Genomic DNA, 72,089 nt, shown 5'->3' with positions numbered 1-72,089 from the left:
TTTTACTTGAATCAGAATCAGAACTAGCAAATCAATGTCTATTTCGTCAATGACTCTCAGATCTCTGAGATGAAACAGGTTGAGCAAAATTGTCTAAATCAGTTCATGATCCAGTCTGAATCACTTGATTTGTTTTCTCAGTTTTTATTCACTGATATTCAGTATTCGGTTTTAAGTTTTATTCTGTATTACATTACTTATTCTGATCAAAACTACATTAAAGGCAGATCATGACGACCAGTATGTGATGCGGTAACAGGGACAAATGTGACCTTTAAACAGGTGGGTTAGAACAGTAACTAAATCCCTCACACTTGTCTCAATTAATATAATCCTAATCCAGCTCTCTCATTCTCTCATGAAACACAGCATACAGTACGTCATGATCTAATTGGTGGCCCTGGCCACACTGACGGTAAATATTTCAGAGAAGAGATGTTAATGTTATCATTCCCATAACAGATGTATTGTTTTGAGAAATGCATTAATATCAATTGTATTACTTCATGTAATTAAACTTCCAATAACTTTGAAATTATTTCCATTTTCCATAAACGATATACAGTACTATTTTTTCAATAAATCAAAAAGGAACATTTTCACAGGTCTTGAAGTATCATTAACAGACCAAAAGATCCAGTACTCACTTTCTCTTTGCCTTTTCCAAAGTCTTATTTTCCTGAGTCTTCCTTGTGTGAGTCTCTGGAAGCTTCTGAAATGAGAGACAAGAACATATTTAGTGTCTGTCTTCATTTTGATTCAGATTTGGTCATATACTTCAAATGTGCATCAGCTCATGTGCGGCACCTCGTCTGGATAAAAAGTATAGGGGGAAAAAGCCGGGATTTGGGCAATTTCCTAATGAGTGTGACCTGCTCAACCCCACACACGTCACTCACAGATTAATCAGCTGTTATACAGGTGGCAGCACTTTTGCTTATTAATATTGTCCTCAATGTCACATTCAACATAACTGTAGTTCAGAGTCTCATGAAACAGCATGTGAATTCCCTTGCGATTCTAGGCACGTGCGGATGAACCCACCATGGCGATGCAGGGCTCGGATCCACTCCACACGCCCATGTTCTTCGCAGAGTTTGGGCTGGGTGGCCTTCTGCGAAATGAGTCTTGACTGTTCAGGCCAATCTGGGCCGGTTCGTACAGGCTGTCAGTTGAGCCATCCTGGACCAAACACAGAATAAGAATAGTAAGACATTTAATATAAGAAATAAGAGCCTTGCTAGTAGCTACTAACATGAATCACTGTAGTAACCTAAGTGGAAATAACTCCAAAATGTAAAAAAAAATTACCTTTAAACCGTCACTAAGGTTAAGGATGTAAAATATGACAGGTAAAAGGAGATGAATCATTATTCTTATTGAAAGAAGAGACATTGTTATCTATCTGAGCAAAAATCTATTCTTGTAGTTTGTTATGTTTTCCTCTTTCCTCCTTTTTATATTGTTCCTTAACTGATAATATTTTTAATTTGTATTCACAAGTTTTTACTGGTTGATTGTATTTATTGATTAATTGATTGAAAAATTGATTGTATTGAATCTTATACAGTATATATATAGGCCTACACCTGTATATAATTTTTTACAAACACACACACACACACACACAGCCTAACCCTAAACCTACCCATCAGAGAAAACTTTCTCCACTTTTACATTTTCAAAAACATAATTTAGTGATTTATAAGCTGTTTTCCTCATGGGGACCAAAAAATGTCTGCACACGGAGAAGGATTTCGGATATTACCATCTTTGTGTAATGTAGTGGGGTTTACACATGGTGCATGGCTTTCCTGAGGTGACATATTGTTTCAGCTGTTTTATCGACGTCTTTCTTCGGTTGAAACACTGATTGAACGATTACACGAGACGTGATACATTTCAGTAAGTTGTACTGTTTCTTTCAACATTCCTTCTGATGTTTTTTCATGTTTATTTCGTGCTGTAACTAATAGTAAAGAGTAAGAGATGGCTCACATCACATGCCACTTGTACTGAGTCGCAACAGCGATTTGTCACGCCATATTAAAGAGCGCCAAAACCACAGTTGATTACGGTTTGAATTTCGTTGTAAAATTGACAGAATCTAAAAGCTGAGACTTTGTTACATAAAGAAACCTACTCTGTCTTGTCTGTCGGCGCCTTCATGATGTCCTTGATGTACTTGTGAGTGAGTAAATGGACGTGTGGCCCGAGAACAGTTTCATTTTATTTTATGTTTTATTAGTTTTTATTTTATGAATGTATGCAGCCTGTATGTATATATATGTATGTATGTATATATGTATATATATATATATATATATATATATATATATATATATATATATATATATATATATATCATTATTATTATTATATGTAATATACTATTTATTTAGGCCTATCTAATATAATTATCTGACTATTCATGTAATTATAAAAAAAAAAACAATTGTTAAATTAATAATGGTTTTTACTTTATACTCCAAAAAAGTACCATTGTACATAGTAATATATTTATATACTTTTTTACTTTTTAAAAATTATTATTATTAATATTATTATTATTAGACATATATAACTTTATAATATATATTTCTATAGTTTTCTTTTTATTTTATAACATTTGTACAATATGTGTGTGGCTAAAAGTCTTGCTCCATGATTTTTAGATCTGCACTCTGAAAATTAAGTATGGATTGTCCAGAGACCAGAGTCCAGAGACTTCTCTCACACATGTTTAGGAGCGGCAGGCTGTTGTTGGATGGATGTATCTGGATTCAGGGGATGCAGTGTCAGCTCAGGACCTTCAGAGCTGTAGTATTCCTGATCCATGAATAGGACATTTTCCTCTCTGCTGATCCGTGATCTGCTGTAAGAAGCTCTCTGTCTCACGGTAATCCTCACCTCCGCTCAACATGCCCAATCCCAGCCAAATCTATCCCACTTTCTCTAGCCTTAAGACAATATCATGATATCTACATCTAAAACGAGCATTTTAGCAACGTTATCTGGGAAATATTGGTTTGTAGTATAAAAGTATGTTGGAAAATCAACACTTGAATATACTAAACCATTGCTGTAATACAAACGTACAAGTACAGTACAGCTCATGTTAAACCAAAAGCAATGGTTATACTCTTTGATATAATCTTGTTATTTTACCGGCAGAGACGCAGATAATCAGTTCAATCTGATATGGCATACAATGTCAGCGTGAATCATTTCAGATCATGAGATGTCAACCTCTCATTTATGTTAATCTTCTAGAATATCTGATGAATCACTCCTGATAAAAAAAAAACTGAGTCTATATCCTGCTGTCAGTATAAATGAGCAAACAAGGAAGCGTTCTCTTACCAGAGTGAAGCAGAAGAGGTTCATTGTCCAAGTTTTCGTCTGTGTCCTTACAGTTTCACACACTTTTATCGGAGAGGGGCATATGTGTGTGAGTGTGTGTGTGTGTGTGTGTGTGTGTGAGCTCCCGCACACAGAGCGCTGGGATTGAGTGGCTGTTCGGCTGTCTGTGGCTTGACAGATTATTGCAAGTTGAAAATCCTTCCCATAATCCAATAGCGGCAGTGGCCGTCACTGTGCCCGTCCCTGCCTGTTAATGAGCTGCAAATACCCACCACCTTCCTTCACAAAAACAAATGTGCTGCCCACGTGCCATCAGCAGGAGACAGGCGGACACATGACATGATTTCAGTTTTGTTTTTTGTCACATCAATCAAGTAATGACAAGTGAGAACAAAGTTTAAGAGTGAATTTGGTCTACAAAAAACATACCATGGTGCTAAATTATTTCAGTACTCATGTATCATGGTTTTTACTTTTATATTCTAAACAACTTAAAAGTACCAAAAACAAGATATCATGGTAAAAAGTACCCCAAAAAATGGAATACTGGTACCATAACATGACCATAACATTGTGGTAATACCGTGGTACTCGACTGCCTTCGACCCTTGTTGTTTTAATTGCAAGACTTTAGTTGGTCAGGATTAGACCAATGACCAGCAGCTCTATTTTTGACCATGGATGGATTTAAAGTGCTTTTCTTATGCTCATCCTGGAGAAGTTTCAAGGTTAGTCGGTCACAGAAATTCTGTTCAGAATGAAATAGAGAAAGTGAGCGGCTAAAGATTATTTTGAACTGGAATTGTTTCCTGGACATGCAGGTTTTGAACTGGTACTTAAAGTATGTACAATATGAACATGTAATCTCTGGACACATGAGAACTTGATTGGCCACAGACAAAAACAGCTGAGGCTGAAAGACAGTTTCCTGCTTAAGTGTGAACAAGGTCAGAGAGGTGTTTGTGGTAAATATGCCTTTTCATGGGTTGTTGAGTCCCAGAATAGTGTTGTTGACAGTTCATTGGATTTTTCATGTTTGCGCCCCCTTCTGGTTGAAGGGTAAATAAAATAAAATAAAATAATATATTTAATTTAATTACATTTTATGTATGTATTTATGAAGGTTATTTAGAGGTTACAAAGTAAAATAAAATATATGAATACAAAAATCGAATTAATACCAGCAGTAAAATCATAATATTCTAGTAGTAGCCTACATGATCTCTTCCTGTTCTAAGGAGATTTTTATCCCAAAGGCCAGCCTTTCCATTTGAAAATGTATCATTAGAATTTAATTAAATATATGTATGTATATATATGTTTTTTTAACATAAAAAACATGACATTTACTGCGTTTAAACCCGTAAATAAACGAAACCATTTAGTGTTTATTGTGTGAAAATCAGTTACGACTGAAAATGTTATCAAATTACGACTGTCTATCAAATGTGACGTCGTTGCTCGAGCGACCAACTATTTTGCCTCAGTAGCATAAAGCTTTTTTGAAGATCCCAAAATGAAATGTGAAACAAGTGGGGGGTGATTAAGGTAGGCTAAATGTCACCTTTGATTAGAATATTTTATTTTCCAGTTAAGATGTCATTTTGTCAAGTTAAACAAAAAGTGTGAAAATATTACTGAGCTGTGTTTGTTTAGGATAAATAAAACGCTAGCTATGAAATTAGCCATAGACAGACACATGAATCTGCGTTTTCCCCCCAAAATGCTTAAAATGTTATTTACCGTTGATATCAATGTTATTTCCACCACAGAATGTTGTGATTTTGGCGGAAACTCTGTTTACCATGGTAAATGTTTCGTCCACCTGAGACCAGTGTGGTTTTAATAACGTTCATTTTTTTTCAGGGATTAGCCTTTCAAATTCTTTGCAAATCAAAATATTCATCCAACAAGCAACAAATTGTGCACCAGCACATGCAAAACTGGCAGTTTTAAAAGTTGAGGAACTTGCTCGTTTATCTAGCTTGTTTTTTATACTCTTCTTCCCCACTTGAGGTCGTTGTTGCTCCAACTATAATTTCGGACCACAACCACTGTTTTCAAAGTTTTGCATGTGTAGCATGTAATGTTACGTTTTGTCATTGTAATAATTGCTTTTGATAAGTTAGGATAATATAGTGGTACTGGCTTATTAAATTGTTTTTGGCCATTATTTAGGCAACATGAAAATGAAACCGTAGTAGGCTAAAATATGAGTGAGATATAAAGTAAGATCCCCTGGTCAAATCTCTCCACCAGAGATGATCTGAGAGGAGGCAAGTGAGTGAGACAGGTGAACGAGGGAAGTGGATCTCTGGAGTTTGATAAATGTGAACAGACCCCAGAGCCACAGATGATGTGTAGAGCCGCCACGGCATTGATTTTGTCTGTCCTTGTTCAGAATTCGTAAATTGTTCAGTCTGGCCTTTGCTTTTCACATTAGCCCTAGCCTTGACTCAGATCTGAACCGAGAAGCTTGTTTGTCTCAGATTGTCTCTCTCGGATGATGAAGAGATGTTCACTAGATTTTTTAAATGAAAGGTGATCTAATAACAGATATGGTTATGGTTTATCTCTCAGAACCCGGATTTTACTTCCCATTTAAAGAGATAGTTCACCCAAAAATTCTGTCATTAATTACTCACCCTCATTTAGTTCCAAACCCGTAAGACTTTCGTTCATCTTTGGAACACAAACGAAGATCTTTTTGATGAAATCTTTCTGTGCCTCCGTTGAAAGCTTGAAATCTATATGAATTGAACGGTTTGGCCCAAATTTTCTGAAGAGGCACGATCACTTTATATGATGAACAGATTGAATTTAGGCTTGACGTGAGAGAACCAATAAGGTTCATTCTCGTGTTACGCAGCACTTTTGAGCTTCAACAAGAACCAATGAGGTTTGAGCTTCTGTTTATGTTCGCTGATCAATGTTTATATGTGAATAAAAGCCTAAATTAAATCTGTTCATCATATAAAGCGATCGAGTCTCTTCAGAAAATTTTGACTAAACCACAATTCATATGGATTAGTTTTAAAATCTCTTTACAAACTTTTTGAACCGTCAAATTGGTAGTTGCGTAGCTGTCAGTGGAGTGACAGAAAGCTCACAAATTTGCAAACATCTCTTCTCTGATGATGTGTTTACTGGCGTGAGGGCGTGGCAACCTGTCACTCACATGAGATCGACCAATAGCAAAACACAACCATCCAACCAATTCCTGATAGACAAAATCAAGTCCTACGCTACATTTTGTTTTCTTATTTTAGAAGCCATTTCACCCGGAAATACAGTGCGTCACAATAAGTAATAAAAGACTATCGCAACTTCTGTATTATGCCGAATTGAAATGCCACACGCTTAAAAGCAGGGTGGATTCTGATTGGCTGTCAATGTTTCTATCTTTCATCAGGTGGAAGAAATCGTTCTGAAAGTAATTCCAACAATAATAGGTCCTCTGTGCCATAATCTTTATAATGGTGGTGTGGACTCTGCTATTCTTTTAAATTTAGAATGTTTGTTTTTTAACTATATCTTCATAGATATCATTATAGTTATCATCCTTGGTGTGAATGAGCCTTTAGCGTTGTTTTTCCCAGCGTTGATGCGTTTCCTGTCAGCTGTCAGGTAGCTACACCGATTTTGGCGATTTGTATTTTTCTTTTAAAAATGACAAATGTTCTTTCATCTTAAAAGTTTTCAGCTCAGGGGTAATGTAAAACAGATGCATGATTCAATACGTAACATGATTTAACCCAGTCTGTATTTTTTACCAGTGTTTACAGTGCTGTTCTTTTACCCCGTCACACGTAATGTACGTCTCCGAGGTGCCTTGGCAGTGTTTAGTCTCTCTGATGAAGGATTACGCAGTCTAGCTGGATCCTGATGGAGCAGAAATGGTTTCAGGACTGCGGTTTGATCTGCACCGGTGTCAAAAAGATTCATGGGCAGGAATGATTCGAGCTGTCGTTCGTGAGCCGGACTGCAGGAGAGAAAGAGAAAACATCAATCCATCACCAATATTTTTGAGGAACAACATCATCTATCACCTCAAGGGCATCACACAGAGTTATTTTCTGGCGGAGGGGAAGATTTAGAGTGTATTGAGGCTTCTGTCCTGATAACCCTTCGGGAGGTGAGTAAGGTGAGTGGAATGAGGAGGGGACATCACTCCCTCGGGCACTTCACATGCCTGTGCTGACCTTTGAAACCCTGTGTGCACGGAATCTGAACCCCAGAGGTCGCGACCTCTCGCCCTCCTTTCTGACCTGCTGAATGTTTGACGCCCTTTAGTCAAAAAGTGAAACAGTTTGCCCCTGCTCCGGGCGACCTCTCGCCCTCTCTCGTCCCACTAAGGTATGAGAGCACGCTGACCTCTGTGGCCTTTATTAGCTCGGCCTGTTATTAGTCTCGCAGCACATCAGGCAGAATATTGTTACCTTCATCGCTGCTCTTATCTTGAATTTTAAGTTCTTCAGACACAGACTGACTTAAAATGTTGCAGTCAAAGTCAAGATTCGCTTTTATCAGCAGAGATAAATGAATCCCATGAAGATTCTCCTTGCAGTTAAACTTACCACTTGCTGAGGGTCACCAAACTCTATTTTTCTAAAGTTACTTTATAGGAGGTACACTGAATAATAACTTTGAACCTCTCTGCATATGGGTTGCTGACATAATGGATATGTAAACCTTTTTTAACGTCAATTTTTGAGGTTGAAATTTGTATACATTTATGCAATGTGATTCTTTAATGTTTTTTAAAGAAATCTCTTATGCTAACCAAGACTGCAGAAATATTGTGAAATATTATTACAATTTAAAATAATTGTTTTCTATGTTAATATTATTTTAAAAATGTATTTATTTCTGTAATGGCAAAGCTGAATTTTCAGCATCATCACTCCAGTCTTCAGTCACATGATCCTTCAGGAATAATTATGTGATTTGGTTTATATAATGTGATGATTTGATGCTCAAGAAACTTTTATTATTATTATTATCAATGCTAAAAACAGTTGTGCTGCTTAATATTTTTGTGGAAACCATGATAGATTTTTTTTTTCTTCAGGAATAGAAAAGAAATAGAAAGTTCAAAAGAACAGAATTTATTTGAAATATAAATATTTTGTAACATTGCAAATGTCTTTGCTGTCACTTTAGATCAATTTAACGCATCCTTGCTGAATAGAAGTATACATTTCTTTAAAAATATCATAGTTTTTTGGGGGGATTTGACTCAAAACAGAATTTTCAGAACCTTAGGTGCTATAAAAACAATAATGCTCTTTTTTTATTATGAACTACTTTCAGTATATGGTTTAGCCTATTAGTTGTTATATGGCTCTTTAAAGAGTTGCTGATGTTACATTATATGTGCTGCAGATTATCATAATGGTTTCTGGGTTCTTTACAGAAAATAGGCCTAGATGATATTCTACTGAATTAGAATATTATTATTTTTTAAGGAACTTGGATGTTATTCTTTGGCATCTGACTATAAAACCCCTATTTTTAAGTTCCAATGAAAAAAATGGCTTTTACTTAATTGTTTTTTTAGGCTTTGAGGCTGCCTATGCTGGTGTACAGCCATTTCTTTCTTTTAGCAGATATATACACACTTTTAATTTCTCTTCTAGGTAAACAGATCAAAAATATGAATGACTCATCCTGCACTCACTCATTTTGCCTAATCGAATACTCTCAAGAATGAGAATGTACCTCCCCTTAATACTGCCTTTTGAGTTTTGTATTTCAAACTGTCAGTGAAGTGTGTTTTTCTAGGGTAGGTATGTTACACGAACACGTATCAATCACCTTTGTGTGAATCATTTTTTCACAGTAGTGCTAAAAGCCCATGGAGAGCTGACCCATCTGCCTCTTTAGGGACATCACTGACTCGGGTACGCGTAGGCCTCGCGTGTGATTCTCAGAGAGTGCCCTGCGTCTCAGGATGCCATCCGAGTGTGACGTGCATCAGACAGTTGCGGTCGCCATGGTGACTCTGCCACAGGGCGGGACACAAACGTCATTCTACACTCAAATGTCAGTCAACAGTGTCTGGCCTCGGGCCTGCATTCACCCCTCCAATCAAGACAAAGACGGCCAGTTTATGATCAGCATTTCACACTCCATTTCATTTGGAGCTTGTTTTTGTTGCGTTTTATAGGTTTTATGGTGCATTAATAAGTGCAAGTGGTTGAGCTTGATGTTCTTTAGTGTGTTTGCGTGTCTGTGCATGTCCACAGGTTTCTCACTGCCCTTTCAGTGACCCGTGACCTCCAGTGACCCTGAGCCGTGAGCTGCCCTTTCATTCCCAGCGGGTTGGTGACAGTAAGGCTAATTCCAGAGGGTGCAAGCAGGCGCCGTAAAACTGTTCCCATTTAATGATGACAAAGCACTTGCAATGCTTGTTCTCTTTTAATTGGTCTATTTTGGCCTGTTGTTTCCCTTTTTACAAGACCGTGTCTGTGTGAGGCCTCAGGCACCTCTAGGGGTGTGTATTTTAAAGACTTAGCACAGGTTCATTTTAAGCAACATCATTATCAGAATAGGTAGATCATAGTGGAGATTTCACATTGTGTCATTCAAAGACATTAGGCTTTTTTTGATAACAATTAACATTGTGTGTCATAACAATTAACATTGTGTGTTTATATATATATATATATATATATATATATATACAGTGAGGAAAATAAGTATTTGAACACCCTGCTATTTTGCAAGTTCTCCCACTTATAAATCATGGAGGGGTCTGAAATTGTCATCGTAGGTGCATGTCCACTGTGAGAGACATAATCTAAAAAAAAAAATCCAGAAATCACAATGTATGATTTTTTAACTATTTATTTGTATGATACAGCTGCAAATAAGTATTTGAACACCTGAGAAAATCAATGTTAATATTTGGTACAGTAGCCTCTGTTTGCAATTACAGAGGTCAAACGTTTCCTGTAGTTTTTCACCAGGTTTGCACACACTGCAGGAGGGATTTTGGCCCACTCCTCCACACAGATCTTCTCTAGATCAGTCAGGTTTCTGGGCTGTCGCTGAGAAACACGGAGTTTGAGCTCCCTCCAAAGATTCTCTATTGGGTTTAGGTCTGGAGACTGGCTAGGCCACGCCAGAACCTTGATATGCTTCTTACAGAGCCACTCCTTGGTTATCCTGGCTGTGTGCTTCGGGTCATTGTCATGTTGGAAGACCCAGCCTCGACCCATCTTCAATGCTCTAACTGAGGGAAGGAGGTTGTTCCCCAAAATCTCGCAATACATGGCCCCGGTCATCCTCTCCTTAATACAGTGCAGTCGCCCTGTCCCATGTGCAGAAAAACACCCCCAAAGCATGATGCTACCACCCCCATGCTTCACAGTAGGGATGGTGTTCTTGGGATGGTACTCATCATTCTTCTTCCTCCAAACACGTTTAGTGGAATTATGACCAAAAAGTTCTATTTTGGTCTCATCTGACCACATGACTTTCTCCCATGACTCCTCTGGATCATCCAAATGGTCATTGGCAAACTTAAGACGGGCCTTGACATGTGCTGGTTTAAGCAGGGGAACCTTCCGTGCCAGGCATGATTTCAAACCATGACGTCTTAGTGTATTACCAACAGTAACCTTGGAAACGGTGGTCCCAGCTCTTTTCAGGTCATTGACCAGCTCCTCCCGTGTAGTTCTGGGCTGATTTCTCACCTTTCTTAGGATCATTGAGACCCCACGAGGTGAGATCTTGCATGGAGCCCCAGTCCGAGGGAGATTGACAGTCATGTTTAGCTTCTTCCATTTTCTAATGATTGCTCCAACAGTGGACCTTTTTTCACCAAGCTGCTTGGCAATTTCCCCGTAGCCCTTTCCAGCCTTGTGGAGGTGTACAATTTTGTCTCTAGTGTCTTTGGACAGCTCTTTGGTCTTGGCCATGTTAGTAGTTGGATTCTTACTGATTGTATGGGGTGGACAGGTGTCTTTATGCAGCTAACGACCTCAAACAGGTGCATCTAATTTAGGATAATAAATGGAGTGGAGGTGGACATTTTAAAGGCAGACTAACAGGTCTATGAGGGCCAGAATTCTAGCTGATAGACAGGTGTTCAAATACTTATTTGCAGCTGTATCATACAAATAAATAGTTAAAAAATCATACATTGTGATTTCTGGATTTTTTTTTTTTAGATTATGTCTCTCACAGTGGACATGCACCTACGATGACAATTTCAGACCCCTCCATGATTTCCAAGTGGGAGAACTTGCAAAATAGCAGGGTGTTCAAATACTTATTTTCCTCACTGTATATATAGCCTATATAACGATTAATCGCGATTAATCGCATCCAAAATAAAAGTTTGTGTTCACATAATATGTGTGTGTACTGTGCATAATTATTTTGTATATATAAATACACACATGCATGTATATATTTAACAAATGTTTGCTTAAATATACTGTGTATATATATATATATATATATACATATTTTTCTTAAATATATACATGGATGAACACAAACTTTTATTTTGGATGCGATTAATCGTTTCACAGCCCTATATATATGTGTGTGTGTGTATATATATATATATATATATATATGTATATATATATATATATGTATGTATGTATGTATATGTATATATAAATGGGTCATGGGTGTTATATATACCTTTTAATCAGAGAACCACTGAATATTGCTGTGAAAATAAGAAGTCTCATCAAGGGAGCTATTGTTACAAAATGTAATAAAGCGAACATTTCCCCAGATGCAGGAACATCTAAACAGAGGTCTGTTCCTGAAGCCTGGCAGAAATTAAGACTTGTCAGTCAGAGGGGAGGTGAATATCCAAACCCTCAGCAAAAGACTGCTAGTTGTAACACAATATGCAACACAGTCTTAATTCCCACTGCGTGCATTATTGTGCTGGTACTTGTGATTTCTCTACGGTCGGCTGCAGTTGTCTCCATGTATACTTTAATGGGATTGAATGTTAAACCTGTTTTCTGGTCAACACAGTCCCATTCTTTTTTAGAATCTGGAAAGCTAGCGGAAAAGGGTCTTAGCGGCGGCGATGTGGGAATTCTGTGTTGATTCTCAAGTTATTCATTTTACTTGTGTTTATTCCTCTATAGTGTGACTGTGGTACTGAGATGCTTGCAAGAAGCTCCTTACTCTCAGCAAACGAGAACACACTGCTTACACTAGTTCAGTGTGAGAATTAAGTTTTGGAAGCTTTTGATGCCTTCTTTTGTATCCTCCAGGGAATTTTTATGTTTTTGTTCCAGAGGAAAGAGAGTAGGCCTGACTTTCATAAGATTTTTTCTTTTTTTTTGGTCTTTGATGTCCAGATGGATGGTGTTTTCCTTTAGGGATGGGTAAGGTGGTCAATTAGACTAGTCTTTCAATTAATAAGGTCAACTAGTTTTTCTAGATTATACTATTTTTTTATATCAACATGCTGACAGCATTTTTATTGTGTTTGTCATTTAATTCACAGTGACAGTTAATAAAACATTTTAACTTTAAGAGCTCTAAAAATACATACATTTTCATTTCCATAGACCCATAGGAGTTCACATGTTTATGATTATAATATTTTTAATGATTTTAATAAACATTAATATAATCCTATCATACCCCTTATACTAAAGTTCAAATGTTTGTGGTGTCTGGAGGGGTGACTGTGGGAAGTAAATGCCGGAGGTTGTGGTGCATCAGGAGACGTCTTATCCTTCCAACACCTCATAAAATTCTAGTTTTAACCTATACTTCCTGAACCTCCACTGGTTTTTCCACTTCAGTTGGTGCAAGCAGACGAAGCGAGAAGGATTGTAAAAGCATGTTCCGGTCTTAGTTAAGATGTCAATGGTGTGTGTGCTTTCTCAAGGTCAACACACCCTAATAAGAATTCACTAGGGACCACTGTTATTATCAGCAAGCAACAAAATGGCTGAGGTAAAAAAAAAAAAAAAGTAATTATTCCCAGGCATGCGATAGATAAAGGCTCTCATTGCTTCTCAAGGAAAGGATAGTTTTAGAAGGTGTTGATTTCCCAAAATGCCTCTTTTTTTGTTACCTTCAAGAGTTAATTGTGCTCTACGCTGTTGGACATCTACCGCTAGTTAAAAATCATGACATACCCTTCAGACATAACAAGCTCCGCTATGAGTTTCTGGGCTACGTCCAAGTTAAATGCCCTCTGTGGAATCCTTGATAACTTGAAAATCAGCCGATCGGGCCTTGGACTGTAAAACTGCAGCCATCACTCTGTGTCTGATGTGGAGGTCAGTGCCAGCAAAGCCAAAAGGGCACATCAATTTTTACAGCCCTCCTGAGGATGGGCAAGTTTCGGTCTCTCTCTCTCTCTCACCTTTCCGTGCGGGGTGAGCGGATGTTCATTGTTTCTCAAGGCTGTTATTTGTATGATGTCTGATGAAGCATGAGAACAGGGCAGAAGGACTATCTGAACCTGAACATGATGGCAATGGATGAATGGCAATGCAACTATTTACTTTATGGATGTCGTTATGTCTTTGGCCAGTAAATACACTATAAAGTGCAGAAGTCTGTTTCAATGTCAAACGTCACCATATATATATATATAGCATATTCAAAATGCTTGAAAATTTAATCACAACTGAAATGTGGACACCTTGTATACTGTTAGTGAAGCTCCATTTGATTATCAAACATTATCAGACGCTATTGGTTGGTGTCCTACTTTCCAGCGTAGGAGTTTTGCAAACTCAGCCAGTGCCAGCCAATCCTTCAGTTTTCTTTTTGGCAGTACAAGGACAAAACGATGCCTTAGACAGCTTCAGGGGACAGCAGAGCCGGAGAGAGATAAGAGAACAAAAACAAACAGAGCTGAGGAAGAGGAGGGGGGGACGAGAGGACGACGATGAAGAAGAAGAAGGAGAGAAAGTTGTCAGGGATCAGGGTGACCCTGAGCCGCACAGAGTCATCTCCTGCCAAAATGTAGAGAAAGGAAACCAGGCCACCTTGTAATGTTTGCACACGGCAGTCGGGCAGGATGTCAATTCTAGTGGCAAACACGGACGTGCTCATGTTCTGAAGGGATGTCTTTGAAAAGGCTGATACTCAACCTAAATTTCCTTTAAACAGAATAAATATGTATTCTACCTGAAATTGTTGCTTGTGTTAGGCTTTAGAGCTTCAGATGGTTCCCCATTCACTTTCATTGTATAGAAGAGCAGCAACATTAAAGGGATAGCTCAACCAAAAATTTAAATTCTGTCATTAATTACTCGTCCTCATGTTGTTTCAAACCCGTAAGGCTTTTATTTATCTGTGGAACACAAATGAAGATATTTTTGATTAAATCTGAGAGCTTTTTTGACGAAACTACCACTTTGACACTTCAAAAAAGATCACAAAAAGATGGTAAAACTAACCATATGAATTGAGCGGTTTAGTCCAATGTTCATGAAGAGACTTGATCGCTTTATATGATGAACAGATCAGCTTTTAATCACATATAAACATTCATCAACTCGCACATCAGTTGTGGTAAACTGAAGCTCAAACATGTTCGCCTGACATGCGAGAACCAACGAGGTTCATTCATTCAAGTTTGTAAATGTAGTAGTTTTGCTTGTTTGTAAGACTATCAGCCTGATGTTCCTTTGTTTGAGTGTCCCTATAATCAGAACAGGTGATGTTTCTGCCAGCTGACTGGTTACAATGGCATCGTTTTCTTAAAAGCAGAGTCCGCCGCCCTCTTCCCGACAGCGTGGATGACCTCTCGCATGGGTCTTTTGTTGGTACAGTGCCTAGAGAATACATACATTTGCATTTTACAATTGTTTAACAAATAATCACCCGTGGCAGGCTATTATCCCCCACTGTGACCCCAACACACACGAACACACACACACAGCTGTGGTCTGGCACACAGGGGTTTGTTCTCACGTATGCTGGAGAGAAATCAGAGACACGAGATACATCTGTGAAACTAATTGAAGCATTAATGAGATAGATAGATAGATAGATAGATAGATAGATAGATAGATAGATAGATAGATACTGAGTCAAGGACAGAGTCTTTGCAATGGTTTATGTAAATGAATTGTTTGTCTCATTAAACTTGATTTTGCATGTCTGCTTTCGGTATACTATCAGGTAAATTCAGAGGGCAGTTCAAATGAGACAAGACTTTATTTTCCATAAATCATTAGAGAAAATGTAAATGTTTCATAATGACTCTTCAGAAACTAATGTGTGGTGGTTCTACTACAGGAAAACTTTATTGCTCAGCGGTTGAAAATCTCATAGATAGAATTTGTTCTCAGAAGATTTTATTGAAATCTCTCACTTTTGATTGCAGGCTTATGTATATTGGCAAATTTGAATTGTTTGTGACATTGAAGGGATAGTTCACCAAAAAAAGAAAATTCTGTCATCTACTCACCCTCAAGTTGTTCCAAACCTGTATGAATTTCTTTCTTCTGCTGAACACAAAAGAAAATGTTTTGAAGAATATAGGTAAGAATACTATGGTAAAAATACTATAGAGTCCATCAACTGTTTGGTTACAGACATTCTTCTAAATATTTTCTTCTGTGTTCAGCAGAAGAAAGAAATTCATACAGGTTTGGAACAACTTGAGGGTGAGTAGATGACAGAATTTTCTTTTTTGGTGAACTACTCCTTTAATATGGGATAATGAAAATAATTTTGTTCTCAAAAGAAAATTCTGAAAAGTCGGAGACTGAGACTCAATTTGGTCTCCATTAAATCTCATTGATGTCTGGGAGAAACCATTGTGATGTAATTGAATTAGTTGATATTTGATCAATTAAATATTATCTAACCTAAAGAAATTGGTCTCTTTGTATATGCATGTTTTATGTTATTCTTGATCAGTTTCAACAATAGTTATTTAACTCTGAAAGTAACATTTTATTTTATTATTATTATTTTTGGATTTTTCAATTTGATATCTCAGTTGTTTTTTATAGACAGAGCAGTGATCTTAAATAGAGAGAAACGAATGGAAAAAAGAAGAATTCTGCTTAACTCTAACCCTTGTAATCTCATATGTGTCTCCTTTAACGTTTCAGAGGAGATTTTAAAAAGTCAAAATGTACTCCACATTCACACATCCCTGTGCACATATTCATTTTATAACTCTGTACTTTTACTGTATATCAACAAGTGTCTAATTTGAGACTATTTTTATTCTCTTAATAATTTTAGGAGAAACATCAGACAAAGTTGACTCTTAAAGGGCAACCTCTGAACGATAAAATTTTCCTCCGGGTGGCCATTAAAGCATCAAGTTTGATCCCAAAGTGGAGATGAGGGGAGGTTTTGTGTATCCATGGGCAGAGTTAATGTGAGTGGTTAATCTGAGTCCGGCTTTCATTAGTTGGACAGTTTTATTGCAGTGGTCTACTCAGCTTCCTGTGTAGTCCCTGCACAGCTGACATTGGGCGGTCCAAGACAGAGACAATCTGAATGCTTTGCATATGAGGGTGTTTGTGTGTGTTTGTGTGTGTGTTTGTGTGGATACTGCTGTTTTTGTGTTTGCTGTTATTCCCTCAGGGCCACAACAGGCCACAGCTGTACAGAACATTGCCAGTGTTGCATGTTGAGACATTAGAAGTGTGTGTGTGTGTGTGTGTGTGTGTGTGTAAGTTCACTCTGTTTGTGTTAAGACAGCTGATGCATGAAATGGAACTCAGGTAAGCGCGGGGCCCGCGGCTGTCTCATGTCTTCCACCAAGTGATTTTACTCTGGCGCATTGATTTTGTTCCTCACAAGTTCACAGCCGGCAAAAAGAATCAGCTGACTGACAGAGTCCCTGACGTTTAACAGGTTAAACCCTTAGAAAGAAAACATGCAGTGGGTGTTATATTACATAGACCAGCAGACACACAAACAAAGCAGCTGCGCAACTTTTTGAATCAAATATAATTGAATTTATCGTCCCTCCAAAAATATATATATTTCTTATATTTTATTATAGTGCATATATTTATTATGTAAGGGATAATGCAGAGCGAGGCGGTTGTTATAGCGAATACAACCCCGACAGGCTGATCAGGACCCCGATGCGAAGCGGAGGGGTCTTGAATCAGCCTGAAGGGGTTGTATTCGCTAACACTGGGTTAGGGTTCAAAGCTGTTGTATGGTATCAGAAAACTTGTAATATACCACAAATTTTGACTCTTTTTTTTTTCTCTCTTTTGGAACTCAACAGCATCCTGGAATCTCCATTAAAATCCATTGTGTTGGCAAGAGCAGCATAAACATTCGTCAAAATATCTCCACTTGTTTTCCTAAGAAGAAAGAACTGGTTTGGAACAATTCGAGGGTGAGTAAATGATGACCGCAGATATACATTTTTGGGCGAACTATCCTTTTCTCATTTTCTTCCTCTGCAAAATGTAAGAGTTACATCCGCTGGTAAAATGAGGACACACACATGCCCCATCCAGACCTCACAAGTGAGACCTGCAGCTTGTGTCAGCCAGCAGAGCATTCTGGGAACTCTGAATAATAAGTGTTTAGTCCTGATCAATGGGAGCCACCGTGCTGTTAGTGGCAAAATCAATACAGTTTTCTTTGCTATTACAATAGGCTGTCTTGTTGCAAATGAGCTCTGAAACAGAGTTGTCTGGGAGAGATGTCGAATCGGAGCAGCCTGCAGAAGTTCAGAGTAATAAAGAGGTCAATAGCTTCCATTACTGCTGCCGTCCGCACTGAGGGAACCTCTCAGGATGCAGCGCAGTCATTACTTTCACTGTTCAGTGTGGAATAAAGGTTGAAAGAACAATAAGACCAACAAACATTAAAGTCAACAATAATTGCACTCTGCAACCATTACTACTGTAATTTAACATTAACTGCTGTTCAAAAGTTTGGGGTCGGTAAGATTTATTATGAGAAGTCTCTAAGGCTGCATTTATTTGATAAAAAATACAGTAAAAAACCTGTAAAATTGTGAAATATCAGTAATAACTGTTTTCTATTTTAAAATGTAGTTTATTCTGACAATCCTGAAATTTCAGCAACATTACTCCAGTCTTCAGAAATCATTCTAATATGCTGATTTTTACATTTACATATTTTTTTTTTAAGGATTCTTTGATGAATAGAAAGTTCAAAAGAAAAGTGTTTATTTGAAATATATATATTTTTTGTAACATTATAAAGGTTTTTGCTGTCACTTTTGACCATTTTAATAAAACTGTTCATTTCTTTAGTATTCATGCAAAAAAATCTTACTGAGGCCAAACTTTAACTTCCAAGTGTAAAAAATAATATTTAGAATTAAATTAATTAAGGGACTTGATTTTTATCCATCAGGTTCTGATTGGCTAATGAAAATAGGTCTTTGTGAAATATAACTGACTATGATGACATAATTGGTTAATATTCTTTTCTTGCATCCACAACCTTCATTACATCAACAGAAAAGTTTCAGACTACATTTTGGTAAATAATAAATAAAAACGCTTTCTCTTTAGAATAATGTGCACTAATGAATCGTGTATTAAAACTAAGGACACGTTATAGCCTTTTAAGACAATATGACATCCAGAGTGAAAAGTCTATAAAATGTAAATGATTGAAATGAGATTTTCTGTTCACATCTTCCCTCTAAATCAAATGAAACGTCAGTGTATTGTGAGCTCATGAATCAAACTGCAGTCAGAGAGTTCATCTCACTGCGAGAGCCTGTTCTCCAGCGGAGTGACCTTTACCACACGCTCCTCAGTGAGACTGGATCATTTTCCCTTCAAGAGATCCATCAGGATTCTGTCTATGAGTTTATGAGGCTGAGATGAGAACAGATGTGTCTGAGAAGTAGACAATACTAAGCAACACTAAAAAGTGAATTTTTCTTTTTTTCTGTGATGAAATATAGCTTTTTGCTGCAGACATTGGCTCATGTGTTGTAGGGTTTGGATAACATATGTGGTGCAAATAAAATTAATGGTAGCACAGGTTGTGCGTTTCATTATTGTGATGTCATCACAATAATGTCAAATCCTGGTCAGTTCAAAGTCCATTCAGATTTTTTTCAACCCTTTTGATTCAGTCTCTGAGGAAGGCTCAGGGTTAATGGCACAAATGGTTCAATGCATGTGTGTGTGATCCCCATCATCTCACTGCCTGATAAATATGACCTTGCTGTGACTGTCACATGCCTGTCCTGTCTCGTGTAGCACATGTGGTGTTTGTGTTCCTGTCTCTGTTTTGACCCCACCCTCCTTGTTATCTCATTATTGGTTTCATTTGTCCCACCTGTTGTTCCCTCATTATCTGCCTGATTTGTCCCTTTTATAAGCTCCTTTGTGTTTGCAGTCTTTGTCGGATTGTTGTATTGTTTACGTCTCCTGTTCTCCTGTGACCCAGTGGTATGTTCATTTCATAGTTGTTGTGTTGTTTATATATGGTTTTCCCCCCTCGTGGGTGTTTGTTTTACTTTGTTCTTTTGTTAATAAATCATTCTTTCTGCACTTGAGTCTTCACTTAGTTTTCTTAGTTATCCCGTCACAGTGACCTTTGCACGCAGACCTAACCCGCAGCATGCAGAGGACAGACATGATTTTTCATATTCATGCACTGCAATGTTCTCCCATTATTAGTGTTTAATATAATGCGGTCAATAGTGGAACTTTTTGGTTTTGAAAAGTCTTAAAGGGATAGTTCACGAAAACATTTCAATTCACATCCACATTCCCCTGTACGACTTTCTTTCTTCTGTAGAACACATAAGGTGATTTTTTTTTTTTTTTTTTTTTTTTTGTTAATGATATCCTGGTAATTATTTACAATAGGCTATAATAAAAGCTGAATAAAAACAGGGGTGGTTCAGCACCAAAATGACAAGAAAGTCTTTTGAAGTCATATGATAACTTTAGGTCCGTGGTTCTCAACCCTGTTAAGAACAGACTAAAATTTAAGTAGTTATTCAATAAAAATTTCCCCCTCCAGGTGGCTTTTAACCATCATAACTGAATCATTGAGTCTAATGCTGAATTCAGAACCACATGTTTTTACAGAACTCATACCACTTTTACCATATCTTTCTATGCTGGGTTAAAAACAACCCAATTTGGGTTATTTTGGTAACCCAGCGCTGGGTCAAAAAGGGACGTACCCAGCGCTGGGTTGTTTTAACCCAACTAGTTGGGTTAAATGTTTGACCCAGCATGCTGGGTTGTCATTTTAACCCAATTATGGGTTAAAAATTACTACAGTGCTGGGTTTATGCAACCCAAAATGGGTTGGAATTTTAAACTAGAAATTTTTGTAAATAAAATTACTAAAATAGCCCATCTACAGCAATACAGACTTAAGTAATTAAAATATGAAAATTTATTTTTGTTTTATCAAGTAAAATTGTCCATTTGTGAATACATTTTTTTTTTAAATTTCCCATCACTCCCTCCCCATTGACACAATTAAATGAAAATGCATGAAACCATATCACAAAGACTTGAAATAACTTCTTGAAGAAAATATGAAGTGAAATCTAAAACCATTTCACAACATTGAAAGTGTGCTTGTATGTTGTTCTGGATTAAGCATGAATCTGTAAGTTGAACTAGAGAACCAAATCAGTCTGATTTGTGAACAAATAATTCAGACCATATTCATGAAGTGGATGAACTGACTTGTTGAAAAGAGATGCCTGAAGTACAATCAACTTGGATGTTTAAGTCATTTCAACTTAAATTACATTAAACTGAATCTTGTATAACTTGTTTAAAAAAAGTAGAAAATTGCTTAACTTATTTTGATGAGTTAAAGCAATGTATAAACATATGTTGTCAAAACTTATTGATCATATAATTTTTTACAGTGTATTCATTCATGAATCAGACATCTGTTCTGCTAGGATTTAAAGCGGAAGTAGCGACAGATGTTGTCTTCCGTTTTGTGACGTGCATCTGATGGATTATCAAAGAATTTAGGGCAGGGACTTGGTTCTATCCATCGGATGTTAATTAGATTTTGAGATGGTGGTGTTGTGCTCAAAATAGATAAATCTGAATGCAAGCTTTGAGACAATTCTGGTGTCATTTCAGTGGAAGATCAAGTTATGACACTGATAAAAAATAAATAAATAAATAAATAAAAAACATTTTATGCCGGCATTAATTCTCCTTTTCTCATAATATAGCATACAAGTCATTTGGACCACTTTTATGTTGCATTTTTGGAGCTTGACAACCACCTTTTGTGTTCCCCAGAAGAGGGAAAGTCGTAGCGTAAGTCGGGTTTGGAGCGACTTGAGGTTGAGTAAATGATGACAGAATGTTCCTTTTTGGCTGAACTATTCCGATGACACCTCAATCTCACAGAGCTCATATCCAGATCACAAAACCCACCGCACTATCTCTCTCTCTCTCTTCCTTATGCATCTATTATTCATCCAGGCTTTCTCTCAACGCAGCACCTCATACTGCCAAAACACTCGTGCTAATAAGGCTCATAGCTTTCCTCGATGATTATGTGTGACAGCTTGGTCAGGAATTAGCCTCACTTTCACCCCTCTGAGAGGCACAGAGTGCCTGTGGCGCCCCGCGGTCAGTCTTCTGACACTCCCAAATGGAGTCAGGCCCGAGAACTGCCTGGATCCTGCACAGCCAGCCTCCTGTGCCCGGGGTCTGGCCCGTTCTGTTTGTTCAGCAGACATTTTAACCTTCATCTCAGAACAATAAAACAAGAATAGAGCGAATATGTGTGTGTGAAAGCGAGAGACGGTGGGGGTATTTGACACATCTCCTTAAGCCACTGTGTGCTTTATTATCTTTGGCAGGCCTTATTGGTCGTGCTAATCAAGTGAACGATTTGCCACCCTCATTCCCGGGAACTGACAAATGCATTACGAACCGAAGGGAACGTACGACCTTGAACGTGTCACCTGCAAACCAGCTGGCGCTCTCTCCGCCAGCAGGGAACGACCTTTCGGAGGTCAATAAACTAAATAATTCACAAAGGTTATTCACTTTGCGCTGAATGCACAACAAATCTGTAACTCCTTTGCAACTGGAGTTGGTTCATAACGCGGATCCAGTTTCGATCACGTTCATGACACAGGACATATGCTCGATTTCTCTGCCCTCTCAAATTACAAACATGAAGACTTCATGAATTATTCAAACATGAAGTTTTGATGTGAAACATTTAGTGGCATTTGATAACACAGGGCATTTATGATGTGTACACTAACTTCACAATTTTGGCCGAGATGATATGAGGCTTGGCACTGATGTCTGTGCCAACAAATTATGATCAGTGAAGTTATCAGTATACAGCTGCGAGCCTTTCCAGATCACTAATGATGCCCATCTGCATGAGGTAAGAGTGTCAAACGTCATGCTTTAAAGGCCCCCTGAAATCAAATTTGAAGGTTTTTTTTTAGCTTTTAGTATGAATATGTTAGCCTTAAGGTTATGAATAGCTGGTTTGTTCCAAAACAAAGACAAAATTCGCATTTAGGAGATAAAAGCATTCAAAAGTCTCTCACTTCCACTAAAATGGATCACGGATTTTTATGACATCACCGCGGACTTCAGCTTCTCATCACATCTTCTGTCCAATCAAATGCTCTATAGAATCTAAAGCGTCCCGCCCCCATGCTATAAATACCACCTGGCCAAAGCAACCGTTGACACGTCACAGAGCAATGTGGGTTGGAGATGTGTGTTCGTTGGTTAAGAATGAAATAGCTAGAATTTATTCACACCTCTACTATTAAGTCCAACATATCATCTGCGGTCGGATTCACTTCCATGGTGCTGTCAAGTACGACTTGCAGTCTGTGAGTTAAACTAAAAGCTATTGGCTATTTGAAAAGGGGGAGGAGCCATTCAATATGTCCCGCCTTAGCTTCCTGTTTCAGTGGAAATTACATCAACGCATCATACAAAGCTGCGCATTCCAAGGCACTTCAGTGGGCCTTTAAATGTAACATTAAGAATGGAAACATCAACATTGGCAGCCAATGAGACGAAAATGCGCAAGCAATTCACACTAGGACAGAAAACACATTTGCTACTGTTAAGTGCCAATAATTCACTTTTATTGCTAGCCAGTTGTTATATCTGGGTGGTAAATATCTTCTGTATCCACACATCACAATCTTTTTCATTTTTCTTTTAAATCATAGGGTCAGCTAAATGGAACTGAAGTAAAACCAGAACTATAAGTAAAGATAACTAAAATGTATTAGCGTCCACACTAGTTGGAAATCTGATTTTTATGTGCCATTGTAAATGCAGTCTAAAACCCAAAGTATACTTCAGTTTTGACTTGAATACTTAGCGTTCGACACATGCGTATTGGAAAGTTTCATCTTTGTCCAGTGTCTGTGCTATTTCTCTCCACAAGTTATGACTGATAAAAAGGTCTTTGTGCTCCTTTAAACTAAAGTTGCAATTATCTTTTAACCAATAGGTTGTTATTGTCATCTACAGTAGTTTTATGTTGTTCCATTAAATCGGTTCAGAAAATTCAGATTTTGCGGAGTTAGACGCGTTACTGGGTCAATATATTTTGTTGACCCTGGGACAACATTCCTGTCTAAAAATGTAATCTTACCATATCCCTACCCCTACCCCTAACCCCTAAACCTACCCCTTAACCTAAGTTATCCCTAAAATCAGAAGAGAAATAATAGGTGAATAACACTGTAGGTGCACCTAACCCTGGTTGTAAGCCTAAACACTATAAACTTGTCTCTCAAATCTGATTGGTTGATTGGAATGCTATTCCAGGATGAACAAAGAGGTTTATCCAGGAAGATGTTGCACTTGGTAAAATCCGGTTCTGCAGTCTGCACTTATGTGACGTAACGCTGCTTTGACTGTCGGGAAGAAGTCTGCAACAGAGCACGCTTCAGTGCGGGATCTGCAAAAGTGCACATCGAGGGCACATATCGACTGCAAAGGGGTTCTCGTGTGCACCCTTCTGAAACACCCTACGGTCATTGTAAGGGTGCTTTCACACCCGAGCGTGTTTAGGAACTTGGTGCGTATTCTCCCTTGGTTCGGTTTGTTTAGGCATATGTGAACAAGGCAGTCGTGCTCGGATCTGCACCAAAACAATCACTCTGAGACTGCCTGAACGAGGTGGTCTCGGCTCGATTACAAACGAACTCTGGGGCGGTTCACTTGAGGTAACGGACCCATCAGACCAATGAACCAAATGGTATTATAATTCATAACAGGAAATGTGTAATTGCGATTCTCCGTGTGAGAATGCTGTCCCGATGAAGCCTTGATTCCTGCTCTAGCTGCATTATAACATTTGTATAGTGTTTGCGTGTGTCTTGACACTGTTAACCTCTAGACAGCGCTGGGAGATCGAGAAAGAGCGCATTTGAATTTGCTGCAGTATTAATATGAATGTAGCATAGAATTTAACAGTGGTAATGACGGCTACATTCGTATAGTCTTTGCATGTGTCTCGACAGTTACAGATAAAGCCACAATAAGCTCATGGAGCGAACTTTGCAATCATCTTGATGGATGACCCAGAGGAAACTCTGGCCAATAAGAGGACAGTTGTACTTACATTTTAGTACGCTTTGGAAGGTTGCCTTGTGAAAGCGAACCGAACCAAGAAGAAAATGCAACATTGTAACAAATTAAGGGCGTTTTCAGTCCTATAGACCTTATGTAGCCCCGCCCCTTTTCAGCGCTGCGCTCGTTGTCTTTTGACTTCCAGTCTGTATTTTCACAGCGATCTTGCATATTTATTAATGAACGGCACGTTTTAAAATCTTCCCGGTCTACTGGCATTTGTTAAGACATCTGCTTTAAACATTACAATCCTCATGATAACTTTCATTAACTTTACATTAAGTAAATCCACTTCAAAAGCTAATTACTCCTGGACAGCAATGCCATAGAAATATACAGAGTGACTGCAAAAACGGAAGTTCAAAGACAATATTCTAAAGATGGCGGTGTTCTCGTTTCTCTGGCGCATAAGGCCTATAGAGCGTTTGTTTTGTTCCGAAACAGGTACTTAGACACTACTGCTATTTATAGCACAAACGATCTACAAGACCATAAGTGCATATGAAGTGTGCCGTTTGGGACAGGGCTTATGTGAGCAGAGCATGAGAGTATCCGCAGTTACATTGTGTACAGTACGCACAACTATGCAGATGATGAAATTTATGTCATGTGCACTGTATGCATTATGCTGTGTTTGCATCAAAACGGCATATTTTAGTTTTTGTGCATGCACGTATATGCATACAGCGGACCGCATAACCTTGCAAAGCACACTTTATTTGATATTGTATGCAAACACAGGCGGTCGACACACAAAACTTTCATCTTTGTCCAGTGTCTTCGCTGTGCCTTTGCAGGAATGTTCTTGTACTCTTTTAAACTGGAGTTGCGGTCTTTGTGGGTTTTAATGCATCCATGTTTGATGTAACTGTTGTATTGTGTAATACTATGATTGAATCACCCTGGCCGACCCCAGCAGGTGGGGTTTGTCTGAAGATTAGATAAAACAGGCGCTGGCTTCCATATGGCACTGAGACTCACTTAAGATTAAATATGTTTACTTACCCTTGGACTAGGTAAGTCAAGGCAAATACATCCATATGACCTGGCCAGTGTATGGTCGCCAACATAATGACTAATTCATGATACTATTCCTCACAGGTGTTTATTAGATGGACTCAAATGTCACCATGTAGTTCCTGTCTGCGTCAGGATGGCCTCATCATTTCCGCTGGCCTTGTGCCACACTGAAATCATACACTGCATAACTGATGTCTCAAAGCTGCTGAAACATCAGTATTTTCCAGCAGATGCAGAGGGTTTGTAGCTGTTACATGCATCAAACGCAGCACACACCTGGCAAAACGCTGCCGGATACTTCTCCTGGACGCAGGTTTGACTGCAGTAATGATTGTGTGTTTCTGTGGATCTGATGTGAGGCTGTGCAAATTCACAAGTGTCATGAAACCTGAAAATTCGCTCACCTGAACGGTTCTGTCTCATATGTAGCAATGGAAAAATGTCCCATTAATTTAAATCCTAAATCCTAAATATTGTATAGTCCAGGGAGTACTTATGCTGCCTTCACATGCAATCAGAAATGTCCTACTTCCCACTTCTTAAATTGCGATTACAAGCTTGTCACATTCAAGTGCTTTGTTGTCAGAAAGAACAGGAATCATAGAGGACACCAGGTTTATTTTTGCCTATTTATTGGGAAAATCTTATTAACGCCAAAATGATATTTAGCGTCCCATTCATTGACAACTATATAAACATTTACCGCGCTATCTAGATCATCAACGATTCTGGAATTTCAGTCAAGTACAGGCTATTTTCAGTTATATGAATGAACTTATATTTAAAATTATATTTAGTGTAAATAAATACTGAACGTTCAAGAGATAGTCTGCATATATAATCCTAAATTGGATATGAATTTGAATTGAGGAAGCAAACAGTGTAGACATAAAATTGGATTTTTAAAATGAAGTAGAATTCAAATGAATTGAAATTCAAAGAAATCCATATACTGCAAGTATGTTTTGTATAAAAAAGACATCAAAAATGACAAATTATTAGCTTGACAAAGACTTGTTTGACAAAACACTATCATATGGCTAAAGAAGAATTAAAATATAGCACATAAGTAATACTGTCTCCTATTATGGTGTTTTAGTGGTGCAGTGCTTTTTTCTGCTTGACAGAAGCCAGGCCATTACGCTTTCATTGCATTCAAGCAGCATAAACATTCCTCAAAAATTCTCTCCGTGCTTCATGGAAAAAAGAAAATCATGCAGGTTTGGAGCGACATGAGGGTGAGTAAATGATGACAGAATTTTCATTTCTAGATGAACTATTCCTTTTAAAGGCCGAGGAGGAAGATAAATACAGTGAGACTGAGCGAGACAGTGAGAGAGGAGTGCGTGTGTGAGGGGCGGGTGAGATTTTCACAGTGTGAAGGACAAAGTTAGTGACCCGTAGATTATTCAGAGGAGATTGTGTTTCAGGGCCATCTGAAGGTCAGACTGAATATTTTATCTCTCTGCTCTCCATAATTTGCTTTCAGCAGTTGGAAACTGTTTAATCACAGACGGCTGCATAGAGGTCATCCTTACATCAACATTTGATCTGTTAGCAGCATAAATTATAGGGGAGCTACAAACTTCCTTTTTTAATAGCAAAATATTTGTAGAGGGCCAGATGTTACTGACTGATTTGCAACTGTTTTGTAACCTGACGTATTTTATAAAAAAAAACTCTGCACATGGACTTCACACTAGAGGCTATATTTGTTTGCCGGACGCAGATAACAGTTGTGCAATGAGGGGTCAAAAAAGGTCCCCACTTTCACACTATGAAGGGTCATGGCTGCTATTGACTGGAGCGCAAGGTTGATGTGACTCATTTAAACTCCATTTGTATTTGTCCGGTCAGTGCATTCCACCTCATTTCATTTATTTAATCTATGATATGTACCTAGAATATTCATATTTTCATTATACTAATTTATAATGCTTAATCTATGCACATATGATGACGTTTAAACACGGAAAGCAATATGTCATTGATATCACGGTGTCTTGGAAATGTACTTGTGTAGCAGTGTAGTCAGCAGTCATTGATCTGCAGTGCCGTATGCTGAGATTTCCCCGGAGTGGATCAACCCGACTGCCTGTGAGCATCTCAGAGGGACGAGAAATACGCCTGGGACTGCAGTGCTGTCCTAGTGCACTATCACTGTATCTACGCTGCAAGTAAGTGATGTGACACATCAAAACTAGAATACACCCATTACAGGACTGTATCACATGGGCTCCACTGCAGTTCTGGGTAGTAACTGATTTCGTGTAATCTGGATTACATAATTAGATTTCAAAAACAAAGTACTTGTAATTAGATTATATTACGTTTTAAAATACAGACTACACAGAAATCATTTCACTTTTAAGGAGGGTTTTCTCAACATGCAAGTCCTGACGAACACATTCTGAACAGATTTCAAAATACTTTTTCCTATGTTTCACAGGTAAGGCTTAAGCCTAGTCCCAGACTAAAATGCATGTTTGAGCTGTTTTAAACGAAAGCAACTTGAACTGACACTTAAAATTTGCCAGTGCTATTGATTTGTCTCAAGATGCACACCAGTAATGTTTGTTTCTAATGCACGTTTAAAAAAGCTGCTTAATTGTCCTAATTAAACAAAGGCCTAATCCTGGCTTAATCTAAGCCCTGTCTGTGAAACCAGGTTTATGCAAATGGAAAGAATTTGCATCATACACTAAACGATTGAGGATCATACACTTTCATATCGTTCTGAACACAACTAACTCACACAGAAACACAGGAGATCATCACAGTAGTGGTGTGTTTCCGTTCGCCATCTCAGAGTCTTCTAAAAAAATCAGCATCCTTAGAAACGCTTTGAACAACTCAGAACGTCATTGGAGAAAGGCATATGGTTCATCATAACATCCCGCTATATTGCTAAATGTACACGATTTTTCATATCAACAGAAAAATATACCAGGATAACCTGGCTTCTCTTGAGACTCCCCTGCTTCACAGCACAGTTAATGATATGCTAAAGCCCGCACCCCTCGTGACGGGATTGGTTACAAGGTAGTTTGTGACGCAAGAAACACCGTCGATTTCAAACCGCGTTTTTGAGACTGACTTTGTCACTGCAGCAATGGTGTTGACTTATGAATTTGCACATGGTTTGTCTTAAAGCATATTAAAATCACCACATAGACATATAAACAACATTAAAAACTTGATTTTCACCACAGGGGGACTTTAAGGAGAATATATATTTGACAAAACAGTAGATGGGCATTCAGACTAAATTGTAATTTACACTCACCTAAAGGATTATTAGGAACACCTGTTCATTTTTTTTTCATTAATGCAATTATCTAATCAACCAATCACATGGCAGTTGCTTCAATGCATTTACAGGTGTGGTCCTGGTCAAGACAATCTCCTGAACTCCAAACTGAATGTCAGAATGGGAAAGAAAGGTGATTTAAGCAATTTTGAGCGTGGCATGGTTGTTGGTGCCAGACGGGCCGGTCTGAGTATTTCACAATCTGCTCAGTTACTGGGATTTTCACGCACAACCATTTCTAGGGTTTACAAAGAATGGTGTGAAAAGGGAAAAACATCCAGTATGCGGCAGTCCTGTGGGCGAAAATGCCTTGTTGATGCTAGAGGTCAGAGGAGAATGGGCCGACTGATTCAAGCTGATAGAAGAGCAACTTTGACTGAAATAACCACTCGTTACAACCGAGGTATGCAGCAAAGCATTTGTGAAGCCACAACACGCACAACCTTGAGGCGGATGGGCTACAACAACAGAAGACCCAGAAGGGATGTTTTCTTGGCACACTTTAGGCCCCTTAGTGCCAATTGGGCATCGTTTAAATGCCACGGCCTACCTGAGCATTGTTTCTGACCATGTCCATCCCTTTATGACCACCATGTACCCATCCTCTGATGGCTACTTCCAGCAGGATAATGCACCATGTCACAAAGCTCGAATCATTTCAAATTGGTTTCTTGAACATGACAATGAGTTCACTGTACTAAAATGGCCCCCACAGTCACCAGATCTCAATCCAATAGAGCATCTTTGGGATGTGGTGGAACGGGAGCTTCGTGCCCTGGATGTGCATCCCACAAATCTCCATCAACTGCAAGATGCTATCCTATCAATATGGGCCAACATTTCTAAAGAATGCTTTCAGCACCTTGTTGAATCAATGCCACATAGAATTAAGGCAGTTCTGAAGGCGAAAGGGGGTCAAACACAGTATTAGTATGGTGTTCCTAATAATCCTTTAGGTGAGTGTATTTTATCGATATATTTTATATATATGAAAAATATAAATAAAACAAGCAATGCGACCCAGCAATTTAATTTTGTTGGATCGCATTGCTTGTTTTCAACATAGACACGTGTGAGAGAGAATGACAATGTGAGTATGTGTGAAAAACAGAGAGAGAGAGTGAGACAGGCTTGTTGTGGACTGCAGACTCCCCCCTTAAATGGGAAGTTTTATCTCTACTACGTACGGCCTGTTAAAACAGCCTCAGACTGTTCCATGCTGCTCTGATAATGAGCAAACAGGGGCAATTGAATGTCAATGCCCCCGTGGGAACAGAGGAAATGTGCCCGGGGGGGCCATGGCCGCTCTCCCCCTCCTCCCCCTGAGCGACCGGAGAGAGAGAGAGAGAGAGAGAGAGAGAGGCGGTGTAACCTTGCGGAGTTGTCTTTTCGTCCTCTGATCGGCTCACTGGGTGAGGGGGGTCTCGCTGACAGCTGAGTTTCCCCCACAGGTGGGCCTCATGCAACAATGCAGATTGGGCTGTTTTAAAGTCAAAGGATGATTTTGACATTCCAGAACTTCATTAGGACGTGACCTTTGGGTGTATTTATCGTTGTAGACTGTTGATATTTCATCTTTCCCAATTTGATTGATAATATAGACATGTTAAAGGAATGATTCAACTATAAATGTAAATTCTGTCACTTTTTATTCACCCTCATGTCATTGCAAAACCCGAATGCTGTTTGTGCAATTTATGTTGTCGAACAAAACCTCAAAGTATCGTCAAGTTATGTTTACCAAAGACCTTTACTCATAACCTGAAAAATAACTGTTATAAAAGCCCATAGGAAAATTTCGAGGGAACCAGCAGTGAATTAGTCTTCCAGGTTGTGACATCATCTCTGCACTACTCTGTTTTTTTATTTTTTCCCCTCTATTTTTACTTTTAGATTTCCTTTACCATTATCTAACGTGCACTTAAAGTTACTAATTTTTACTAGTACTTTACCAAAACACTAATAATTTTATAATACTGTTAAATATAATCTTTAGGAAATCTTAAATATAAATTTTTCATGTTATTTTCATGTTTAATTTAGACAAAAAAATATGATACAATATTTCATATTAGTATATAATACTATTTTATCTTATACTATAATATAAAATATGTAATAGTTAATTAAATTATTAATATTCGGTGTAGATCGATATTGGATTTTGCCGATAAAGAGTCTGGAAAATCTGTCTAATTAACAGAACGGAAGAACACGGATGAATTAAGCAAACAAACAAAAAGATCTGGAACTCTCAGCGTTGATTTTTGCTGGTAACTGGGAGTTCCATAAAGCAACTGCCAATATTTCAGGCGAACTCTAATCATTTTAATTACTTTTAATGTAACATTTTCAATGTTTATTAGCATCATACAGAGCCCCTTTTACAAAACATTTGTGTTGTTTGCGAGCAAACGCAAAGTTTCTCGAGGGCATGTAAAAGTTTTGTGAGCGAACGCAAAACATTTGCGAGAGAACGCAAAAGAATTGAGATATAATTTTTCTTCCCATCTCATATTTTTTTCAGGGGCTCTGTAATATCGCCATTAACATGAAAAATTTAATATAAGTGCAGCTTTAATATTTGATGTATTCCAAGTGTTCTAAAGCAATAGGATAACTTTCAGAATGAATTTTAAATGATATTTGGTCAAGAGACACATAAGAACCAATAATGTTTGATCATGTAATTGACATTTTATGTGATGCAGTGATGCCACTATATTAGATTTGAAAACTACAGTGAAGGGCAGGTTCAGTCATAGCTCTATCAAATGGCTTCAGACTTTGGAAAATAACACATAGTTGAATGAAATCTCTTGAGGGTGAGTAAATATTTAATTTTGGGGTAGAAAAGTAGATACCTCCACACAGAGTTCCTTCTGTTTCATCCACAGTGGAAGCTGAGGTCTGTAACACGCGTCCTAAACACAAACACGATCCCCTATCAACCACAACATCAGAAATCTGACACAGGATGACATGAGGTTCAATAACTCTATCCTTCTAACGCTGGGTAATAAAATCTCACCCAGCTGTGTCACTTAGAAAGCTGATACACTGGCTTTTATAATGTGTTTATTCTCAATCTGATCCACAACAAAGTCCTTCTCGTAGAAAAGAAGAAAATATCGGTGGCTTCTCCGGAGAATGGCGTGTTAAGTTAGAAACAAGGCCAGACGCAACATGACAGGAAAGATGTCAGAGCTTGTTTGTCACCTGATGAGAACCATGTCTCGGTGTCAGTAACATCTCAGACGCGTACGACGCCTCCTCCGAGAAAAAGATCTTCAGGATCGCAGCAGGGAAAAGATCAGAGAGCGAAAGAATAACAACGCCGGAGAGTGCTGTGATGGCACATTCAAATCTCATGGCTGCCTGGAAATGTTTTTACAAGGGGCTCTGTCCTTTCCATCTGATAGTCAAATGAGGCAGAAGAAAAGCAAAGCAGCCCCTCCCAGACCACTCTCTCTCTCTCTCTCTCTCTCTCTCTCTCTCTCTCTCTCTCTCTCTCCTATATCCAGGGATTAACCAAAGACCACAAAGTAGGTCAAGAAGACACGCTCGGAAAGCGCGAGGAAGGATAGACCGCAAACCACCTCTCTGTGACAGGCCAGGACTTGTCCTTCTGCTAGATTTCGCAGCATTTACTCACACGTAGGCTACGCACACCAGCGGCAACCTAGATTTCAAATTTGAGCAAAGACACAGAAGTGACAGCCAAAGTGTTTGAGAGCCTGCGAATGTAGGTTAAATGCTGAAGATGTAAAGATTGACATCCAGAGTAAATACTCTCTTCCCCGTCAGTCACCGGGGAGCTTTTAAACTTATTTATTCATGAAACGACAAGCTCAAATCACTCATCAGTTTTGATTAACGCTGGGAACGTCGTTTCGGAAACCATTTTTAAGGCATGAATGCACCAGAGACGCTGTTCAGAGACGTTCTCAAGACGTCTCTCGCCTCGGAGACTTTTTGTGTCTTTTGAGCCTCAGGGAGCGAAAAAGACTAGGGGAAAAAGGATGAAACCGTCCTCCCGCCTCTTTCTGACACATATCATGGAGATATCAAGAGGCTAACGGTTGCTCTGACGGACTTTGAACCCCTGCGAGTGTAACGCTCGCTTTAATACCTGCGATGATCAGTCGCTGAGCGCTCTGAAAGCTTCCTGTTCAAGATATAATCCTGTGAGGGCTATTTATAGACGTATATTTGGAGCCCTGCAAAAACAGAATATTAAATCTTATGCCTTCATGCCTGTCTGATTATTTATGAATACATCTTTATCTAGGTCATGACTTTGGATGCTGTGGTGATCACATGTGTCGTTTACTCTCAGTTTAAAGGAATGGTTTTCATAAAGCCTCATTCAAGTTGTGTGTGTTTTTTGTTTTTTTTTTGGTATATTTTTTTTTTCAATGCCAGATTGCATAAATACTTTTGCATTGATTAATTAATTCATTTATTTATTTTAATATTTTGCATATGTTATGGGGGGGGTTTTTAGGGTGGGAGGGGGGGTTATGTTTGTTATGGTATGTTTTGTTCTCTTTTTTTTACTAGAATGCCAGATTTTGTTGTGTTTTCGTACACTTTTGCTTGTAACATAACTAGATAGTGATTTTAATTTATATTTATTTATTTGTTTCGTATCTTCATTGATTTTACACCTTCATCCATGCACCTCCAGTGTGATCAAACACAAATAAAAAATAAGTGAGGGGTTGTGTTAGCTAAAGCATTTATATTATTTCCCAAATTTAAAAACAAACAAACATTGAGTGAAAATCCCCAGTGAAAAATAAATATACTAAAATGTATTTGAAATACATTTATTTTATGCTAAGTATACTACAAATACATTTACACATGTATGTAATATAAATATTCTGCAATTGTAGGCCTACTTTTGGTATACTAAACTGGTATACTTAAAGTCTGCTAAATTGGAACAACTAATTTTGTACTTAATGCCACTTTAGTTATCCAGTTTAGTTATTGATATTATTCAAAGTTCATACAATACTTACTTATAGTGATATTAAAAACGTTTTAGGCTTAATATTAAAAAAAAATGTGCATTGTGCAAAAAATTAATTTTAATTATAACATTTATATCAGTATATACACTCACCTAAAGGATTATTAGGAACACCATACTAATACTGTGTTTGACCCCCTTTCGCCTTCAGAACTGCCTTAATTCTACGTGGCATTGATTCAACAAGGTGCTGAAAGCATTCTTTAGAAATGTTGGCCCATATTGATAGGATAGCATCTTGCAGTTGATGGAGATTTGTGGGATGCACATCCAGGGCACGAAGCTCCCGTTCCACCACATCCCAAAGATGCTCTATTGGGTTGAGATCTGGTGACTGTGGGGGCCATTTTAGTACAGTGAACTCATTGTCATGTTCCACCACCACCAGCCTGCACAGTGGTAACAAGGCATGATGGATCCATGTTCTCATTCTGTTTACACCAAATTCTGACTCTACCATCTGAATGTCTCAACAGAAATCGAGACTCATCAGACCAGGCAACATTTTCCAGTCTTCAACTGTTCAATTTTGGTGAGCTCGTGCAAATTGTAGCCTCTTTTTCCTATTTGTAATGGAGATGAGTGGTACCCGGTGGGGTCTTCTGCTGTTGTAGCCCATCCGCCTCAAGGTTGTGCGTTGTGGCTTCACAAATGCTTTGCTGCATACCTCGGTTGTAACGAGTGGTTATTTCAGTCAAAGTTGCTCTTCTATCAGCTTGAATCAGTCGGCCCATTCTCCTCTGACCTCTAGCATCAACAAGGCATTTTCGCCCACAGGACTGCCGCATACTGGATGTTTTTCCCTTTTCACACCATTCTTTGTAAACCCTAGAAATGGTTGTGCGTGAAAATCCCAGTAACTGAGCAGATTGTGAAATACTCAGACCGGCCCGTCTGGCACCAACAACCATGCCACACTCAAAATTGCTTAAATCACCTTTCTTTCCCATTCTGACATTCAGTTTGGAGTTCAGGAGATTGTCTTGACCAGGACCACACCCCTAAATGCATTGAAGCAACTGCCATGTGATTGGTTGATTAGATAATTGCATTAATGAGAAATTGAACAGGTGTTCCTAATAATCCTTTAGGTGAGTGTATTATATTATGTCATTAAATATGTTAATGGATTTGTAGTACACTTAGTATGATAAATGTATTTTAAATACATTTTGGCATATAGTTTTTTTCACTATGGGTTAAAATGGTTTCCATCAGTTTTTGCATTTAATTTCTTTATGAACCACTCAGTAAAGGGTGTTAATAGGAATTATATGTGAAGAAATGCGAGGAAAGTTTAAAAGCGCGAGATTTAAGAGAAATCCAGTAATTCATGTATGCTATATTGTACAGCAGCAGCAGCAGCAGCAGCAGCATGCATGGCAGTAGCAATAACCAACAGCAGCAGTGTAGCTGAACAAACATATCAACATTTTCATATCCATTGCCATGCCAAGCACTCAGAGAGTTGTCATAAGAAATGCTCTCAGTCAGGTGTTATTCAAACAGTTGACAGCACATTTAGTGCACATGAACATCAAGTTCATGATTTAATAGTTTAATTGCAGAGTTTTTTAGTCAGAATCTAGTTTGAATAGGTGTATAATGAAAGCTCCCGAGAGAGAAACTTGACACTTGTTTATTGTACCTTTCAGCTTCTTGACTTTTTGCTGCCATTCTTCCACCCAATTTGTTTAGCTTAAACTATTTTGTATAATTCTGAGAGAGTAAATGTGTATCTGTTGACATTCGACATTATGTTGCCTTCCAAATACTCTCCTAAGTGTGTTTACAGCGCCTGCCTTCGTACGTTTCTAAATACAAATGTAATTTGAGGTTCGAGAGGTTAGTGTTTGGATGTTCAGTGTTAGTGTTAGTGTTAGATGTTTCTGAGTTGCAGAAATTGTCAAACTAAATGTATTCATATGCATTTGAACAGTGAGGTCTTGCTGCCAGCATGCTTATTTTGCTTATTGTTGTCTCATCTCGTGTCATATCTTTTGCTCTCGCTGGTCTCTCTTCCTCTCTGGCCAACAGATACACAGAGGTTAATGCATGGATGGGGCCAGAGGTCAAAGGTTAATGTCCTCTGACACAGCGGCCTCTTCCCCTTGAGACAGTCAGGCGTCTGAGTTCAAATGCCCTGGGCACCCTGCTGGACCTGTGGAACCAGAATATAAACCTGTCCTGCATTTCAATGACAGCAGAGAAGAAAGACATTTCATATAAAGCCATATTGTACAGTAAGACTGGGAATACTTCATTCAGTCTGAGACACTTGTTTGTGGCAATCAGTTCAAAATACTATTTAGAAAGTTCTGCTAATGTTAGATGAATAAACTTTATCAGTTTTCGTTCATCTGATGATGTTAAGCATCCAGAATATCTTCAAACAGTAATATATGAAATCTAACACAAACAGTAATATATTAATACAATTTAAGAGAACTCTATCTTAATATATTTTAAAATGCAATTTATTCCTGTGATGACAAAGCTGAATTTTCAGCATCATCACTCCAGTCTTCAGTGTCACAGATCAGATCATATGATTTCTGAAGGATCATGTGACACTGGAGACTGGAGTAAAAAATTCAGCTTTGTCATCACAGGAATAAATTACATTTTTAATGTATTTAAATACCAATGTATTTTGTTTTTAATGTATTTTTGAGAGAGAGACTTCTTTCAAAAACATTCATTTTTGCATTCATGTAAATAAATAAACCTAATTAAAAAAAAAAACCTAATAAATATGTTTATGCAGAATACATCAAAACCGACCATTATGTTATCAAAATGTCAATAAATCTATAAAATACCTGATTCTTTAAAGGTGGTTATCAACAGGCTGAATTGCAGATGGTATATTGTCCATAAATAATATGTTGCATATGGAGGCCAATCTACAGAATGACTAAAAAAAATAATACTTAAACACACATGTGTCTCTGTTCTAAGGTCAAAGGTTGAAGTTCCATGAACCATGGTTCCGTGAAAAGCTTTGGAGCACAGGTCACCGACTTGAGATGGCGAAGGAATGAAGGGCGGATATTGTATCTCCATTCATGTGGCATTTGGGGTCAAAGTTCAAAGATGAAAGGTCCCCTAAGTTCAAAGGTCAATTTGGTGAGATAGCACAAAAATTGCTGATCTGCTGTGTATGTGAGATCCAGGAACTTGTAGTTGAATAATACTCATTAAAAAAACAATGTAAACATGCTACAACAGAGCGGAAAATAAATATTCAACCTTGGTGGCTAATTTGAAATCTGAACAAATGGTTGAGATTGCCTGTGCAATCACACTTTTGGTCCTGTGAAATAGCTTTGGTGTATTTGTTTTATTCTGTCAAATAAGTCACAGTATAAATGTTTATCCATTTTGCTTATAAAATACAGTATATCAGAAGCCATAAAGGCTCTCCTTTTTTCAGATTACTCCAGATTATTAAGGGTGAGAGGTGAGTTGACGCACAGTCTCCCTGTGCGCGCGCACGTACACACAAAGCGCCTCCTGTAGCTTTAAGCTGCGCTCACTCACTCAGTCAGACAGGGAGGGCAAGAGAGAGCAGGAGGAGGAGTGTGAACATTGCGGAGTTCTCGGGGATTCCGAGAATACACAGTTCAGACTCAGACCCGACAGTCGGTGCCGGAGCCCGATGAGTTTTTGGACTCTTACTTCCATTTGGCGCGGTTCACGGCGCACGGAAACGCTCGCTCACGCACGGATAGCGGAATCAGGTACGTGTAGAGGCGACTCGATGCCCGCCCAGCAGCTGGAAACACTCCGCTGTATATGACTGAGATGTTTGCTGTATGTTTATTGTGATCTTAGGAGGTGCTGATAGAAAAACCGACGCGTACGGAATGCGAGACGCCGTTCACACGGGACGCGTTCTTACCTTTATAAACAGGAGGACGTTGTGGTCTCGAGACACCGTTTTTAAAAGTTGAACAGTTTTTAACTTGACTCGGCGTCTTAAAGACGTAGCCAAAGACGCAAGAACGTGTGCTGTGTGAATCGCAATGGTCGCTTCTGTCATTTAGTTTCCATTTTGTTTCTCTGTTACTGTTAGTGCGATGTTACCGTTTCATTTATGTGCTGGTTGTTATTATTCATAGAAATGCTGGACTAAGAATAGATTATTTCTAGTTTTCTTTTTCCCAAGCCAAATATATTTATGTAATATAATGTAAGACTAATGCAGTGTAAGAAGTCTTAAATTTGGTTTACTGTGGTGATAATGACTTTTACTGATGTCCAATATGTGTGTGTGTGTGTGTGTATATATATCTATATATATATAGATATATATACACACACACTAGATTAATCTGTTCAGAACAATATATCACCTGCTAAGTGAGCTTGTCAGAGCTTGTGTGTGTGTTCTTATGTAGACGACGGGCATAGATTTTGGACTTTGCATTGTTTGTAGTTTTCATAAGGTTTCCTGTGGTTTCAGTAAATAAAAATGGGACTGAAGAGGTCAAGGGTTGAAGTTTGAAGGTAGTCAAAGATCATAGTTTGGGTTCAGTGTTGGTTCAGGTGGCTTTTTTGCTGAAAGAAAAGACCAAAGTTACAGAAAAGCTCACATTTGTCAGTTTCTGCAAAAAGCATAGATGTGCATGTGTTTTAAAGAGATCAGAACATAGTGGATTGAGAAACATTTTCTCTTAGGATTAGCTTATTAAAATCTTTCACTCTCATCTCCATGAGAAAATGTGCATCTTTATGATAATATATTATATAGCCTATACACCCATGTCTCTTCATCAGACATTTGGAGACATCAGAAGAGATGGGAGAGAATCAGGGTGACGGTATTATGTGGCTTCTTAAAGATTGATGCTGACTTGTAATGATGTTATCGTTGCTAGAGAAATGAAAATGAACACACGGCGACCTAATTTATCAGAAGGGATGTCAATAAAATGAACTGAGAGCGGTTAAAACAGTGCTGGGTCATCGTCACCTTAAAATACTATCCTCCTAAACTTCAACCTCAACGTTCTGATGACTGTCCGCTACCTTATGGCTTAGGTCTTTCATATCATCATATGTTTTACGTTTAACAAAAGAGTGATTATCAGAATGTGGTGTTTTTCAGAGCACACACTTAGCAATATTAAAGCACATGGTTCTGCTCGTGCAAAACATAAACTTGCTGGCGTAACATGTCGTAAATCCATAGAAGCCACGGGCGCTTTACACTCATTAACAGGTCAGTTGACAGCTCAGGGACACAGTGGTTGCATGTTTGTTCCTTGTGTAATGAATCTTGTTGTATACAGGGTATATCAGTGATAATAGGTGGCCTGGAGATCAACAAGCATTTGTGCTGTTTATACGAGAGGTTTTGTACACCAAAAGAAAGGATGAAGACGGTTGTCTGGCTGTCTAGGTGTAATGCCTGCTACAGACTGTGCGATTTCAGCAAGCCTATAAGATCATTACAAATCGCACTGTACGACATGGATCTAATAAACTTGGGTACGAGACTGTACGATAATGACACCTATTGAATCGTAGGTTACGACGCGAATTAGTATAGAAGAATAGAACATTATCAGTGTGCGCTAGTGGTAAACAAATAGAGCAAGATGAATCGCACTTTGGCAGTTGTGGTTTTTATGTACGCTGAAAAAAAGAGGAGGAAGCGAAGGAGGAGAATATGGACGCGGTCATGGCTAGGGAAAAGAGGCCAACTTGGCATGCTAATTTTGCAAATGGAGCTTGAGGAAAGTAGTTTTAAGTTTTGGCGCCGTGTCACGTTGATCAATACGCCATTTCATGTTGCACTTTTATTGGCTAGTCAGTAGACGTAGGTTGTAGCAGCAAACACACTATTGAGAGGATCATGTTAAACTTCTGACGCTGTCAGAAAATTATCGCTGGCTATCTTTGGTCGCAAGACCAACCTCTCACTGTACGATGTAGGACCACCGTTTAGGGGTCACGCCACGATTGGTCATCTTTTGTCTGGCACAGCCCAAAATCGAACAATGTTAAAGAGCAGAGTTTAAAATACTGCGATCGTATGAAATACAGGGCACAGATTCTTCTCCCCTCAGCCTTGGGACAGAGGCAGGGCTTTCATTTATAGCGATGCATTGATTTTTGCTGATTGATTTACTGCAAACGATTTATAGTTTGCTGAATTTGCGGTGGAGGTTTGCTGGGAGATGTAACGCCGATAAATCGAGCATCACCACACATTAGAACAATAGCAGTGACCTTAACACACCTACCAATCGACCAATCAATGCAATTTTGAATACTATTCAAATTATACACTTCACCGCCCCTTGCCTGTTCGTATGTAGATTGTATACATATTCATATATATTTTGGCCAATAAATTAAGTTAGCACTACACTCTTAATACATTTTACTATTCTTAGGTCCACTAAAATGATCAAATGTGCTGATACTCCCTAGATCTGGCTATAACTAAATGTTAATTTTGCCTTGTTTCTATTTAGTATTTAGCCATGAGTGTTCTGCAAAGAACGGTGGATGGAAAGCATGTTGGCCGGTTGTAAATGTGATTTGGCCTCCAAAACGGACAAATGCTGATCATGAGAAACATGATCTCAACAACTTGTATAACACACAAGTTAATTTAATATAATTACCCGGCTGATGTCTAGCTGCCAGCTGTATTACTGTATTGCCCACTATGTCCTGAGGCAAGATGGACCTGGAGGTCAAGGAATCCTGGCAGTTGGGTTCAGGACGATTTTACTGCTCCTGGGGGACATTACTAATCGTGCCTTATTTGAAGCAGGTTATATGCTGTGCTAAGTGAAACAGCAGTCCTTTCCAGTGATTCTGGAGTTTTGCCGCTTGGTCGTTTGTCTCTTTGAGCTGAGAGATGAATACATGCAGATTTTGCAGTTCAAGGCCACAGCGTGCCAAGCTGTCCTTCACACCATATTAGTGGTCTGTTCGTTCAGAAACCTTCAAAGCTCTGAGAAGGACATAAACCCTGCAGTAATGCTGAAGAGATGAACACTCACAGAATGATCTGCAATCAGCGCATCAGTAAGGCATTCACAGAGAAGGTGACAGGAATGATCCCAGCTTCATTATTTCTCTCATCTAAAAGCTTTCAGATCGCTCTGGCCCAAGCAATTAACTAAAGAGGAGTTTTCAGAATCTATGAATGAAAGATGGATGTGTGGATTATGAAGACTGCCGCCTGAGGTTGAACCGTTTTGATAAGCATTATGTATGTGTATATGTATGTATATGTGTAATATATATATCTCAGTGTGTAAAGCACTCACTCCTACTAGCCACTGAGGCGGGTTGAATTTATATAATGTATAAAGTTTTCACTTGTAGTCTTTTAAAAAGGCATCTGAAATAATAAACTAAGTGCAATGCAGTGCTGTCATTATATATTGAGACTGATATATCTGAAAAGCTCTCAGTACTCATTTTCAGCAGAATAGATACACAATACCAGCTGTTCTTTCTCTCTCTCTCATCTCTCCGACAGTGAGTTGACACACAAACCCGCCTCCTCTCACTCGCTCATTTTATTTGCTCCGGATGAATATTGTTGGTGTTACAGGGCTTGAATTTCTGCGTGGGATTGTGTGCATTGCACATAATTTTACTTATTCCATCAGATGTTGTGCTCTCAGCCGCCTTTCAGTACTAAATTTGAGTTATTTTTCACTGCTGATTGTCAAATACTCACAAAATAATGTCAAAATGCCGGTCTTGGCGAGTATTCACCTAAACACAGTCAGTTATGTTTTAAGTGAACGTAAAGAGTTGAGAAAGAAAACGCATGTGTAACAGTATAAGGGATCCGTGCATCAGTCTTATAATTTGGCAGCAGGTATATTAGGCTGATCACGGTGCGCTGGGAGTACCCCCCTCCCCCCCCCCCCCCCCCCCCCCCCTCAAATTGTGGCCAGTGAAAATGCTGAGTGGCTAGTAACTTTGGAAAACCACTAGTCACAGTGGCTGGTGAGCCCTGTCAAGCCCTGATTATAATGTATTTTTTTAATTTGTATGCACTTTTTTTTTTTTTAGCTGTGGAAAAGTAAAAGTCCATATAATTAAAGTTAATTGGGTGCAGTGCAGTGTTGCTTTGGGCCCCATTGACTTTCATTGTATGGGGAATTTTCTTTTTCTTTTTTTTTGCATTCTGTCGTGTGCAGAAAAAAGAAAGTATTTTCCTTTTTGTGTGAAATATCTCTTTAAATCACGTGCTTGTGCTGACTCCCCTCGACAAAATCGCAAGTAGTCACGGGTAGAAGCGGCGACCACTTATGATGGTATCACGTGAGGTGGATGTTACTACCAGGCGTAAACATGCTCTTTATCGCAGCTTTTGAGCTAATAGCTTCCTGCTTCTGTGGATGTCATGGGGCCTTTGTCATAGTTGCTATGACTCATTTCATGGAGAGATGTCAGGGGTCAAGCTCAGTGGAGCAGATTTTACGCTGCCGTGTGTTTTTGAGCACAGAGCTGCACGCTAAAACCCCAGAAAGTAATAAAGTCCTGTCACTTTTGTAGCAGCCCACCCGTCACTGGCCTCAGACTGCTGAATCACTTAATACTTACTTAAGGGGTTAAAATGAGCTGAGCTGTTGCCAGGCAACAAGGGACACCTCAGCAGCCGCTAGATGTGGGGTGTAGCTATCCGTCCCTCACGCACAGCCAGCGGTGAAAACGTTGAAAGATTCACACCGCATGCCCCTGCTCTCAAAGCACTCTAATGCTTCATGCAGCGAGGCATGCTGGGATATATTATTATGGACTGCTGTTTGTATGCACTCCTGCCACATGAAGTAGACGCGAGGGGAAAGTGTTGGATTTTTGTGTTGAACTAAGACCTTCTCCATGTGAGATGCAATTCCTGTGTGTTCACATCACACACTCCGCATCCCAATCAGCCGCGAGCCGTTGATTAGTCAAGTTTGTTTGTGCGCATCTCTTTCGGTAGTTTTGAGAGATGTCCTTGGACAGACGTCCTTTTGTCCTAGCGGACCGCTCGGGGCTTATGGAGGCAGCGCCTGCTTTCCTGGCATTAACGCAGCGCTCCGACCTTGACCTGACTGATATGACCCGAAAGCTTTTAAGTAACTCTCTAAAACAGGATTCAGTCATGTGACACCATGTTGAAGGGCTTATGTGTCACACTCGCACTCCACTACAGGTTTGGGTGAGTTTTTCATTCATATTGTGAATTCACAGCTTCACCGCTGTGCATGATGAATATTGATTCGGTGATTGATTTTGCATAACACAAAACTGAATAATTATTCAGTTATTGCCTAGTTTCAATCTGGTTAGTGGAAAGAAATATTAGACATAATTCAGTTGTTTTTGCCACATGCTTCTGCTATGGTTGGGCAATAGAAATATTTAATTTTGGATGTTTATGTATTTGCTCTAAAATGGCTAAAAACTGTTACCAGAGGAATTATTTCAACCCAAAAATGTAATATATATATATATATATATATATATATATATATATATATATATATATATATATATATATATATATATATATATATATATATATATATATACATACACACACACACACACACACACACACACACACACACACACACACACACATCAATATGTTATATATATATATATATATATATATATATTATAATATATATATATATATATATTACATATTGATGTGTATGTATATATGTATATGTATATATATATATATATATATATATATATATATATATATATATATATATATATATATATATATATATATATATATATATATACACACACACATTAATATTACAATATTTATCTACATATTTGTATCTAAATTTTTATAAAGGATTATAAAACAATGAAATTCCTTTTTTGGAGTACATTTATTGCAATAGAAATGAACTGAACTATATCAGCACACATCTACTGTCGCTGGTATAAGGTTCAGTACTCCCAGCGCACCGTGATCAGCAAAGTTTGCCTTTTTCACAAGCGAATGTGGTGCAAGTTGGTATTTTTCCCCCAGTTATAACAAAATCAGTTCTGCTCCAGTGACCTTGAGCTGAAGCCAGATTGGAGTATTTCAGTGAGCTAATGCTGTACATTTGTGGCCATGTAGAAACTGGTTCACCTGTGGCCACTGACCTGTGCTAGATGTTTACATGTGCTGTCGCTCTGCTTGTGTAAGTATGTTTACATGTCTGATTCGGTCACAGAGGCCAGACGGATCTTTAGAGCAGATTTTTTCTTTAAGCCACCTGTCTCTCCATCGGGCTGCCCTCGCTGCTTATATTAAGGTAGGGCTTGCTCTAAATACATTTAAACGGGTTTAAAAAGGTCAATGATCAGTTTGATTCAGCGCCTTGTTGTTGCCCTTCAGATTTGTTTATGTGAATGTGTTAGATTCTCTTTTGGCTCATGTGTTTCTTAAACACTTTATGATGGGCGTAAGCTTCCCAGAGTGATTCGTATGGGTAAAATAGTGATAGACTGAGATATATGATGCAAGCCAATATTTAAAGATTATTATTACTTTTTTATTTTTTTTTGGCAAATGTAAGATAATCAGAAAAGGCAGACAATTGTTAAGCAATTTTGCCCATATTTTGGTGGCATGATTGCGTTTTTTGCCGAGATGTGTGCCGGGTGTTTGCGTTTGAAACTGACAAAATCATTTATGTCAGAGACAGACATATGAGAGCTTGAGTTGTTGTTGGCATTGAGTGCTTGATCGATATCCCTTCATATGCATGTGTTTGTGTTGTTTGAAAATATGTTCTCACCTTACAGTAATCATACACTTTCACAACACTGTCAGCACAACACATCCAAATCACAATTAAGGAACTTGTTCAATAAAAATTTATGTATATATATATGTATACATGTATATATATGAGTGCACATACTCCTCACATTAGTGACGTCCAAGGGTCGAACCTAATTTTTGGCCTTAGTTAAAAGACCTTGCTAGTGAACTGGGGCTCACCTTGTAACTTTTGAGATGAGTCTGTCTTGTTTTCACTGATGAGGAATTGTGTACACATGACGTGTGTGATTCAGGCGGCCACAGTTGGCTCGTGAGCCGTGTTTAATTAAGGCATGTGTTGTGTTCGTTCCTGCCGTCTGATAAGACCCTTGTACGTCACTGATGCGAAGAGCATGTGGACTATGAATACTGTAGAATCTCTCTCTCTCTCTCTCTCTCTCTCTCTCTCTCTCTCTCTCTCTCTCTCTCTCTCTCTCTCTCTCTCTCTCTCTCTCTCTCTCTCTCTCTCTCTCTCTCTCTCTCTCTCTCTCTCTCTCTCTTGTTTATGTTTTCTCTTCTTCTTTTGCTGAGCTGCTGCCTGATCAAACTTTGCAGCAGTCTTCATACACTCTCTTTTAGAGGAAAAAAAGAAAGAAAAGTGGGCCATGGTGACCTATTTTCCTCACAGTTCAGGGAGGCCGAGGGTTGCGGTGCTGCAGTCAGTCAGATGGGGTGCAGGGGCTGTTGCCAGACGCAGACACACAGAAGTGGGTCAACGGCAGGGACTGTGTCTTGTAAACGGCTTGTCGAACAGTAGAGAAAGCTGCAAATGAAGCACATATTATGTGCCCAGAACTGTTCATGGAGGTCTGCGGTCTCTCAGGACCTTCACACCCATTGCCTCCACTGGGACAAAAGCTGAGAAAATACAATATCGTCTAAGTTACAGTTTAGAAACAATGGCTATGCTCAGACAACAGCTAAATACAGTTGTCACTCTTGTTCTGAGTGCTTATTCATAGATGGATAGGTAACACTTTACAATAAGGTTCATTAGTTAACATTAGTTAATGTATAACTAACATGAATTAACCATGAGCAATTCATTTGTTACTGTATTTGTTAATCTTTGTTAATGTTAGTTAATAAAAATATAGCTGTTCATTGTTTGTTCATGTTAGTTCACAGTGCATTAACTAATGTTAACAAAATTTCAGTGGAGTATTGGTAAAATTAGCAACGATTAATAAATGCTGTATAAGTGCAGTTCATTATTAGTTCATGCTAACTAATGTAGTTAATGAACCTTATTGTAAAGTGTTACCAATGGATATATGTATACGGAGATATATACTTTATCAAATAAAAAATATTTATTAAAATAATTATAACTATAATATCAGAAATTAAATATATTGTGTGTATGTATATTTACTTGATTATATTTATAAAAAAAATGTATCTGTGAGATATTGAACTGATTCTCTCATTGTTTCTTTAACATCTCAAATGTTGAAACATGGCAATTGTAACAACCTCAATATCAGTCCCGAACAGAGTGATGATACATTACCCCAGAAATGCTGAGAAAACGTCCTCTCCTTTCCTTCAATAGTTTTAAGTTTGAAACTGTGTATCAGTTTTACAATTTGACTGACGACTTCATGATCACCATGATTTCCCAAAGTCGCTGAACGTACGAGGTGAGCTCACAGTTCAATTCAAGTGTTTTTTAGTTTTTTTGTTCCATAGCTCAGGGTAATTAAGATGACATCAGTATCTCCACACTGGTGAAAGCCAGGAGTCATGGGAGAATCACTGCATCATCATTACGCTCCTGGACACAGATCCCAGTGGGCGTGGCCTTTTATGACCGATTGTTGTTTTTGTCGACCGTAAAAGGTCAACGGATCCTTCAGCGTACTGAGAGAAAGCCACAGAGCAGGCGACTGGACTCTGGAACCCAAAAAGCGTCTCTTTTTGAATAATGACCCTTTATATTGCACTGTTCAATATTTGATTTAAGTGAGCTGTTCTGCATCTAACAGACACAGAGAGACTTTGACCTGACCGGGAGTTTCAGTATTTGAGATTTTGAGTTGTGTGTACACACACACACACACACACACACACACACACACACACACACACACACACACACACACACACACACACACACACACACACACACACATATACATCATGGCTCTTATCATGAGTACTGTGAGTTATGGAAAGCAGGTTGGCCTGCTCTGAAAGTGTAGGGCGGCATGATTGTAAAACATGGCAATTGCAACGACCTCAATATCAGTCCCAATCAAGCGATGACACATTTCCCCAGAAATGCTCTGTAGTCCCACTTTCCTTTAACTTTGAGAAATATTCAACAAAATCCTTTGAGTTTTATTTTGGATATCCGTTTTTATTACTTGGCAGTTTAAAGAGATAGTTCACCCAAAAAGGAAAATTCTGTTATCATTTACTCACCCCCTTGTTCTTCTGAACACCAAAGGATATATTTTGAAGAATGTTGGTAATCAAACAGTTGACTGTAGCTATTGACTTCCATAGTATTTTTGTCCTACTATGGAAGTCAGTGGCTACCGTCAACTATGTGGTTCCAAACATTCATTGATCAGTATCAAGTATATCAAGTATCTAGTGTCTAGTTGTTGAAGACTGTTCTTATTAGTGGTTCAATATATTGAATGAAAATGATTGAAGTTGAACCCAATTCAATTCGCTTTGCATGCTTATTGTTTCCTGACAGCTATAAGAATGAATAATACATAATATGGAAACTATCCAGTATTATTAAAGTATTAAAGCAACGATATGAATATTTAGAGGTATATTTTAAGGTGTATTCATATTGATAATTAAGATTAATAGTTAATTTACAAAGTGTTACGATTGTACTCGCAACAGAACCAAACATGCTTTTTATATGTAGGCTAACATTTTATATATTTCATGATATTTATATGAATCACTATAATATAACCTTTAATAAGTTAAACTCTGTAGTAACTAATTTAACTAGATGCTGATGGGCTCTATTATTTGGCTTTGAAAAAATGCTACAGTCGAACTAATAGATAACTTTTTTTTTCGATTATTATGCATTTATTGATAAAGTTGTTTCCTAAGTGTTAAAATAAAAAATCTGAAATAATACCATTTGTGATTATTTTACCATTTACTGTGGAAATTGTCATATGGACATAATTTTTTCCAGTAGTTTTTTCCCCCAAAGAAATGTGTAAATTGTGATATTGTTTTTGAGAAAATGTTGTTTTGTGTTATTCAAAATGTTTGCTTACATCGTCCATCCCTATAGTGTCTTGTTGTTGCTCCGTTTCTCGTCATGTCTACAGCACTGCTGAACCATGGTATAATCACTGTAACATCTTTTATGACTTATTGCTTCCCTGCTCACTTCCCTAGTTTGAGCCTGATACTAATAGCCCCACGGACCCGATGCCTTGGCACGAATGACCTTTGGTCTAATTGAGTGATACATGACGATCCTGGTGGGTGTTCCTGTGGTAATCTGATGAATTCCAGCAGAGGTGAGGAGAGCGGTGATGTCTTGGACTCCTGCGCGCTACCAGAGGAGTCCATGGCAGATGGTTTCCAGCAGGATCACATATGACATGCGATAACGTTACAGTCAGGAAAGGTCAGTCGGCACGGCACTGCAGAGTCTCCCGCAAAGGACACGATCCACACGTTCCCGGGCCGGGCGGGATTCATGCATGTGCGTTGTGTTCCTGTTAGTTGCGAGGCAGGGTTAAACATGACATTTCTCCCCTCTTCCCCCACCTTGGTGTCAATGTACAGAGGACAGTCCAAATATTTGTTTAAAGTGATGAACCTTGTGCAACCAAGGGCACTGCATTTGCATGATGATAAAAGGCGCTTTATGCTCTCCTGTAACACGTTCAGTGCGTCATTTTTTTATTTGTATGCCATTTCTTAGTTCAGAAAGGCACTGGGGATGCATATGGCACCAAAAACTATTTTTTCTTATAGTTTCTTTGCACTTTTATTGAAATAATGAAGAGTAGAGGTGTGAAATGACACAAACCAGGATACTGGTTACGGTTAGTGCTAGTTTGGTGCAGGTCTAGCTTGTGGACCAGCAAAGCCATGATGTTCACCTGCAAAACATGTATGTTGACCCTGTTTAGCCATAATCAGTTATTTTAGTATTATATACTTTTTATAGTATATTATAGCTTTTATGTTTATATTTCCATTTTTCATTTCAATATAAGTCATTTTAGTAATTTTCTTTGTATTTCTACACTGTAAAAAATGATTTTATGTCAAAGTAAATAAAACAGAAAAAATCATGTATCTTTTGCTAAGAATAATTTTGTAAAAATGAAAACTTTAGTATATTAAGTAAATCCTAATTATATACTAATTTTTTACTTGTAAATATTAGACATCCAACAGACAAGTGAAATTGACTTCTGACTCTCTGGCATATTTACATACATTAATTAAGTACTTGAAGCAAATTTTAAAAAATCAAGTAAAATTTAGTCCTTGAAGAAAGGAATCTGCGCATGCGCAGAAAGAAGAACACACGCGATGATTGAGGGATTTCGAATCTCCACTCCAACGGCTCTCGACAGGTAAGCAACAGTAAAAAACTGCATTATATTACAGATTTATAATGATTTTTTGATTAATTCAACGATTGTCTTGTCATCACTTCATGCTATACATTTGAAAAGTTTAGTGTTCTTAAGTTTAGAGACGTGCTCCAGAAAAAAGTTCAGAGAGAGGCAGAGGAAAGCACCCTGTTTATTTTACAAAAGCACAATGTTTTATTTCGATTGAAAGTGGAAAAAGTAGACATTTAACAGTTTATTTTTTCATATTTCTTAAGTCTGTAATCTTTATGACCAAAAATGACGGAGTATAAGTCTAATTTGCTGCTATGTGAAAAAAAATCGAGCAAAACGCGCGGGCACTTTTGCCGACTCAAAGAGGGTTAATATAATGACGAGTTAGTTTAGACGTTAGCCATATTTTTGTTTTAAACTTTACGTTTTACACGATTTATCAGTAATTACGCCTAAAATCCATGAATATGTCACTTAAATCATGATCTTTTTGTTTAATATTTGTTATTTTGTGTGCAATTTTCTTTATAGATGACAAATATTGGCCACAAATTAACAATAGGCCTAAGTGAGAAGGTTCTCGTTCCCTCATCGTGCACAATATAATTCATTTCCTCATTCATTTGCTAAATCGTGCATACTATCTATTAAATGGTGCTTTTACTAAATCGTGCCCACGTTGTAAATGACAATAATTCGTACTCCCAAATGCCTAATTCGTAGCCTTGATATCTGCTGTGTGTCACATGTTAGCATTAATGTGTGTAAATTGACTATGAGAGTAAGGTCATGCAGGATGTTTTTAATGATTTGGTTTAAATGAAATGAATAATGTGAATGCAAATTAATTAACTTTTAATTTAAAAGTATTTGCTGTTTACTGATTATTGTTTTTTTCTCTCTCTCTTTTCTTAATTTCAGGATATTTCTCAAATGCATTCAGCCCTTTGTGCCTCTGTTGCTGTAAACCGGTTGAGAGGGACAAAGAGAGAGACCGAACACACTGAATTGTTATTATTGTCATTATAGGTTTCTGTATATGCTTATTTCTTAATAAATTACTCTTAACTGCACATTGTCACAGTATTATTTTGTCACATTATAAGAGTAACATTTAATTTAATTTAAAATAATTACCAGCACTGCATAAAACAAGTAAAATGTATTTAAAATATCAAGTGGTTTTACTTAATTATATTAATTATATCATATTTGTAAGTAAAAATTACTCAATATAATTTAACAGGCCAAGTTATATGTACTTATTCACTTTGTGAATTTTACTCGGCTTAGTTAAGTAGATTTACTTAATTTCCATCAATGTGAAATTTACTTGAAAAAAATTCGTGCAAAAACTTGCCTTATTAAAATTGAGTAAATTCTACTTATTGTTTTTCTCAGTGTATGTAGCTTCTTTTCTTTTGTTTACCTCAGCTTTAGTTTTAGTACTTCAATTTAATTTATTTCAGTTAGTTGCCATGGCAGCATGTCTAATATTTATATTTTATTCTGTTATTTTATTCTTTATTTTTTATTAAAAAAGAGCATAAATCAGTGGATCACAATGGAAGTGAAAGGTTCAATCCGTAAACATTAAAATACCGTTTCAATAGTATATCCACAAAACGTAAGCAATGTGCGTAATGATCTATTTTATTGATTATGACAACGTAATGCCTAAAACCCTAAAACAACCAAACATGATGGGAATAATGTTTAATCTCAAATTATACACAAGTTCTAACAGAAGAACTTGGTAGCACTTTTTAATGGTAGCACTTTATTTTACAGTCCTGTTCCACAAGTACATAATATGCACTTATTATAACAATTACAATAACTGGGTAATAACTAGGTACTAACCCTGAATCTACCCCTAAAACTTACCTTAACCCATGTAGTTACCTTATATGACCAGTACTTTCTTGGGTAAGTACACTGTAAGTACACATACTGTAAAATAAATAGTACCCAAATGAATTGGTGCTCCTATAACATAAACACATTTCTGCTTTTTAATCCTCCAAAAATTGGGCCCCATTCATGTTTGTTTTAAGTGCGTCACTGTAAAACATGTGGTTGTAATGAACCCAGAATATTCCTTTAAGAAGCCTTTTGGAGATGCCACCATGCTAGGATACAAACCTTTCTTACAAACACACTCTTGCAGAACTCTAGCAGATTAAAACCAAAACCAGCTATTCGCTGAGAGCTTTTTTCCTTTTTGCTGGATGGTGGATGTCGTCTCAGAGCTTGGGCTGTTGTGAACGTCAAGTAGTTTTGCCAAAAAAAAAAACGTGTATTCCAAGTCGGCCTGGCTAGTGTCTCAGATGCCGTGGAGAGTCATCTAATCCCCTGAAACGGAGACAAACAATCTGTGGAAGAAGGTTAAAAATACATCAGTGAGACATTTTGAAATTCCGCCTCTGTCTGAGTTCAGTGCTAAGGTTAAAGATCCAGCATTCAGATTAGACTCCCCCACTGGGGAGGAGATAACAGGCACGCAGATTGAAAAGAGAGAGAGACGTTTGGGTTTGGGGGGGGGTTTGAGATGTCTATCTGGCAGTGTGAAGGTTTTTGTCTTGCAGATCCAGTTCAAGGACGCCTAGAGGCAAGGCAACCCTGACTGTGCCATCTATGCATCTCAAGGTCACATGCACTCACCCTGTGACTCTCAGCAACAACAGGAAGAGGAGGGCGGGGGAAATGGGGGCACTGTAAAATCCTTCATTTACCCCATGGTTAACCCCTCAATGCCTTCCTGTGACCACAGATATTGTGGCTGCGTTGAGGCGCCAGTCAAAGGCTGTCTTCGATTATCCTCAGACGCTTTGAAACAACTCTGCCACATATTCTGGTGCAGCCAGGAAAGAGGGTGTGTGTGGTTTTAAAATCTGGATGAAATGGAGGGAGAGAGGTTTTAACGTAACTTAGCCATTCAGACGGTCGTGCTAACCGCTTCCTCTCATGCTTTTAACTCATGCATCCGTTTTTATCTGTGGCGATTAACAGTTAAAGCTCTGTTAAGTCTCACTGCCCTAGTGCCCTGCAGTCATACATGATATTAGTGTAAAAATTTCCCTGTTTTGTGTCACATGGCAGTTTGTTTGACTAGTTTTGTCTAAAATAATCTTACTAGTGTTGAGAGAGCATTTAAAGGATTAGTTCATGACGTACTTTCTTCTGGTGAACTCACATTTTTGTTGAATAACAAAGCCACTTTTTCAATATAATGGGAGTGAATGAAAACTGGAGTTGTCAAGCTCTAAAAAGCCCCCCAAAAAATGATCATAAAAGTGGTTAATTTGACTCGTGCATTGTATTTCAAGTGTTCTGAAACCATTACAATGCCTTCGTGTAAGGACCAGGCCGAAATTGAATTTCTTTCTTTCGCATGTTCATGCCAGCTCATAATACAGTAGTCAACATGAAGTGTTGACTTCAAATGTTGACTATTGTAGAGGTAGCATTTTCTGATTTGTGGATAGATCATTCTTTTGAGCAGGATCTTGTCAATGAATCATTTCATCCAGTTCACAGACTGTGTTTCCCAAAAGCTTGAGATCATAGAACCATCGCCACCAATGGTCTCTACGATCAACTTGGCTCACGATGATTTGAGAAACGCAGTCCTGGTCTGAATGATTCATTCACAATTTGGATTCCTTAGTGATTCTAATAAAACTTCTTGTACTGTTTTTCTTAGCACGCTAACCTCTTGAAGCTTAATATTAGAGTGAACCTGATGTTTGGCTTCAAAAAAGCAGCGGTCGTGTACTTGAGGAATCTGTGCTAAACTAATCTGTCCCTCAGGCGTCCGTTATCACCGTTTTGCGACTTTTCTATTAAACGGAGAAACCATGGAGACTAAATGATCAATAACCACTGTCATGATTCCGGATTCTGTCTGTCGTAAATCTTCTGCCGGCTGGCAACCAGCTCATTTCATTTTGCTCTTGCAGATTAGTTTCCGTCTTACTCAAAACAGAAGTGTTTTGAGATGATAAATTATACAATCACAACAAATTTGTCAACAATTTCCGCGCTCCCTGACACACTGCCGAGACCGAAACGATCGTCTAGTTTGCATTGCGGTGCATTGTCCTAAAAACACACACCCAAACAGACACTCACACACATAGTGCAGAAAGGTCTGAGGCAATGGCGGGGGAAGAGCATAAATCTTTAATATTAACGAGTCTTGCTGTGGCAGGAGACCCAGCAGCTTTGTCCCTCTCTCCTCTCGGCTCGCCTACGCTCCCTCGTCATTTAATTAACAGTAGGGAGATTATGGAGGCCCCAGGCCTGTGAAGATCTGATTTAAACATGGAAATGTTACATTACTGTCGCTCTTTTGGCAGAGAAAGGTTGGAGAGGAAGTGAAAAGATTATTTCTCTGGCTCTCCAGTCCTCTGCATTAGTGTATGGTATCGCAAACTACATCACAACATACTGTACAAGTCGTGATTTAATACATTACAGTGCTTTACATAATTGGATCACGATTGAAAGTGAAACTTCAGTCGCACGTTCTTTCGTGGATTCGGCCATTTTAGAAATGCGAGTTTCAGAGTTTTCACTTATGTCGACCATCTGCTGCTTTATTCAGGAAATTAAATGAATGCGCAAAATAAGTAAATGGTAAATATTGACATGTTATAAGGATTAATTGAAAATCCAAAAATTAAACCCGGAAATAAACAACAAAACATTTTACAGTTTTATAAATTTAAAACAATTTTATGATACAATAAATAAACAAATTAAAGGCATTTTTATGCTTTTTTTTTTGGCCGATACCGATAATTATTTTAGCCGGTAGCCGATATATTGCCCGATAAATCCATATCCTAATTTTTATATAATTTTTGAGAGGTATGTCCCAAACACACAATTATAATGTTCTCATTTTAATTTTTTGTAGCCTATATGACAGACTTTTGCTGTGCATGTTGCACTTGTACTGTATTTCCTTTTTTGAAGTGATTCCAATCATATTTAAAGCAGTTGAAAACCATCATGACGAACAGTGCGAATCTGAAATGTCTCAGCTGAAGGAAATAATCCATTATTTATTGGCTTTAATATATGAGCCAAATTTTCTTATCGGGCCGATACCGACAACATCAAAAATATGAACATAAATCATCCGATACCGACATGGTGGACGATATATTGTGCATCCCTAGTTATATGATTGTATCAGCCCTATATTCACCATTTTGGGTATTTTTTAGAGTAGATGTTGCTCCTGGTGTCTGCCGCGGGATGAGCAGGGCATGCCGGTAATCAGGTTCCAGTGCCCGCAGGCTAGAAACCTGGAAGCATCGAACGTCATGTGTTGCCCAGGCTCTTTCCTTTTCCTGGAACCGAAGCGGTTAATGTTTCGCTGTAATTGGCACCCGCAGCTGCTCTCCAGTCGGACAGGGATGTGTTTGGAGCCTCTGCCTTGCGTGACAGCTGCCTAATTGGGCAGTCTCCCCTTGTGGCAGGTGCCGCCTCCTCCAGCCGGGCTGCTGAAGAATGGCAGAGGATTACAGATGAGGACATGGTGACCCTCTCTACCTTCCATTGGTGTGTGTGTGTGTGGGGGGACTAGTTCAATACCGTTGGGTTATCAAGAGGAAGTGAGGGTGGGGTTCTGCCAGGTGGCGGATGACAGAGTGTCACATGACAGTGTCAGTGTGTCAAGGGCGCATACATCAGCAGTGCTGTTTTTTTTTTCTTCTGTTCGTTGTTTTTGAGGTTTTCACTCTAGTTGTATAGCTCCTGGCTGTCTTCACACTTCAGTTCGGAGAGGATGTCAGCTTCCTTTGTGTTCCTATGTCGCTTCTCTTTCTATTCTCCAGCTGTGTATGAAACCAGGTGAGGTCGCGTCCTCTTGTTAGAGGCGATTGATGACACTGTAAAAAGCTAATTATTCCTGCTGATGTAAAATGTGCTATTGGCTTTACTGTATCGCTGCCCTGTTGAGGGGACTAACAGCACAGTGGCTAGCCTTGGCCTAACGGTTAGGACATGTGTTCTGTTCTCACACATTGAGCCCTGGTGCTCATGCGGCTTTTAGAGTATAAAAATAAAATAAAATATATATTTTTTAAATAGTCACCCGTTAAAAATTTTGGAGTTTAATTTAATTTTTAAAAGATGTTTTTGAAAGGAGTCTCTTGTCAAGGCTGCATTTATTTTATACAGTAAATACTCATATTGTGAAATGTTATTTTAAATAACTCTTGATAATACTAAATAATAATAATAATTATTATTATTATTATTATTATTATCAACAACAGTTAATATTTTTGTGGAAACTGATACTCTTCAGGATACTTTGTAAGTTCAAAAGAACAACATTTATTTGAAATGGAAATGTTTACTGTCACTTTTGATCAACTATATGCATCCTTGCTGAATATAAGTATTGCATTTAAAAAAAAAAAAAAAAGATTTTAAACTGTGGTGTATATTAGAAGAAAGAGCGTCCTAATTTTTGTGTCCTTACAATTGGAGTTTTAATTATCAGGATTGCATAATCATTGAATTCCAAAGGGCCTGTATTTTCTTTATACCAGCATGTTTTTAACACTTTTATTGTTTTGATTGTGAAGAGAATCGGGATATGCTGGATTTAAATCTGTTTTATTTTATTTTATTTGTACATTAGTGGAGAAAAGATCGGTAATAACACTGCTTATAGATGTCCAATGACCCTTATTAAAATCTGTCATTCAGTGCAGCCAGAAGCACATTGAATCTGGGAGCTGGGCATTCAAGATTCAGCTCAATCCCTAAATTGTGATAAATTGGTTTTCTCCTCTGACATCCCTTTCCCCTTGAGTGTTTATATGGGTGACTGCTCATGTGTTTCTTTCTGAATGTTTACCTTGGATGCATCTGTACCTGTGTGTGGCGGCGCAGGTGCGTGTTTGGTTTCTGGCTGTAAGTGTGTCCACGTGCGCGTGTTTGTGTGCAAACGGGGCCGTGCAGCTGGGGTTGTACTCCAGGTTTGACTTTCACCTGATTTTCCCCCATAGCTATTTCGAAGTGTCGAGTGGAAAGGCCGTGTAATCTTTACCCTGACGTGTACACACAGCCTTGAGAGTTTTCTCATTCCTCCCAGCCAGAGCAACCCAAGGAAAGAGTTGAAATGTGTGTTTGAGTGAACGTGTGAGAGTGTGATTGCGATTATGTGTGTGTGTGGAGAGAGATTCATTAGTATTCTGCCGAGGAGTCCTGCCGGTAGAGCAAATTGATTACCACACTTCACCTGTCTGAGCCTCCTGAGATCTGCAGCGAAGACGGCTATTCTGTCTGCACTCCCGTCGACTTCGTAACGGAGGGCCACTCTCATTAGCCGTCATTAAACAAAGCTTAGAGTTGCGATACTGTTGTCTTAAGTAGTCCTAGCAAGTGTGAAGATTGCTGCTACAGTCCTGAGGGGTTTCTTGACATGAAGATTTCAAGCGGTTGTTAAAGGTGTTTTGTTGGGAGGGGAATAGATTGTTTGTGTATTTGTGTGTGCTTTAAATTGACTCATCCGTTCAGGTGACCTTTTGGAGTAAGACTGCAGGAGTCAGGGAATTCAAATCTGTGCTAAACACTTGTGAAGTGTGGAGAGGAGTAAACCAGGGCTGTGCATCATTCAGAACGGAACGGAAAATGCTTTTTAAATTCCAAAGGAATTTCATCTTGAATGTGAATTTGAACTACGACTGAAATATAGTTGTAGCTGCATGATATTGGGAAAATATTTTTTTTCCTTCTGCGATTTATATATTGCGATTTAAAAACAATTTCACCAGGTGATTTGAATAGCTCTGTTTGAAAAGAATGAATAATTCTAGAATAATTGGGGTGATTTTGTAGAGGAGGTAATCTGCATAGAAAATTAGAAACGAATTACAAGCATAGATTAATACAATTGAAATAAGCAGTGCTTTGTTTTTCAGGTAAATCTATCAGTATTCAGGTACAGAAATGGAATAATCAAATGTAAAATAACAGTCTGCGCACAGAAAACAGCGCGCAAGTCTTCTTGCTCATGATGCCTGACTCGATTTAAAAACAAATGCAAATGATTAATTTTGACTCTGTGATGTTTAATGGTTAAACTTTGCAAATAATCCGCGAATCACATGCGTTCTGAACCGGGGTGCAGCTGGATCAACTACGATGCCTATACTTGACATCGCACATCCTGCAGATGCGCACATCGTGAGATCGATGCTAAAACGATATATCGTGCAGCCCGCCCTATTATAGATAGAAAATAATTATTTTTGAAGACAAACTTTGAACTTTTGGGGTACTAAGAAGTTTAACAAGTCTTCAAATTTGACAGATTTATAGGCTTTACATACGGATATACTGTATGTATGGATCAACATGGAAGATCCCTTCATTTCCCCTGAATGTCATTACCTGTTAAATTTCTTTGAATTGCAATTCAGGAAATTCCACTTCCTATCACTGCAATTCAAATTCAACTTCAACTTCTTGTGGAAGTGACCAATTCAATTCAAACTTAGAAGCGTAGAACGATCTTTGCCTGAGACGTGGTGTAGTCGTAGGAGCAGTAAGGAATGGGGTAAGATCTATTTGTATCTGCCTGTGTTGCTATTAAAGAGACAGCGGGTGAGTAGATATGGAGGAGTTGGCAAGTGGAGTCAGAGTGTTTCTGCGAGTAGCTGGAGCATGTGTGTGCGCACTCCAGCCCCAGTGATAAGAGCGCAGAGTGAATGAGATGCTGTAATCTAACTCGGGATGGCATTTCGTTGGCATGTTCCGCCAGCTTTTGTGCCAGCTGAAGTGATGCGCCAAGATGAGGAACTCGGGTGCTTTGTGTTTTCATTGGTTAAGTGCACTTAATCGATTAAGAAAATGAATAGAATCTCATAATTGAATTTAATTACTAGCCTTATGCTCAAGTTTATAAATATGAACATTTTGGAGTTACTTGTCATGCACAGAGGAGCAGAATTATATGAACTAGGGGTGTAACGATACAGTGTTATATCGAGATATCACGATATAAAAATGCGACGATATGTATCGTTGATGTAAACGATATGATTCGCGATATACAGTTAGTTTTATCCAAGACTTGTATATAAGGTATAATTCACCCAAAAATGTAAATTCTGTCATACTCACCTCATGTCGTTTCAAAAGATTTTCATTCAACTTCCAAACACAAAGGAAGATATTCTATATTAAACCTGAGAGATGACCTTTTGTGATCTTTAAATAAAGTAATTCAGCATAAATTATAGACTTTAATTTTATTTATTTGTTAATGTGCCATACAACATGCATTTTATTTTATTGTATGTTTTATTTTTTTATTTTATTACAATGTCCCTCCTTTTTTACAGTCTGTAGGCAGTGTGTGTTTACTAATTGGTTCACTGTCGAGGGTTTGTTTCTTAGTAAGTTTGTCCTGATTGACTCCGTTTGCAGAGCTCCACGGCATCTCAGCAGCTGTTTACTTGCTCTCTGCTTTACTCCAAAAGAGCAAAAGTTCACTGATGTGGACGCTACAGTCGTGTTTGTTTAGGTAGCACGTCATCCCCTTATTTAATTTTCTTGAGCCATATTGGATTTACAAAATCTGTCCTGCGTATCTGAGTGAGCGCCTCTAGCCTGGCTGAACACCAGCTGCCTACGATAACATGATGGAAAGCGGTTCACACGGCTCCCTTTCCTTTAAAATTTCTTTAACCTTGGCTTACCTTTAACGCCGGGGAAGCGTCTGCCAGTCTGGTGTCAGATATTAGCGATATGCGCAGCGAGGACCGGGGTTGTCACTTTTTATTAACACTGAGTGCTTTGCATGGACTCCAGCTGTTGCGTGGACTGAGACTCAGGCGTACTTGACCTTGACTCACAGCACAGTTCCTGCGGCTCACCCTATTTTTAATCATGCATTTTAAATGGTGCAAATGGATTACGGTTCCTTATAATGGGGATCATTCATTAACCTTTTTTTGTTAGGGTACTTTGTGGGATGGTTTGGATTCCAATTAATTTCATACCCCACATGCGAGCGTCACCGGATTGGCTTTGGATATCAAATCCCTGACATTTGCGTCAAGAAGTTAGGCGTTCACAGTTAAGGCCATATTTTGTCCAGCTCCTCAGGGGAAATTGCCTCTCAGCCACTGATGATGGTTTGACCTTCCTGCTCGTGGTGTCTGGGTGAGCAAAGAGAGACGCCCTGCCATGATAAAGCTTCCTGTCTGCCGCTGTTCCCTTCACCACTGGCTAGTGAAATCACTTAAAATGCTGTTGGGTGTGAATGTTTGACATTGTCAGAGATAATGGATAATCACTTGCGGACCGCTGAAGGGAGAGAGATGGAGGGGGGAAAAGAGAGAGAGAGGGAGAGAGAAAACATATTTTGTATTTCTTGTTCAGAAGGGTCATGTGCAGAAAAGACAAATGGAGTGTATGCTGTGAGATCGAATCTTAGACCTGTGTTTCCTGTCTCTTGCATGCCTGCTTCCTCTCATAATACACTCTCAGAATATAATATTGTGGAAACTTCAATATGGGGAACACACATTAACTATAAACTACAACTTTTGCCTCAATAAACTCCTAATTTACTGCTTATTAATAGTTAGTAAGGTCGTTTTTGTAGTGTTTAAGTTTAGGTATTAGGTAGGATTAAGGTATAGGTCATGCAGAATAAGGCATTAATATGTGCTTTATAAGTACTAATAAAGAGCCAATATCCTAGTAATATGCATGCTAATAAGCAACTAGTTAATAGTGAGAATTGAACCCTAAAATAAAGTGTTACCAAGATTGTTACTTAAGTAAATAAGTATTTATATAGTTATTCACAGTCCTGCTGGTTAGGAACCACAATAGGGGTGTGGGGCGGTGGGGCGGTGGGGCGGGGCGGGGCGGTGGGGTGGGGGGGAAGAAGCCTTTTGGAAAATATCTTTTAAGTTTTGCAAAAATAATGAAAGTCATACAGGTCTGGAGCGACATGAGGGTGAGTAAATGATGACAGAATTGTCATTGTTGCTGAACTACCCCTTTAGTTTTCCTTTTGTTTTTATGGACAAGATCTAATCTAGCTTGATCCGATATTGTAGACCAATATTGATTCGTCTTGAATGATGTGTTTACTTTATTGTTCTTATGGTCCAGTTTTTCAGCTTGTCTGTTTATCTTCTTTCTCCATCTGTCCCAAGTTTTAACTTCTATTTCTCCATTGGCAGGACATTAATCTTAATCTGGCCCATTAAGATTAGCGTGAGACATCAGATGGCCCAGTTTTAGCAGGTTGCCCTCTTTGTTGTTAAATTTAGGTCAGTGGCCCAGGCTGATAATGTAACTGAGACTGAATTAGTTAATGAATTAGTTTTCCTCTCCACTGTCCTCGCGGTCATAACTTGTTGCGTCCAACCTTTGCAACTTAATGCAGTTTGCATCACATTTAAATGCGTGTGACCTTGTGCTGATTCTCGCAGGATTTTCCTGTCACGTCATCTTGAGGATCTTAAGTTACTACAGCACATTCAGGATATTCCAGGCGTGAGCATGCTGTTGAATTGCTGTAACAGCATCCCCGGCTCAAGGTCGAGCTAAACTCCTCAGCAAACCACTGAAACACGTTACCCCGTTGCCGAAGGGGCAGGACATGGAGGGTAAGATGTTCTCTGGCAGCTGAGCACTGCTTTAGGGGAGCTGGAATCCTGTATTAATTAACCTTTGTGATGGTGGCCCTGACAGTGGGAAGTCAGGAGTGTTTATGGAAGCAGTTCTGACAGGGTTCAGGCCCGTCGAGCGAGCAGCCAGCGGTGCTGTCATGTTATCTGATGCCGTAGCTCTGTGGAGGAGTGGTCTGACAGGTGTGCCATGTGTGCCCCTCTACACCTGCTAGTTCTGCTGAGCCACTACTGGCCCGAGTATGAGGGGCTGCTGACAGACGTTTTTGAATGGGTATTATTCACTTCTTTGGTCCTGTTATGCCAGGTAAACTGTTATATCTGTGGAAGAGGACAATGTTTGTCTACAGATTGTAGTCCTAAAACTTGTTTTCCTGGATTTAACAATAGTTTTTCATATCAGAAAGAGAGTGTGTTTATCAAAAAGAGCAGATCTGTGTTAATGTTTTACTTGAGGAAGCACTGACATTACATTTCTGATGGATACCGATAAGCTCATAATTATTTTCATATAAGACCGATAAATGACTAGCATTAAAATTCTGTACTGTTTTTGTCAAAAGTGAATGTAGGCATCTAAACATTTTGTGAGTGACATTTATAGTGTTCATTTTTTTTAAGATGCTTGAGCACAGCAGGCAAGAAGTTGTCTTTCTTACTAACAAAGTTGTAGTATGCTATGCACAAACACAGGTTCACTTAGATTTAAGAAACCTTAAGATGTCCATTTACTCTCCTTAATCTGTGGTGATACCGATAATTCTCAGAAATGCTCAGCCTCATGGGAAGTAATGGACATTTAAAGACTTTCTTTACGTAAGAACGAACATTGAGAGGTCCTAAAGAGGAATCTGAAAAAAAAGTTTGATTGACATTTGCTTGAGTACTATAAAGAGTTTGTCAAAAAGAAGCTTTGAGTTTTCTCTCTTTTTTTGCTTGAATTTAATTAGCTCTTTTGTGATTAATTGGTCTTGACAGAGACTTCAAAGGAAGTTACAGTGGTTGTTTTGATGATGCTGGGAAGTTGAAGCCTGTCACTCATGGTGTGTTCTCTCTTCTTGTGCTGTAGGTTCCCGTGTGGCCACATCTGAGATCCGAAGAGCAAACAGGGAACGCTGAGCCTTTGGTTTCTCCCAGAATAACTCCCAAATATAGAGTGTTTGCTTCATCAGGACAGAGAAACCTCCTCTCAACATCATTTTAAAGCAGTGTGGATTTACTCATGCACAGCAATGGCAGCTGGGTTGTCGTGCTTGACATTACAAATGCCCTCTGGTCCTATATGTAAAACTTTTTGACTGAAAAGAAACTAAATCCAAAGCACTGCTGGAGTTCTCTGCTCTCATCATTTATGGCACAGATCTAAGACATTTTCAGTAGTTGTAAAACACCACATCAGGGCATCCTGCTGTTGAACATGACTCATGGGGTGGAGTCTGGCCCTGAAACTCACCAGGATTCTGCTGCTTTAACATATCTGGAAGGTTTGCTAATGCATCCGGTCACCACTGGGCCTGCTGCCACTGCCACACAGAGATCAGAACCTGTTCACAACAACGTAGAGAATGCCAACAGGGTGACTAGGGTGTTTCAGCTCCCCAATCATGGCTCCCCCTTGCCAGACAAGGGTAGACCACCTAGTGCTGCCTCACAGCACCTTAAAAAAGCCAGACTGCTTCGCTCAGGAGCGTGGAATGAAGATGACAGCCAGAAACAATCAGGCACTGTAGTGGAAGTGAATGGACAGAGAAGGGAGCACTACAAAGGAAGCCTGGATGGCTCTGGGCAGGGAGAGAGCACCTTGCTGGCTTCTCTGCTGCAGTCCTTCAGCTCTCGGCTGCAGAGTGTCGCCTTGTCACAGCACATTTCTCAAAGCCACAAACCACTCGACAGGGAGAGCAGTGAAAGTGGTCCTGTTGATAAGGAAACCTACCAGAGTTACGGCACAGCGTCAGGCCGCCTAAAAAGCCTCATGAGGAAAAGCAAGCACCAGAAACAAACAGTGCCTTACTGTTGTCAGAGTAACCAGAATCGAGGCTCTGATTCTCCTCATTCCTCTCAAAGCTCTGCCCAGCACTCTAGCTCAGAATCATTGTCCTGCACAGAGCGTCTCAAGGCTGTTGCCAATATAGTACGGACCAGGACCAGTCCGGCCCCTTCACCCAAGCCCAGTGTCGCTTGTAGTCAGCTGGCCTTGTTGCTGTCCAGTGAGGCTCATCTACAGCAGTACTCCAGAGAACAGGCCTTAAAAGCACAATTAACCAGTCGATCAGCCAGTGAGAGGTTAGCTGCCATGGCTACTCAAACGCAGGATAAGAGGCCTCCCAGCATGGGGCAACCAACAACCACCTCAGACATGCTAAGCTCCTTAAATGTTCAAAATGGAACACTCCCCCCACCAGTAATAGATTCCAGCAAAACAAGCCCTTCTCTTTCCTCACCCACCATGAGACCCCCCAAAGAGAGACGGCCCTTCGAAAGACACGGTCGACCTCCACAGAACTGCAGCAGCCTACTGCTCCTACTTCTCAATAATCATAACTCCCAGCAGCAGCTCACCAGAAACGGACACCTGGAGGACGACTGCACCATCCTCCCGAGCCGGACCTCCTCCCTGCATTCTGACAGCGAGTACTCCAACCAGGATAACAGCCTGACCAAAGACAGCAGTGATGCTGAGAGTTTCTCCAGCTGTTCCCCCATCGACCTCTCCATGAAAAGCAGAGGGCCTAGCCAAAAATATGAGCCCTCCTCTTCATTAACCCCCTCTGTGGAGCGCACAGAGTCTCTCATAAACAAATGGAAGCCGGAACCTTCCGTGCCAATGGTCCATGAGGCCACAGATCTGGATACCAGCCCAGACATGAAATCCCATGATAAGGTCACTCTAATGCAGTTGCTGCTGGACCGTAGAAATAACGAGAAGGTAAACAAAAGTTCAGATAATCCTGGTTTGCGGCCTGACTCAATAATCGGCAGCTTGACTACAGGCCCACTTAAACGGATTGGCACACCTGAGGACAGCAGAACACTGAGTCCTCTGCACCGGCAAACAGCTACCTTCAGCTCGGTCTCCCCTTCATACTCCTTCCCCTCGCCTCATGCCCAGTCCAGTCCATTAGATCTGTGCAAGTCTAAAGCTCACTCAAGTGAAAAGTTGGTGGAGCCTCCGTTCAGTGCCAGCAAGCTACTACAGAATCTAGCCCAGAGTGGTATAAAGAACTTGTCACCTTCTCCCCCTCCTTTACACTCTCAAATGGTGATGAGCAGAAGGCAAAGCCCAGAACTTGAGCTTGACAAGCCTCAGGCCCTCTTGGATCGACTTGTCATTCCAAACAAACGGAATAAAGTCTCTGCACTAGATAGAGGTTCCCCTCCTGCTCTCCCATCTCAAAAATGTAACCAATCACCCTCGGCGTCAACACAGATTGAAAATCTTCTAGAGAAGCGCACTGTACTGCAGCTTCTGCTGGGAACGGCTTCCCAGAAAGAAAGAACCAGTGGGCACAGATTCTTTGAAGTAACCTCAGGGAGGCTGGATAAGCCTCAGACAGGCACTGTCAACTGTGACAGCTCAAACAAGCCTTCTCTGGACTATAAGATCAAAACAGAGCCAGTAGAGGAGAATTTTTCATCAGACAGCTCTAATGATGGGGTGTACCATCAGAGACGATCATCACAACACTCACCCATTGCTGAAGCACAGGACACTACGAAATCTGAGTTATGTCCTACAGAAACAGCTGCTAAATTTGGACTTCTCAGCCAGCTTTTGAAACAGCAGAATGCTACCTACCATTCAAACCCACACACTAGGCTCCTCAGGAACTCTGTAAAAGAGGAGCCAATGGATTTTCAGAGCCCCGTTCCTAAAAAAAGAAAACTGACAGACTGCCTAAGTAATGAACTTTGTCAATCATCTGGAAATACCACTCCTGAAATTAATGGTAGAGGCCTAGTAATACCAAAAGAGGAAGAGGTAGTTGGCAGTCCCAAGAGCAAAAATTCTCTCTCCAGAGAAAGCCAAGGCTTCAATGTTCTCAAGCAACTCCTCCTGTCAGAGAACTGTCTGAAGGAGCTGTCCCAGCCCAGAGGGACCCCAAGTCCTTTCATCCCTCAGGCAAACTGTGCAGCCAATGGGAACTTATCCCAGTCTGGTTCCCCTTACGAGTTGTCAAACTTGCCGTGGTACCCATATACTCTCAGTGCGGGTCCCAAAACAGCACCCACACCTGTTGATACCACAGGGGGGGCGTTAGTTTGGGCTAAATCCTCTCCCAAAGCCAGTCCTAAACCAGTAAAAAAAGAACCTGAGGGGTCTCCTGGAGGAACTTTTAACAGGGAGGAGAGATCCAGTCCAGACTCACCCCCTTTAACCAGGTCTAACCCGATTCTTTACTACATGCTTCAGCGGGGAAACGGTCAGCTCAGACCTGAGATCCAGGATCAGGTGCAGCCGGCCCACTGTGTCATGAGTGCAAAAGTGGAGCCGTACAACGACTATGAGCACAGGATAAACTCTCCAGTCCACAGACAGACTCCTAGCCAGAGAGAAGAGAGCCTAAACGGTTCTGTGGAAAAATGGTAGATGTGAACTACCAAAGACAGAGAGAATCTGAAGAACTGCATGTACGGTCATTTGTCTATAATATGTTTTTTCATCTTAAAACAGAAACTGAATCAATTTGGTCATTCAGTTTAAAACATTTGGCTGTTTGCCACCGCTTGAAATGATTTCATTTTAGTACATTTGTTTGATTTGTTGTTGTTTTTTTTAAATTGATGTCAGAATGAGATGGTAACATGATTATCCATTTGCATACACATCTTTGAATGTTTTTTGTATGTATGCTAAGCTAAATTCTTTGTCCAGCACAATGTAAAATGTCCACCACAAAAAGCTTTTTCTCCTTCCACAACTGAAATATTTATGAAGAACATCCAATTGCGTGTATTATTGATGAATCCAGAAATGTTACTGCTAATTTCACATTATATTTATCTACAGCCAAATCAGGATCCTTTTCATTTTACTGTGACATATAAATTTGTACAGTCTAAGCACAATATTGGATTTGTGGCATTGAAATGTCCAGTTATAAAGTATATTTTCTTACAGCAGAACGGCAGTGTAATCTATCAGGTATCTTTCTTGTAAAGCTAGCTGAGGTCAAGAAGGGTTTCACATGTGATCGAAAGGTAACAACATTTACTGGAATGTTCCTCAATCGTAACTTAGTCAGATTTACCGTGCTTTATTTTTCATCTGGAATGAAACTATAGCTGTTATGTGGTGATAATGGCATGACGTTTAAAAAAAAAAATACCTGAGTGTCATATTTTTAGCCAATGAAATGTACCTTTTTACAATTTTGTATAATTTGTTGTTTTGTATCTTATCTAAATATCCTACATGTAGCATTCACACATTTACGGTGTTGACAGGAAGTTGAATATTGAAAGAGATTATACAGTATGTCCACCAAAGCCATGAAGGTTAATTATGAATTATGATATTTATGGACTATAAATGTTTCGGGATACTGTGTGAATCAGACACTCTACTGTGAGAAGGGATTGGAATTCAGTCTGATTCTTTTGTGTTTTATGACTTTATTTGAAATAATTTGTTTTAGTTTTTTCAGATAGGCCCATCACTCGAGTCTTAAACATTAAACTACAAAAAAAAAAAACACAGATTTTATTCCACATTCTCTGTACGATTCAAATGTTTTGACAATGATTAGATACATTTATGTAAATATTGCTTTCAAGATTACTATTTTGTATTGTTCAAGACGTAAAAAAAAACGTCTTGCAGTGTACATATTGTATGAAAAATGTAATAATGTACATAGGGTACTGGAGGATGATACTTTTCTGCATGTCTATGTTGTGCTAACGATAATCTTTGTTCATGTACTGCTCTGTTCGAGGCTCTTTGCTGCCTGTAGCATGCACACGCATGGGGAGTCCCTGTGTTATGGGGAAATGTCAAGTCTTAAAATAGATGCTTTTATCATGGAGAGATGGGTACTTAAACCATAATCTGTCTGCAAATGCAGTCCTAAACTGTTGAGCCTGTGCTCAAACCTGAGGAAAATGTGCGTAACTGTTTCTTTTTTCTGAATGGTTTTGTTCGTTAACTAAAAAAACAACATTGTTTAATTTAGAGTCTCTCATCAATGTTGTGGCTCTGCATTGTGAATAACTGAAACTAAAAAAAAACTTCATATACTCCTATGTTGACTGGAGACTTTTAGTTTTCTTATGTTCTGTCTTTGGTGTTTATTTGCACTGATAGCATAATAAAATATTGAAATGCACAGAACTGAATGAAGGTTTGCCATCTTTTACCTTTATTTATGTATCCAAGGTTACAGTGTGTCGGAAATTTCTTTTAATATATATATAACCTTACATGAGGGCAGAGGTAAAATTTTACCCCTTGATAGTTGTCGATTTTACAAGCGAACGCGAGTAAACTACTCGAAAGCAAGCTTTTTATCATACTTTTTTTTTTCTTCAGCAGTTTAAACTGCTTAGATGTACACAGAACATCTCCAGGCAAGGAAGTGTGAGAAGATTAACCAATACTTAACATTTGAACTACCATCAATCATTATGACCATCATCTCCGTGTCTTTGACTCCAAATCATAAATGAGCAATGTATATAAAAAGACTTTCCAAACTGGTATTTGCATGACTGCCAGTTCTCAACAATGGCAGGAAAGAGATGGTAAGGAGGATTTGGCAAACATTGTTTCATAATTATGGGAAAACAGGTAGTTGGCTTCCATTTTGAAAAGTGCCTTGTCCAACCATTGTGAGAGAAACGCATTGATCTCAAGATTGCACTTCCTTTCGGCCACTTAAAACAAATGTCAGAATAAACATTTAAAGCCAAAATTGTTGCGTTGCATGCGTCAATGGATTATAGCATTTCTCCATTGTTGTAGCTCAAAAGTATTTGTAGGATTTTATATATATATATATATAATGAAGAGTTCAGATGCAAAAGCCTCTAAGTGCCATCTGAAATTTTCTTCTAGAATGATCATTTTTATCAAGCTCGTATATTTAAGTTCAGTAATTTCCCGTAAATGGCAATGAAAATTACCTATTAATTGTCATTTAAGTGAAATTACTGAACTTAAATATACAAGATTTATAAAAATGATCATTCTAGAAGAAAATTTCAGATGGCACAGAGGCTTTTGCATCTGAACTCTTATATATACATTACACACACATATAGTTTCAACAAAATATCAAAATTTGTTTGAAAGAAAAATGACACTTATGCAAAATATTTTTAGAAAATTAATGTAAGGTTTTTAAAATAGACAATATGAAACGACAGAATCTATATAATATATAAAATCAATGCAAAACTGACTCAGAAAAGTGAGGTTAGTTGTGACCGAATGTCTAGCATTTTTTCTTTCTTTGATACTTTTGTATCTAATGCAGTGGCATTCAAACATTTTTAAGTGTGATGAAAATGTCAAAATAATTTTGGGGGTTCTGCAAAGTGAATAAGAATTGTGATTTTTTACTTCCAGGCTATTTCTGATGGAGGGGCTTTTGTCTTCTGTCTTCCCACTTCTTTAATCCTCTAATGAGGTTTCTTTTCTTCAACTTCACATAACCTTTCCTCCATGTGAACTTCTCCATCCAGAGATCTTATCATGCTTGAACTGCTAGTAACCCCCGATTTCCTTTTGGCTTAAAAACAGAAGAGAGGGCAAATGCACAAGTCACGCGTCTGAACCGAGGTCAACGTTTAAAGCGCACAAACGGCCGTTTGTCTGTCTCACATCCTCTGGTATCCTGGACTGGGCCGGTGGACAGGGAAGGGGGGTTTGGAGGCGGCCCAGCGAGCTCCTTACCATTTAACTTCAGCCCACTATACAAAGGAAATGGTTTGGTCTTCCAGGAAGACGAAGTACTGGGGTCAGCAAGGTTCAGCAGGTTGAGATGGAGGTTTGGAGGCGCTGTGTGTATTTCCTACGATGAAGCACGGCTTCCCGCGTCAATGTTTAACCAGACTCCATCACAAGCCACAGCTGCTGGTTTAGAAAGCACTCATTCACAGGTGCTTAATTACAGTTTACAGGTTATCTGATTCAATGACTCTCACAGGCTGCTGTCAAAAGGAAATAAGTGTGTACCATTTATTTACTGTTTAAGAGACATCTATCTATCTATCTATCTATCTATCTATCTATCTATCTATCTGTCTGTCTGTCTGTCTGTCTGTCTGTCTGTCTGTCTGTCTTCAAGGCTTTTTAAACATGTTAAACATTTAGTCTTAATATTACCATTTAGGCTAATTATATTACTTTGCAAAAGCATTTTTGTGGTTACTTTTTAAACAAGAAGCTTTCTTTTAACGAAATTTGTCAAACGTCTTTTCTTCCTTATATTGTGACGTACATCCGAGTGAAACGGCCTCCCATACAAGAAAAAATGTAGGGCAGGTTTTGATTTTGTCCATCTGGAACTGATTGGATCATTGAATGGTGGTTTGCCATTGGTGGATCTCATGTGAGTGACAGCTTGCCCCGCCCTCACGCCAGTAAACACATCATCAGAGAAGAGAAGAGGTGAGTTGCAAGAAGGAAGGGAAGTTATTTTGCTGAAAGAATAGGCACATGAATTAAAAAATTACGGATTAATCACTTTTAATAAATACTATGACATTCCATAAAAAAGAGTCAATTTTAATTTCATAGTACCCAAAACTTGCTTGGCTTTGAAGGAATTGTGAAAAGCACTAAATAAAAATTGACTTGACTTTATATGAGCAATAAGACACATCATGCAAACACCCATAAGTGTGGTAAAATCACTGTAACACATGTCTTCGTGTGGCCTATTCCTTTAATCAGTGCTGTATGCTGTAGATTTTCTTTGTTTCTATTATTTCACCTACTCCTGTGTGAAGGTGAGCTTCTTGAAGTCTGTGCCAGTGCTTCAGGGGTTTTGACCTTTGTCTCTCTCTGACATCTTCAGCTCACTCACTGTGGTTGATCTGCAGTTGCCCTGCAGCTGTGACCCCCCCTCCCGTTTCCCAGCAGCCCCCTCTTCAAAGGCCACCAGAAATGTGACAGCTGGCAGAAGAACTTCTCCTTTCATTAAGAGCGCTCACTGAGCCCTGTTGTTGATCGCGGGCAACTGGTGATGTGTTGACCTCGTGCCACAGAGCATAAAAGAGCTTAAAATTGATTCACACTTAACTTATGTTGGAGTTAACGTTTCATGGGCTAATGGCACGATAAATGGACTGATATTTCAATTTCAGCGCTGGAACAGATGTGGTCCCATGACCTTTGATAATATAAGGGTTTTGTGCATCGATATGAGAAAACCTTGAATATGCAAGGTCAATAAAAATAGTTTTAGTACTCAGTTTCACACATTAAAAATGAATTTTTAATTAACCTTAATAAATGGAGCAATTCATAAATTTTTGAGTTTTTATATTTTTATATATATTTATATTCTGTATTATAAAGTCCTAATGTCATTTTCATTTAAATTGGGAAATACATTTTTAGAATTTCAAACAATATTATTGTATTTCATATTTTGTCTCAAGATTTTTGGACCTTATTCTGTATAATATTAATATAATATATAATATAATATATAACAGTTTCATCTTTTTGTGGTTGCATATGTTTAAGAATTTATTTATTTTTTCATTTAAATCTGGAAATAAAATGTTAGAATTTTGAAAAATATTATTTGTATTGTATGTTTTTATATAGTGATCTCATGATTTTGGACCTCATATGTATATATTAAAATGTTCTCTTTTTGCAGATGTTTTTTTAAGTTTATTTTTAAATGATTTTTAATTTAAATCTGGAAATAATATACTATATAATAATATATATTATATAATATACTATATAATAATATATAATAAAAATAATATATTTCAAAATAAAAATAAAAATGTGAGATTAAATCCCAAATCCTGAGATATATTATACATAGTGATAAATTATATAGGCCTACATATACACATACATACATACATTTTATATAGGCTAGGTTATATATTAAATTTTTCTCTTTTTGTAATTGCAGATTTTTAAGAAAACTTTTGTGTTTCCATAATATGTTCTACGCATGAGCAGCTCAAATCCAGCTTCATGGGTCATGGACTTTTAGAGCAAACATTTCCACAAATCACGTTTAAATGTGAAAGGGCACTTTTAATGTCAAGCAATCTCACTGAGGCCAGATTGAGATTAGAACTATTGGTTCTGAGGACAAAGGTCAAAGAGTGACCGCCGCAACTAACTCATTTGTACAGAATATTTCAGGAGCTTCATTTCCACTCCCAAAGTTGAGGAAATTCCCCAGACTGACCTGTGAAACCTTTGAATTATGCCTCATATAAATGTTAAGAGAGCTGGGTGGGGGTAGAGGTCAGATTTATGTTGTTTGACTAAAATGAATTCTTTACTGTGGATTCTTTGCGACTCCGAGAAACATGCTAAGTGTACTATGAGTGTTATTTTTACAATATGTAACATGAACTCACATGTGGTTGCCAAGGTGGAGCCAACTGCATATGATCACATCACATTTAGTGAGCTCTGACCTGTAAATGTTAAGTAGACCTACCTTAGAGTGCTGCTTAATTACAGTACAGGAAACGGTTTTGATATTCTTCAGATTATTACTATAGATACAGACATG

General features: G+C 38.6%; 2 protein-coding genes across 4 annotated transcripts in view; one reads left to right on the top strand and one right to left on the bottom strand.

Moving 5' to 3' along the window:
• The window catches only part of samsn1b (SAM domain, SH3 domain and nuclear localisation signals 1b), a 14,772-nt gene extending 10,791 nt beyond the window's left edge, over nucleotides 1–3,981 (bottom strand). The window contains exons 1-3 of one of the 2 annotated variants that reach the window (XM_084104280.1): nucleotides 3,364–3,981; nucleotides 1,045–1,182; nucleotides 648–712 (exon numbers count right to left, since the gene is read on the bottom strand). In XM_084104280.1, coding sequence (XP_083960406.1) covers nucleotides 648–712; nucleotides 1,045–1,182; nucleotides 3,364–3,387 — 227 coding nt within the window. In that variant the 5' untranslated portion in view covers nucleotides 3,388–3,981. The remainder of the gene's footprint in view (nucleotides 1–647; nucleotides 713–1,044; nucleotides 1,183–3,363) is intronic. The other variant, XM_084104281.1, reaches the window with a different exon arrangement.
• Nucleotides 3,982–37,843: 33,862 nt separating this feature from the next.
• Nucleotides 37,844–67,699, top strand: nrip1b (nuclear receptor interacting protein 1b). Of its 2 annotated transcripts, none has more exons than XM_084104446.1 (2): nucleotides 37,844–38,037; nucleotides 62,438–67,699. In XM_084104446.1, the coding sequence occupies exon 2, from the start codon at nucleotides 62,786–62,788 to the stop codon at nucleotides 65,954–65,956; it is 3,171 nt and encodes a 1,056-aa protein (XP_083960572.1). In that variant the 5' UTR covers nucleotides 37,844–38,037; nucleotides 62,438–62,785; the 3' UTR covers nucleotides 65,957–67,699. The 2 variants fall into 2 exon arrangements, with proteins under 2 accessions (XP_083960572.1, XP_083960573.1); XM_084104447.1 differs by lacking the exon at nucleotides 37,844–38,037 and adding an exon at nucleotides 55,326–55,552.
• Nucleotides 67,700–72,089: the final 4,390 nt, after the last annotated feature.

The sequence above is a fragment of the Abramis brama genome (genome assembly GCF_963993115.1).
Source record: "Abramis brama genome assembly, chromosome: 25".
Classification (NCBI taxonomy): Eukaryota; Metazoa; Chordata; class Actinopteri; order Cypriniformes; family Leuciscidae; genus Abramis; species Abramis brama.
The sequence above is the reverse complement of the archived record's forward strand: the minus strand, read 5'-3'. Positions and strand labels throughout refer to the sequence as shown.

What these genes read in the sequence shown, in the direction of transcription:
- nrip1b (XM_084104446.1), top strand. Translation starts at nt 62,786, where the DNA reads ATGACTCATGGGGTGGAGTCTGGCCCTGAAACTCACCAGGATTCTGCT.